Source organism: Arachis ipaensis, chromosome B3 (assembly GCF_059453495.1).
Source record: "Arachis ipaensis isolate K30076 ecotype BB chromosome B3, ASM5945349v1, whole genome shotgun sequence".
NCBI classification, from domain to species: Eukaryota; Viridiplantae; Streptophyta; class Magnoliopsida; order Fabales; family Fabaceae; genus Arachis; species Arachis ipaensis.
The window spans coordinates 58,711,719-58,783,807 of record NC_142438.1 but is presented as its reverse complement, the minus strand read 5'-3'; the positions used below and the strand labels follow the sequence as shown (position 1 = coordinate 58,783,807).

At 38.7% G+C, this 72,089-nt stretch overlaps 3 non-coding genes across 3 annotated transcripts; all 3 read left to right on the top strand.

Annotated features, from left to right (window-relative positions):
* Positions 1-32,747: 32,747 nt before the first annotated feature.
* Positions 32,748-32,851, top strand: LOC148570773 (small nucleolar RNA R71). Its single transcript, XR_015908789.1, has one exon. It is a non-coding gene; the product is annotated as a small nucleolar RNA R71 (small nucleolar RNA).
* A 6,137-nt stretch (positions 32,852-38,988) lies between these two features.
* On the top strand, positions 38,989-39,092 carry LOC148570772 (small nucleolar RNA R71). Its single transcript, XR_015909027.1, has one exon. It is a non-coding gene; the product is annotated as a small nucleolar RNA R71 (small nucleolar RNA).
* Positions 39,093-45,031: 5,939 nt separating this feature from the next.
* LOC148570771 (small nucleolar RNA R71) lies at positions 45,032-45,139 on the top strand. Its single transcript, XR_015908433.1, has one exon. It is a non-coding gene; the product is annotated as a small nucleolar RNA R71 (small nucleolar RNA).
* The last annotated feature ends 26,950 nt before the right edge of the window (positions 45,140-72,089 follow it).

The following is a 72,089-nucleotide window of genomic DNA, read 5'->3' as shown; positions in this document are numbered from 1 at the left end:
TTCTCCATTGTTGCAAATTTTCGCACCACTGGCATGCCATGTGCTTCTATTGTCTTCTCACTTGCATGTTGTAGCTACCATGTAATTGAGACCCTCATTATTTGGCATCAACCAACCCATGTTTTATTTATTTTCCTATCTTTATTTCTGGGTTACTCTTCTTCCCTTTTTCTTTCAGGATGGCCACTCGGAAGGGAACCGGAAGACGTTTACATGGGGAAACAAACAAGTCCATCAACAAAATCCTTGGAGAAAAGCATCCGTTGGAGAAGACCCGTCCACCTGCACATCTCAGCATGCACCGAGGACGGTGCAATCTTTAAGTGTGGGGAGGTCGATACCGATCTCCGTGGGTTAGTACCTTCCTATCTCAACACCAATATTTTATTTTCTTTGTTTATTCATTGTTTGCATGTTTGATTGCATATTTGTTTGATTTTTTGCATACTTTACCACTTGGTTGAAGTAATATTTTCTTTTTCAAGAAACCTTTTAAGAGTATTTCACTAATTTGAATAAAATTTAATGTTACACTTGTTTGAAGAGATATTATACTGGAACATGGTTTAGAGCTCGAACACACAAAACCTGTGAGATTTTGAGCCTATTTGAATTGGTTGCATTTTCCAATCAATATTTTATTTTTGATGTGTGTTTTTCTCTCTAAAATTGTGATCTTTGTCTTGCTTAATTCTATATTTCCATAATTTGATGTATGCATACACTTACATGATTGAGGCCTTTGTTTCACTAAGCTTACATACGCATATGGCCTTACCTTTCATTATCCCTTGCAAACCAATTTTGAGCCTATTTTACCCCTTTGTTCTTTACTTTAGCTCATCATTAACTCTAAGCGAAAAATAATATTGTCCTTAATTTGAATCCTTGGTTAGCTTAGACTAGTGAAAGTGCTTATGATTTAAGTATGGGAAATTGGGTTTGGAAACATTTGGTTTGAGAATTGAGTATGTTAGAATTTTTTTGAAAATGTGAAAGAAATATTTAGGGCATGTTCATGCATTCAATAAATTAATCATATGCATTGAGAAAAACAAAAGAAAAAAAAAATATATATATATATATATATATATATATAAAGAAAAAAAAGAGAGAAAAAGAAAAGAAAAAGTGCAAATAAGAGAAAGGGGACAAAATGCCCCAAAGTAAATGTTGAAAGCAATGCATATGTACTGTACTTAAAATTAGAATGCATGAATATGTGGAAAACATGGTTAATGGATAGTTAGATTTTGTATTATAATTACATGGATTGTTTAAGTTAGGTGAAAAAAGTTTAAGTTAATTAAGGATTCAGATTTTAGTCCACTTGGCCAAATACAATCCTACCTTGACCCTAACCCCATTACAACCCTTAAAAGACCTCTTGATTTGTGTATTTGTGCATTAAATTTTTGTTGATTGTTAGATGAAGAGAAAGCCTTAGAAAGCAAGGTTAGTACAAGAATTGAGAGAATCGAACCTTAAACACCTGAGTGATTAGAGTGTATACACTACCAGTGAGGGTTCGATGCTCAATTCCTTGTTCCCTGCTTTCATGAGTTATTTTCTTCTTACAAGTCTATTTGTACTTCATTTTTATGATTTGAATTAGTGAAATCCAGTTCATATTTGTTCTTGAAAGATTTGTTTATTTTTAACCAAGTAAGTAGAAACATCTTAGCATGTAGTTACATTCATAGGTTGCATTTCATACTCTCTATCATTCCTCTTCATCTTTATAGTTTCTCTTGAGCTTAGCATGAGGACATGCTATTGTTTAAGTGTGGGGAAGTTCATAAACCACTATTTTATGGTTTATCTTGTACTCAATTGAGTGGTTTTTATCTACTCTTTACCCACTTATTCATACTATTTGCATGGTTTTACATTTGCCTTCCTAATTATGTGCTTTGATTGAAAACATGCTTCTTTGATCTTATATTTGCTTATTATTAATCCTCTCTTATTACCATTAGATGCCTTGATATGTGTGTTAAGTTTTTTCAGAGATTACAGGACAGGAATAGTTTGGAGGATGGAAAGGAAGCATGCAAAAGTGGAAGGAATACAAGAAGTTGGAGAAATTGCTAAGCTGTGCAGCCTGACCTCTTTGCACTCAAACGGCTATAACTTGAGCTACAGAGGTCCAAACGACGCGGTTCCAGTTGCGTTGGAAAGCTAATGTCCGGGGCTTCGATTTGATATATAATATGCTATAATTCCTCTGACACTAGGCAACGCGACCGCGTGATTCATGCGGCCGCGTCGCAGTGACGGAAATCCAGCGTGGCAAAATTCGAAACCAGCGAATTCTGGACTGTTTTTGACCCAGTTTGCGGCCCAGAAAATACAGATTAGAGGCTATAAAGTGGGGGATTGCATACATTTAGGAGAGGCTCTCATTTTTACAATTTTAGGAGTAGATGTAGTTCTCTCCTCTCTCTTAGGATTAGGATTTAGGATTTCTCTTAGTTTTAGGAGTGACTCTCAATCCCAGGTTCTTTATTTTTATTTATTTTTCTAATTTAATTTATGAACTCTTCCATGTTACATTTGATATCTTTATTAGTGCTAATTTGAGGTATTTCAATTCATGATTGCTTTCTTTTATTTACATGATTACTGCTTCCCATCTGAAGACATTTTTAATTCAGTAAATTTACTCTTTTCTTTTTGGCTTTCGTTAAGTAATTGGTAACGCTTGAGCTGTCAAATAAAGGAGTGGTTGAAATTAGGAGTTGCTCCAATAACTCTAGTCTTTCAATCGGAATTGACTAGGACCTGAGGGTTAAGCTAATTAATTCACTTGATCTACCTTCATAGTTAGAGGTTAACAAAGTCAGATTAAAATTCAAATTTCATCACAATTGATAAGGATAGGACCTCCAGTTCTTGTACCTTGCCAAGAGATTTTATTGTTATTATTTTATTTTACTTGTCATTCAATATATTCCCTCCTTACCTCCTAATAAACCCCAATTTACAACTCATAATCAATAATAAGAACATACGTCCCTGCAATTCCTTGAGAAGACGACCCGAGGTTTAAATACTCGGTTATCAATTTTAAAAGGGGTTTGTTACTTGTGACAACCAAAACGTTTGTATGAAAGGACTTTTGAAGGTTTAGAAACTATACTTGCAACGAGGATTTATCCGCAAATTTCTAGACCACGCAAAAGTTCTCTCATCAAAATGGCGCCGTTGTTTAGAATTAATATCTAAACATGAATTAGTATTTAAGTGTGGGGAGGTTGATAAACCACTATTTTATGGTTTATCTTGTACTCAATTGAGTAGTTTTTATTAACTCTTTACCCACTTATTCATACTATTTGCATGGTTTTATATTTCCTTCCTAATTATGTGTTTTGATTGAAAACATGCTTCTTTGATCTTATATTTGCTTATTATTAATCCTCTCTTATTACCATTAGATGCCTTGATATGTGTGTTAAGTGTTTTCAGAGATTACAGGACAGGAATGGTTTGGAGGATGGAAAGGAAGCATGCAAAAGTGGAAAGAATACAAGAAGTTGGAGAAATTGCTAAGCTGTCCAGCCTGACCTCTTCGCACTCAAACGGCTATAACTTTAGCTACAGAGGTCCAAACGACGCGGTTTTAGTTGCGTTAGAAAGCTAACGTCCGGGGCTTCGATTTGATATATAATATGATATCGTTCCTCTGACGCTAGGTGACGCGACCGCGTGATCCATGCGGCCGCATCGCAGTGACGGAAATCAGCGTGTTTGAATTCTTTTCCAGCGATTTCCGGGCTGTTTTCGACCAAGTTCGCGGCCCAGAAAACACAGATTAGAGGCTATAAAGTGGAGAAATGCATCCATTCAAGGGAGGCTCTCATAATTCACTTTTCATGTTTTATATGTAGAGTTAGAGAGAGAGGCTCTCTCTCTCTCTTAGGATTAGGATTTAGGATTTCTCTTAGTTTTTAAGAGTGACTCTTGATCCAGGTTCAATATTCCTTTTTCTTCATATTTCTCTTTTACTTTCAGATACTCTAATGCTTTTATTTGCATTTGACTTATGTTGCCCAATTGGCTTATGAACTTTTTCATGTTAGATTTTACTACTTTGAATGTATTTTATCTGAGGTATTCCAGATATTTGTGATTTTAATTTAGCTTTCTACATTCTTGGCTTTGGTTAAGAAATTAGTAACTCAGGATAACTAAGTCCGGACTTTCAATTTCTAATACCTTGCCAAGAGTTTATTTTTATTGTTATTATTTTATTTCCTCTGCCATTTACTATTGTTGCTTCTTGTCTTATACATTAATAAAACCCCAAAACATACTTTTTTTCCATAACCAATAATAAGAACATACCTCCCTGCAATTCCTTGAGAAGACGACCCGAGGTTTAAATACTCGGTTATCAATTTTAAAGGGGTTTGTTACTTGTGACAACCAAAACGTTTGTACGAAGGGATTTTTGTCGGTTCAGAGACTATATCTACAACGCGACTGTTTTTATGAAATTCTTTACTGGCGAAAATCCCGACGTCAAAATGGCGCCGTTGCCGGGAAATTGCAAACGTGTGCCTTATTATTGGTTATTGTAAATATTTTTTTTTATTTTTGCTTGTTTATTTGTTTTTATTTTTGTTTTTATTTTTGCTTTTCCATAAATTAAGAAGTTATTTGTTTTTATTTAGTTATTAAAAAAAATTTTTTTTCAAAAATTTGTTCTTAGTGTTGATCTTGATCTTCAAGTTGTTCTTCACGTTCATCTTGACCTTCAAGCTGTTCTTAGTTGTTTTCTTCATTTTTGATCTAAAAATTTGAAATTTGGTGTCATTTTATTGTTTTTCTCTTTCCTCATTAAATTCAAAAATATTTTTAATTAATTTTTTTCGAAAAAAAATTTAGATTTTTATTTTAAAAATTTTTATCTTATCTTATCTTATTTCAAAAATCAAATTTCAAATTTCAAATTCCAAAATTTAAAATTCAAATTTCAAAATTTAAAATTCAAATTTCAAAATTTAATTTTCAATTTCAAAATTTAAATAACCTTTTAATTTAAATTTATTTTTATTTTTGTTTTTAATTTTTTATTAGCTACTATGAATTCTCACTCCTCTCGCTTCAAGTTTGATTCCAATGTTGTTGTTAGGAATGGAAACTATAATGAGAACAGGCATCAAGGTTGGAAGAATCAAAGATGGGAGGAGCCACAAGGATTTAATCAACCCTCATGGCAACAACCACCTCTAATGGACTATCAACAACCACCACCATATGCCTATGAATCCTTTTCTCAACATAACTTTGGACCACCACACTCACAAGCCCCTTTCCGCCATTCACCTCCATATGACCCTAACCCTCATCGACCATACCAACCACCTTATGAACCAAATGAACCCTCCTATCTACCCCAAACCTCCATGGAGAAAGCACTTGCCGATCTAAACTCTACTATACAAGCTCTCTTCACCCAAATCAGACCACCAAATACCTTCAACAATCAACCCTCAAGCTCTAGTGCACTTCCTTGTTAACCACAGAATAATCTCTCCATCCCATCACCACCATCCATGGAAGAGCACCCACATCCATCAATCCAAGAGCAAGATGATCCCAATTATGCTATTGATATGGAACAGGAAAGAAGGAATCATCTTCGCGAATCCATACTTCATAAAGAACTAGAGGAGGCCCTACGGGTAAGGGTAGGAGAGACCCTTGAAGATGAAGGAATAGCTGAAAGGAGTTGTCATAGAAAGAAAAACATCGAGGATGAGTACGATTTTATACTTAAACAACTGGACAAAGCAGCAATTATTAAAAAGGAAGAAGTGGTTGGGGACTTAAGAGATGTTGTACCTCCATTGGAAAGTCCAGTCACAGAGCCTCCTTCCCCGGTATTTGATGTTGATGTTGAGAAGAGCGTACAACCTCCAAGGTAAATCATGGTTGAAGATTTTGTAGAGGTTGATCAAGAGGTAAAAGATGTCAAAGAAGAGCACAAGGGAGTGGAGCTTGAAATTACCTTGCCAAAGTTGTTGGAAACCCCTCCCCCTAAGTTGCCATCATCCTTCACAACATTCAAGTGGGTAAAATTCATATCCCATAGCTTTCTAATCCCACTCGAATATGGGCTACTGGAGACAGATGGCCAACTTAGAGCTCTTTGTGGCATTAAGAGTAAGAGGAAGATGGCCAGTGGTAAGAATTGTCAAGCAAGGTTCAACATGGTTGTGTGCTCAAAGTTTAAATGCAAAGGTTGGTGTAAAGCTCAACTGAATGGGTCTAGGAAGTTGTTTGGCCACTTACATGAGAATTCAGACTGCTTGCCACCCGGAGGGAACAATATTGCTCAACCAAAAGACGGGTGCAAAGGCAAGCTCTGGGACCCCGGAATTCATCCCAGAAATCAACACTCTTGGGGCCTTGTCACTTGCTTTAACTTGCTTGAAGGCTTTCTGCGCCTAGTTTGGGAACCCGGAGGACATTGGAATCACAAACATTGGTGGAGATTCCTGGATGAGTTCAAGCATAAGCCACCATAACAGGGAGCTCACCAAATGTCCAACTTAAGGACTCTAACTAAAAGTGCTAGGTGGGAGACAACCCACCAAGGTATGATCGTTCCTTTTTCATTTTTTATTTAGTTTTGTTTGTTTTCAAGTTTTATTTTATTGAACCTAGAGTTTTGCATCACATTCATATTAACACTGCATTCTGCATTTTCTTTTCAGATTAAAAAAAAAAAAGCGAGCACGCGACACAATCGCATCAGCGACGCGTTCGCTTCGCAAGGAGATGGGAGACAATATTAATATGAACAGAGAGTTTCGCAGGAGCAGCGCTGGAGGCGTGCCAATGGCACAAATCACCCCACGCGACCGCGTCGCTGACGCGACCGCGTCATATAGGAATAATGGCCTCCCACGCGATCGCGTACCCCACGCGGCCGCGTGACCTGAAAATCGACGTAAAAAGGGTGCATGGTCGAAAGTTGTGCTGGAGTTGGGCTGGACTCGTGCTGGAAGCCCAAGCCCTCCCACGCGAACGCGTGCCTCACGCGTCTGCGTCATATTGGAAATAAGACCACCCGCGTGATCGCGTCGACCACGCGACCGCGTCACCCTAGATTTTGGCAATACCAAGTTTCGAAGAGAGAGTTGTGCGACCGCGAGGCTGCACTCGCGCCACTAGTACAAATCGAGTCACGCGATCGTGTGCCCCACGCGTCCGCGTCGCCCAACCTTATCGCGCACCACGCGACCGCGTCACCCACGCGACCACGTCGCCAGCATCGCACAACCTATCTAGATTAGTGCCAATTTTCTTATCTTTTCTTCTCCGAATCCTTATTCTCTTATCTTTTCTTATTTCTTTCTTCTTCCTTTCTTATTTTCTCTCACTCCCATTCTAGTTTATTTAATTTATTTGTATACTTTCATTCATTTCATATTTTTATTTTTCTAAAATTATTATTGGTGTTCAAATATTCTTATTCAACTGTTACATCTTTTCTGGTATTTTCTTGATGCTTAGTGACTTGTTTAATTCTGATTGAGTAATATTATTTAAATCAATGCCAATATTTTATATTTGTATTACTTTTGCATTGACATGAATTTATATTATCTCTCCTCCCCCACTTTTTTCCCCATTGTTGCAAATTTTGCACCATTGGTATGCCATGGCTTCTATTGTTTTCTCACTTACATGTTGAAGCTTCCATGTAAATGAGACCCTTATCATTTGGCATTAACCCACCCATACTTCTTTTATTTTCTTATCTCTATTTCTGGGTTACTCTTCTTCCCTTTTTCTTTCAGGATGGCCACCCAGAAGGGAATCGGAAGACGTTTACATGGGGAGACAAACAAGTCCATCTGCACAATCCTTAGAGAAAAGCAACAGTTGAAACAACCCATCCACCTGCAAATCTCAGTATGCACCGAGGACGGTGCAATCTTTAAGTGTGGGGAGGTCGATACCGATCTCCATGGGTTAGTACTTTCCTGTCTCAAACACCAATATTTTATTTTCTTTGTTAATTGTTACATTTGCATATTTAATTGCATGTTTATTTGATTTTATGCATTTAGTTACTACTTGGTTGAAGTAATATTTTCTTTTTCAAGAAATTTTTATAATATTTCACTAATTTAAATTGAAAAATTTTTTTGTGTTAAACTTGTTTGGAAGTTGTATTTGGAACATGTTTTTTTGAGCTAAAGAACACACAACCTGTGAGATTTGAGCTTATTTATATGGTTACATTATTTAACTATAAATATTTTATTCCTGTGTGTTCCCTTCTCTATGATTGTAATCTTTACTTTGTTCCATTCTATATGTCCAATATTTAGTGTATTTACATGCTTGCATATGATTGAGGCCATTGTTTGATTTTAGCTCACTTATCCCAAAATTAGCCTACCTTTTACATCACCCTTATTAGCCCCCTTGAGCTTTTAAATCCCTTCTGTTTTATAACCACATTACTATCCTTAAGCAGAAAAACAAAATAAGAATCCCAAGTTGAATTCTTGGTTAGCTTAAGATAGATATTGTGTAAAATTTAAGTGTGGGAAATTTTATGGGAACATGGGATGATATGAAAAAGTAGGGAAATAAATTGAATAAGTTATTTGAAAATTTGGGAAGTATGCTCATGTGAATTCAAAATAATTAAATTACCATGTGCATTGAAGAAAAATATATTAAGTAATTAAATAAGGGGATACAAAAAAAAAAGAAGAAAAGAAAAATGAAAAAAAAATACCACAAATGCAAAATAAAAAAAAATCAATGCACATGGGACAAAATTCAAAAATAAGTTTGATACATGAGCATGTAATACAAAAGTGGGAAAATTTTGGGTAGCTAGGTAAAGTATTTTTAAATTATATAAAGTATGTATATGTTAGGTGAGATCTTAGACTAATCAAGGATTCACTTTGTTAGCTCACTTAGCCTTATATATATATACCCTCACCCTTACCTTAGCCCCATTACAACCTTGAAAAGACCTCATGATATTTGTATTGGTACATTAAATTTTTTTTGATTGGTTAGATGAAGAACAAGGTTTAGAAAACATGACTAGAGAAGAGTAGAGTGAATAACCCTATACACTTGAGAGATTAGAGTGATATACACTTCCAGTGAGGGTTCAATGCTTGATTCTATGTTCCCTGCTTTCATGAGCTATCTTCTTACAAGTTTACTTGTCTTTTATTGTATAATTTGAATTAGTGGAATTTGATTTATGTTTGTCTTGGAGAACTTATTTATTTTTAACCAAGTAGGTAGAAACATTTTGTATGTAGTTGCATTCATATAAATAGGTTGCATTTCATACATTCTACCATTCCTCTTCATCTTTTTAGCTTCTCTTGAGCTTAGCATGAGGACATGCTAGTGTTTAAGTGTGGGGAGGTTGATAAACCACTATTTTATGGTTTATCTTGTACTCAATTGAGTGGTTTTTATTAACTCTTTACCCACTTATTCATACTATTTGCATGGTTTTATATTTCCTTCCTAATTATGTGTTTTCATTGAAAACATGCTTCTTTGATCTTATATTTGCTTATTATTAATCCTCTCTTATTACCATTAGTTACCTTGATATGTGTGTTAAGTGTTTTCAGAGATTACAAGGCAGGAATGGTTTGGAGGATGGAGAGGAAGCATGCAAAATTGGAAGGAATACAAGAAGTTGGAGAAATTGCTAAGCTGTCCAGCCTGACCTCTTCGCACTCAAACGGCTATAACTTTAGCTACAGAGGTCCAAATGACACGGTTCCAGTTGCGTTCGAAAGCTAACGTCTGGGGCATCGATTTGATATATAATATGCTATAGTTCCACTGACACTAGGTGATGCGACGGCATGATCCATGCGGCCGCATCGCAGTGACGGAAATCAGCGTGTTTGAATTCTTCTCCAGCGATTTCCGGGCTGTTTTCGACCCAGTTCGCGGCCCAGAAAATACAGATTAGAGGCTATAAAGTGGGGGAATGCATCCATTCAAGGGAGGCTCTCATAATCCACTTTTCATGTTTTAGATGTAGAGTTAGAGAGAGAGGCTCTCTCTCTCTTAGGATTAGGATTTAGGATTTCTCTTAGTTTTTAAGAGTGACTCTCGATCCAGGTTCAATATTCCTTTTTCTTCATATTTCTCTTTTACATTTTGAGATACTCTAATGCTTTTATTTGCATTTGACTTATGTTGCCCAATTGGCTTATGAACTTTTCCATGTTAGATTTTACTACTTTGAATGTATTTTATCTGAGGTATTCCAGATATTTGTGATTTTAATTTAGCTTTTTACATTCTTGGCTTTGTTTAAGAAATTAGTAACTCAGGATAACTAAGTCCGGACTTCCAATTTCTAATACCTTACCAAGAGTTTATTTTTATTGTTATTATTTTATTTCCTCTGCCATTTACTATTGTTGCTTCTTATCTTATACATTAATAAAACCCCAAAACATACTTTTTTTCCATAACCAATAATAAGAACATACCTCCCTGCAATTTCTTGAGAAGACGACCCGAGGTTTAAATACTCGGTTATCAATTTTAAAGGGGTTTGTTACTTGTGACAATCAAAACGTTTGTACGAAGGGATTTCTGTCGGTTCAGAGACTATATCTACAACGCGACTGTTTTTATGAAATTCTTTACTGGCAGAATTCTAAACCGACAAAAATCCCTTCGTACAAACGTTTTGGTTGTCACAAGTAACAAACACCTTTGAAATTGATAACCAAGTATTCAAACCTCGGGTCGTCTTCTCAACGAATTGCAGGGAAGTATGTTCTTCTTATTGGTTATGAAGATTGTAAATTGGGGGTTTTGGAAGTTTGGGCAATGCGCACAGGTATATTTTCGAGCAATAAAAATAAATAAATAACTGTAAAATAAACTCTTGGCAAGGTATGAGAACCGAAAATCATGTCCTTGTTATCCTTATCAGATATGATGAGAATTGGATTTTAATCCCACTTAGTTAAGTCAAGTGGACTAATTAGCTTGATCCTCAAGTCCTAGTCAACTCCTGTGGAAATGCTAGTGTTAGAGCAATCCTAGCTAAAGCAAAATATGCCAATTTCAATCACTTGCTGAGTTTGATAACTCAAGTACTACCAATCACTTAACCAAGGCCAAAAGGGAGAAAAATATCTAAATTAAATTAAAAGCATCAATATAAGCAAAGCAATCTTAAATCTGAAAATATCTCGAATTTCATTAACAAAAGAAATTAAATCTGGCATAGATGTTCATAAATTAAATTGAGAAAATAAATAAAAATAAAGAACCTGGGATTGAGAGTCACTCCTAAAATTAAGAGAAATCCTAAATCCTAATCCTAAGAGAGAGGAGAGAACCTCTCTCTCTAAAAACTACATCTACTCTTAAAATTGTAAATATGAGAGCCTCCTTTTGAATGGATGCATTCCCCCACTTTATAGCCTCTAATCTGTGTTTTCTGGGCCGAGAACTGGGTCGAAAACAGCCCAGAAATCGCTGGAGAAAAATTCAAACACGCTGATTTCCGTCACTGCGATGCGGCCGCATGGATCACGCGGTCGCGTCGCCTAGCGTCAGAGGAACTATATTATATTATATATCAAATCAAAGCCCCAGACGTTAGCTTTTCAACGCAACTGGAACCACATCGTTTGGACCTCTGTAGCTAAAGTTATAGCCGTTTGAGTGCGAAGAGGTCAGGCTGGACAGCTTAGCAGTTTCTCCAACTTCTTGTATTCCTTCCACTTTTGCATGCTTTCTTTCTATCCTCTAAGCCATTCCTGCCCTGTAATCTCTGAAATCACTTAACACACATGTCAAGGAATCTAATGGTAATAAGAGAGGATTAATAATAAGCAAATATAAGATCAAAGAAGCATGTTTTCAATCATAGCATAAAATCAGGAAGGAAATATAGAACCATGCAAATATTATGAATAAGTGGCTAAAGAGTAGATAAAAACTACTCAATTGAGCACAAGATAAATCATGAAATAGTGGTTTATCAACCTCCCCACACTTAAACATTAGCATGTCCTCATGCTAAGCTCAAGAGAAGCTATAAAGATGAAGAGGAATGATAGAATGTATGAAATGCAACCTATGAATGCAACTACATGCTAAGATGTTTCTACCTACTTGGTTAAAATAAACAAATCTTTCAAGAACAAATATGAACTAGATTTTACTAATTCAAATCATAAAAATGAAGCACAAATAGACTTGCAAGAAGAAAATAGCTTATGAAAGCAGGGAACAAGGAATTGAGCATCGAACCTTTATTGGTAGTGTATACACTCTAATCACTCAGGTGTTTAAGGTTCGATCTCTCAATTCTCTACTAACCTTGCTTTCTAAGGCTTGCTCTTCATCTAACAATCAACATAAATTTAATGCACAGATACACATATCAAGAGGTCTTTTAAGGGTTGTAATGGGGTTAGGTCAAGGTAGGATTGTATTTGGCCAAGTGGACTAAAATCTGAATCCTTAATTAACTTAAACTTTCCACCTGACTTAAACAATCCATGTAATCATAATACAACATCCAACTATCCATCAACCATGTTTTTCACATATTCATGCATTCTAATTTCAAGTACAACTCATATGCATTGCTTTCACCACATATTTTGGGGCATTTTTGTCCCCTTTTACTTATTTGCTCTTTTTCTTTTCTTTTTCTCTCTTTATATATATATATATATATATATATATATATATATATATTTTTTTTTTCTCAATGCATACGATTAATTTATTGAATGCATGAATCATGTTCTAAACATTTATTTCCAAAAGATATATAATACCCAATTCTTAAACCAATTGTTTCCAAACCCACTTTTCCCCACACTTAATTCATGAGTACTCTCACTAGTCTAAGCTAACCAAGGATTCAAATTAAGGACATTATTGTTTTCCGCTTAGAGTTAATGATGTGCTAAAGTAAAGAACAAAGGGGTATAATAGGCTCAAATTGGTTTGCAAGGGATAATGAAGGGTAAAGGCCATATGGGTATGTAAGCTCAGTGAAACAATTGCCTCAATCATATAAGTGCATGCATACATCAAACCATGGAAATATAGAATTAAGCAAGACAAAGATCATAATTTTAGAGAGAAAAACACACACCAAAAATAAAATATTGGTTGATAAAATGCAACCAATTAAATAGGCTCAAAAATCTCGCTGGTTTTGTGTGTTCGAGCTCTAAACCATGTTCCAGTATAATATTTCTTCAAACAAGTGTAACAAAAAATTTTATTCAAATTAGTGAAATAATATAAAAAGTTTCTTGAAAAAGAAAATATTACTTTAACCAAGTGGTAAAATATGCAGAAATCAAACAAATATGCAATCAATCATGCAAATGTAACAATGAACAAACAAAGAAAATAAAACAATGGTGTTGAGAAGAAGGTAACTAACCCATGAAGATCGGTATCGACCTCCCCACACTTAAAGATTGCACCGTCCTCGGTGCATGCTAAGATGTGTAAGTGGAATGGGGTTGTGGTTTCTCAGCTGGGCTCTTTTTGTTCCTTTCCTTGCTGTTGATTTGGGAGTAGCTTCCAGGCAAGAATTCTAAACACTTTTTTACATGGATTAATATCTAAATTCTTCGCGTGGGTGCACTTCTAGGTAAGGGGGCGCGATCGCGTCGGTCACGCGGTCGCGTGACCCATGTTACGCTGCTAGCGCGAGTGCAGCCTCGCTCCAGCACAACTCTCTGTTCAATTTATTTTAATTGCCAAAATTGGGTGACGCGATCGCGTGAGTGTGCGTTATAAATGGGTGACGCGGCCGCGTCAGCGACGTGGTCGCGTGACAAGGATTGTGCTTCCAGCACCAATCCAGCATCACTCTTGCACAGAATGTTACTGTGCACCCTTTTACGTCGAAAACTCAGGGCACGCGGCCGCGTGGGGCACGCGGTCACGTGGGAGGCCATGATTCCCATGCGACGCGAACGCGTCAGGGACGCGGTCGCGTGGGTCGATTTGTGCCATTGGCACGCCTCCAGCCACGCTCCAGCGTAACTCTCTGTTCATTTATTTTTTTCCTCCACCGCCCGTGCGACGCGGACGCGTTGCTGATGCGATCGCGTCGCGTGGCGAAAAACCCTTTTTTTTTTGGAAATATAAAGACATGTAAATGAAAGAGAACGAAAGCACTAATAAAGAGAAGAGCTATTAAAGAAGAAAAACTAAAAGTGAAGAAAAGAACGATCATACCACGGTGGGTTGTCTCCCCCAAGCACTTTGCTTTAACGTCCGTAAGTTGGACGCTCCACTAGCTCAATCTGCTGCGATGTGGGGATCTTCCAAGCGGAAGATCTCAAGCTCCTTATTTTTATGCACCTTCTCACCATGGTATAGCTTCAGGCGTTGTCCATTAACCTTAATAAGTTCAGAGCTTGAAGGATGGCTTAGGTGATAAACTCCGTACGGTTTAGCCTTCTCTACTCTGTATGGACCTTCCCATTTTGATCTCAACTTACCGGGCATGAGCCTTAGTCGAGATTTGTAAAGGAAGACAAAATCTCCAGGTTGGAACTCTTTCTTCTTGATGTTTTGATCATGCACAGCTTTCATCTTTTCCTTGTAAATTCTGGAATTCTCATAAGCTTGTAGGCGAAGGTTCTCCAGTTCCTGCAGTTGCAACTTTCTTTCAACTCCAGCATTCTCAATTCCCATGTTGCACTCCTTAACTGCCCAGAAGGCTCTGTGTTCTATTTCAACTGGGAGATGACAAGCTTTTCCGTAAACTAAGCGGAAGGGGCTCATCCCAATGGGTGTCTTGTATGCTGTTCTGTATGCCCACAGTGCATCTTGTTGCCTGGTGCTCCAGTCTTTTCTATGAGGCTTGACGTATCTTTTGCAAGATGCGCTTAATTTCTCTGTTTGACACCTCGGCTTGCCCGTTAGTTTGGGGATGGTAAGCTATTGCAACTTTATGGATTATCCCATGCTTCTTCATCAATCCTATTAGTTTCCTGTTACAAAAATTGGTGCCTTGATCGCTCACGATAGCTCGTGGTGATCCAAAGCGACATATAATATGGTTTCTCACAAAGGAAACAACAGTGTTAGCATCATCAGTACGGGTAGGATTTGCTTCCACCCATTTGGAAACATAATCCATAGCTAAGAATATATAAAAATATCCATTAGAATTTGGAAATGGACCCATGAAGTCAATGCCCCAAACATAAAAAATTTCACAGAAGAGCATATATTGTTGAGGCATCTCATCCCTCCTGGATATATTACCAAATTTCTGGCATGGGGGGCAAGATTTACAAAACTCAGCAGCGTCTCTAAAAAGAGTAGGCCACCAGAATCCGCAGTCTAAGATCTTTCTAGCTGTTCTTTGAAAGCCAAAATGTCCTCCACTCTTAGATGAGTGATAGGCCTCTAAAATGGACTGGAATTCTGATTGAGACACACAACGTCTAATTATCTGGTCAGCGCCACATCTCCATAAATATGGGTCATGCCATATATAATATTTAGACTCGCTTTTCATCTTGTCTCTTTGATGTTTAGAAAAATGTGGAGGAAATGTGCGGCTAACTAAATAATTAGCGACAGGTGCATACCAAGGGACTACCTCGGATACTGCTTGCAGGTTGTCAAAAGGAAAATTATCATCTATAGGAGTAGAATCATCCTTAATATGTTCAGAGCGACTCAAGTGGTCTGCTACTAAATTCTAATTACCACCCCTATCCTTTATTTCTAAATCAAATTCTTGTAACAACAGTATCCAACGTATAAGTCTTGGTTTGGATTCCTTTTTAGCTAATAGATACTTTAGAGCTGCATGGTCCGAATACACTACTACTCTAGCACCAAGTAAATAAGCTCGGAATTTATCCAAAGCAAAAACAATAGCAAGAAGCTCTTTCTCAGTAGTAGTATAATTGGACTGGGTAGTGGCTAAAGTCTTAGACGCATAGGCAATAACAAAAGGATCCTTACCTTCATGTTGAGCTAGCGCTGCTCCTACTGCATGGTTGGAAGCATCGCACATGATTTCAAACGGCTGGCTCCAGTCTGGTCATCTCACAATTGAGGATTGAGTTAGAGCAGTCTTCAGCTTATCAAATGCTTGTTTGCAATCCTCACTGAACTCAAACTCAATATCCTTTTGTAGTAATCTGGATAAGGGAAGTGCCACCTTACTAAAGTCCTTAATAAATCTCCTGTAGAAACCTGCATGGCCAAGGAACGAACGGACTTCCCTCACAGAAGAGGGGTAAGGTAAACTAGAAATAACATTCACCTTTGCTGGGTCTATAGAAATGCCATTATTAGATACCACATGTCCTAATACAATCCCTTATTTTACCATAAAGTGGCATTTTTTGAAATTCAATACAAGATTTGTATTAACACATCTATCTAATACTCTAGATAATCCCTCTAAGCAAAGGTTAAAAGAATCACCATAAATGCTAAAATCATCCATAAAAACTTCCATACAGTCCTCAATAAGATCAGAGAAAAGACTCATCATGCACCTTTGGAAGGTAGCTGGTGCATTGCACAAGCCAAAGGGCATTCTCTTATAAGCATAAGTCCCAAAAGGACATGTTAAAGTAGTCTTTTCCTGATCCTCAGGAGCTATATGAATATGGAAATAACCTGTGTAACCATTTAAAAAGCAATAATGTGATTTACCTAACAGGCAATCCAGCATTTGATCAATGATTGGAAGTGGGTAGTGATCCTTACGGGTAGCTTGGTTGAGACGCCTGTAATCAATGCAGACTCTCCAAGCATTCTGAACTCTAGTTGCTATTAGCTCTCCATGCTCACTCTTCACTGTAGTGACTCTAGATTTCTTGGGCACCACTTGTACTGGGCTTACCCATTCACTGTCTGAAATGGGATATATGATACCTGCTTCCAATAGTCTGGTCACTTCCTTTTTGACAACTTCCAAGATGGTGGGATTCAATCTTCTTTGTGGTTGACGGACAGGTCTTGCTCCCTCTTCTAAAAATATTCTGTGCTCGCATACTTGAGGGTTGATTCCCACTATGTCTGCCAAACTCCACCCAATTGCCTTCTTATGCTTCCTCAGTACATCAAGTAACTACTCTTCTTGTTGACAAGTCAGTTCCCTTGCAATAATAACCGGAAGCTTTTGCTCATCCTCAAGATAAGCATATTTGAGAAGTGGAGGGAAAGGTTTCAATTCTAACTTTTGATCATGGGCGGGCTCTGGATTATCTGGGGCTTGTGAAAATGGCGAAGTGCCCCCATTGTCAGTTAAGAGGGTCCCCACACTTGGACCTTGTCCAGTATGCCTCTCTTCAAACTCTTCCTTTTGAACTTCAGCCACACTTTCGTCTATGACATCACACTGGAAGATAGAACGATCTTCTGGGGGGTTGTCAATGACTCCATTCAGATTGAAGATTACTATACGGCCATCTATTTCAAAGGAGTATGTTCCTGAAAAAGCGTCCAATTTGAATTTTGATGTCTTCAGGAATGGTCTTCCAAGTAGGATTGATGATGGCTTATCTGAATCATTGTGGGGCATCTCCAAGATATAAAAATCAGTGGGAAATGTGAGCCCTTTAATGTTCACCAAAACATCTTTAGCAACTCCAGCCACTGTAATAATGCTTTTATCTGCTAACACAAAACGAGCTGCCGACCTTTTTAAGGGAGGGAGCCTCAAAACATCATATATAGACAAAGGCATTATACTGACACATGCTCCTAAATCACACATGCAATCATAAATTACTACACCACCAATAGTACAACTAACTATGCAAGGACCTGGATCACTACATTTTTCAGGTAATCCTCCCATTAAAGCAGATATAGAACTACCTAAAGGAATAGTTTCTAATTCATTAATTTTGTCTTTATGGATACATAAGTCTTTTAGAAACTTTGCATATTTAGGTACCTGCTGAATAACATCAAAAGGGAAACAGTTACCTCAACCTTTTTGAATATCTCTACCATTTTAGGATCGGGTTCCAGCTGCTTCCTAGACTTTCTTGCAAGTTGTGGAAATGGAATAGGAGTAGTGTTTTCTGTGGTGCCTGCGCCTTTTGGTGCTTCCTCCTGTGGTTGAGTTGTTTCTTCTTCAGCTGTGTTCCGTATATCCTCTTCCTCTTCAACATCTTCGATTTCTACCACCTCTTCAGCTGAGGCGTATTCTGGTGAGCTTGGTTCCTCCAGATTCCTCTCCTGCAGTGTGGTTCTGGACCTCAGGGTGATGGCATTAATGCCTCCCTTTGGATTGGGTAATGGTTGAGAGGGGATTCCAGTGGTGCTTGAAGGTTGGTTACTGGAATTTTGTGCTGATTCAAACTGTGTCATAAAAGCTTGCAGAGTAGAGGTGAGACCATTCAGACTGGCATTAATACTATTCATGATGTTGTTTTCCATGGTCTGTTGTCTTTTCTCAAAAGATTGTAGTAGATCTTCATTAGAAGATAACGAAGAATGAGTAAATTGAGAGGTCTGCTGCTGATTGTTCTGTGGTCCTTGGTTCTGCCTCAGGTGAGGTGCTCTGTAAGGTTGATTTTGCTGCCTGTTGTTGCTATTGTTTCACTTCTGATTTCCCTGATTATCTCTGCCTCCTCTGTTATTGTTGTCCCTCCAATTCTGGTTTGAATTGTCCTGCCATCCATGGTTATTATTTCCACTTTGATTGTACCCTTGGTTGGGGCGGTCATAGAAGTTGTGAGTGGATGCCACCATGTTGTCTTCTTGTTGGAGCTGCGGGCATTCATCAGTGTAATGGTGATGCGCATAAACTAGTTATGCTACGATTTAGGAAATTGCACGATCGGCAAAATTCCTTCCGGCAAGTGCACCGGTTATCGTCAAGTAAAAACTCACAATAGAGTGAGGTCGAATCCCACAAGGATTGGTTGAGTGAGCAATTCGGATTAGAAGTGTGTTCTAGTTGAGCGGAATCAAGATTGAGATGAGAATTGCGGAATGTAAAATTGGCGGGAAAAGTAAATGACAAGAAATTGAAATGGCGGAATCTTAAATTGCATGAATTAAAGAGCAGAAACTAAATTGCTGAAATTAAAAGGGAATGGGGGTGATTGCATGAATTGAGTTGCAGAATGTAAAGAGAAGATGGAAATCAGAATTGGGGGATTCATTGGGTTATAGGAGATATTGAGATCTCCGAATCAAAACATGTTTATCTCTTCCTCAAGCAATGCGTTCATTGAATTTTGCTTGGAAATCTTATATGATTGGATCCCAATCCCTTGGCTCACCAATTCTCTCTAAAAATGAACAAATTCCCAATCCCTTGGTTTAAATGTTCATAAGAAGAGATGATGCTCGATCACTGATTATACCACACAGTTTCATGAACCACAATTTGGTAGGATTACATGTCACAATATCCATCCAAACCCCAATCCAATTCACTGTGAGAAAGCTTCTCTAGCATGAATCCTCCATTCCTTTCCCAAGGTTCCGAAGGATTCCAATTATGGGTAGCTTCTTTCCCAAGACAACTACCCAATGGAATTAGATTGAGAAGCTTTCTAACAAAATTCAAGAGAAAAGATTGAAGAAGAAGATAAACTATTATTGATTCATTGAATTACAATAGAGCTCCCTAACCCAATGAAAGGGGGTTTAGTGAGTCATAGCTCTGAATTCAATTACAAAGATATGAAAACTAGCTAAAAGTGAAGGTTCCAGCTCTTCCTAACTTAAATTCTATCCTATTTATACACTTTCTATATTGAGCTTCTGTTGTGTTTCTTGGGCTTTGAGGCCTCTCCCTGCTTTCCTTTTGCCTTGGGTTTATGATCCATAATCTTGATGAGGCTGTTGATCCAAATTCTGTAACATTCATTGAGCCAACTTAGTGATAATCAAATAATGACACATGACTCAATAAATTGAGATTTCAAACTCATCAATCCTTCAGGCCCAATCCCATAAACCATGATATTCAATTGGGTTTCATACCAGAGTAAGTTTAAGTTAATGTTTGTGCTCAAAGACTAACTTAAACCGCACTATTTTTGGCCTAGAAACCTTTTCCAAGAGTGGCGTTTAAGTTGCAGTTCAAGCTTAAACTGCAGCTTAAACGCCAGACACTTCCAGTGAGGCCTTTTGTAGAAGCACGTTTAAGCTTCAGTTTAAGGTTAAACTGAAGCTTAAACGTGGAAATGGAAGAAGGCAGCCCTGGAGAGTCATGTAGTCGAACACGTTTAAGCTTCAGTTTAAGGTTAAACTGAAGCTTAAACGTGGATATAGGAAGGGCAGCCCTGGAGGTCGAACACGTTTAACCTCCAGTTTAAGGTTAAACTGGAGGTTAAACGTGGAAATGGAAGGAGGCATCCTGGAGGTCGAACACGTTTAACCTCCAGTTTAAGGTTAAACTGGAGGTTAAACGTGGAAGCTTAGAAGGGTAGCCCTGGAGGTGTCGAACACGTTTAAGCTCCAGTTTGAGGTCAAACTGGAGCTTAAACGTGGAAATGGAGAGAGCAACCCTGGAGGAGAAAACTTGGTCGAACACGTTTAAGCTCCAGTTTGAGGTCAAACTGGAGCTTAAACGTGGAAATGGCTCCCTGGTGCTTTTCCCATTCTGGCGTTTAACCTCCAGTTTAAGGTTAAACTGGAGGTTAAACGTGGAACTCCTTCCTGAGTGGCATTATCATTCTGGCGTTTAACCTCCAGTTTAAGGTTAAACTGGAGGTTAAACTTCAATTCCAGCATTTCTTAGCCTTCCTGATTCTGGCGTTTAAGCTCCAGTTTAGGCTTAAACTGGAACTTAAACTCCACATGTGATATTCAAGCTTCCTTTATTGATTTTGTTGCTTCCTTGCTTAGCCTCTTCTTCCCTGAAATCATCCAAACAATTGCATCAAAGTCTTGCAAAATTTCATGAGAAATCTTCCATTCATAGCATTCAAGTAATATAACTAAAACTCATGGAATTTGCATTAAAATCATACTGTTTGGATGGTTCATTGCTTTGTTCTTCATTTAACCATTTTTGGTTACTTTAAGCTCAAGAAAATGCATAAAACAACTAAAACTAACAGAAAAATGCTGGTGAAACTAGCCTAAGATGCCTCGGCATCACAACACCAAACTTAATACTTGCTTGTCCCTAAGCAAGTCCTGAGTTATTTGAGAAGAAAGTATGAAACAGAAAGCAATTACATTGGCTATATTAGCAAGCATTTGAAGTTCATCAGAAGGGTTTTATGCAGAAAGTTGCAGCATCACTTTTTCATACTTATCAGGTAAGATTATCACTTTTTCATTGCATCCATCAAACACTGCTATGGCCTCTTGTTATTCTTATGTCTTTGGCACTTTTCTCTTCTTTGTTTTTCTTTTCTTTTTCTTAGAGCTACTTTGCTCCTTGTTTGCTTAGTGTCATGTGTTGCACAAGCCTTTGGCATTTTCTTTTTCTTATCAGTGCACTACACATATCCACTTTAGGCATTTTAGTTCACATTTCTTCTTGAGACATTGGTGCCCAGCACCTCTTTGTGTGACTAAATGTTTTGTATTTAGGTTGCTCTTGATAATGGACTTTTGGTTGATAATCCCGGGTTAGTTAACCCAAGTTACCAAGTGTTGAAACACTCCTCAGAACCTATTCATCCAAGCATATCCTTAATACATAAACACCACAGGCATTTGTCTCAGAAGTTCAAACCATTGGTACCTAGCTTATTTTCTCAATATTTTTTGCTTTTTGGTTGCCCTTTTTCAGTGGCTTTTTCTTCTTCTTTTTCTTTCTTTTTCATGGCCAAAGACATTTATTCATCAAGATCCATAGACAGTTTTCAATTTCTACACAAAGAATGATAATTCTACACTCTAATTCCAGTGATCTGACTAAACAATCAAGCATGCATACCACCACTTAATTCTACTTGATTTGTCACTAATTTAGCCAAGTTACTTTTGTTCAAACTTTTCTTTTATTTTTGGAAACAGAACAAGCATGGCAAGCACTCGTTTAAGAAGGTGAAGTTATATCCAAACATCTAGGCATTCACTTTATTCAAAGCAATAAACAGACACTCATACTAAAAAAAAAACTCCACATAACACTTAAATGACTTATGATGAAAGAAAGCTCATAAAGACAATCCACCAATGATCATTTGATTATTAAGGAACGAGACCACCTCTTATTTATTGCTTGGTTCTTCTTAATTCTTGGGATCCTGCTTCTTCTTGCTTCCTGCCTCTTTTTGACCACTTGTGCTTCCTTTGTCTTTTCTTATGAGCTTTTTCCAGAATCCAGCCTTTTTCATCGTTTCTTCCACTCCTTTTTCAAGGATCATTGCCTTGTTTATTTCTCCTTCTTTCCTCCCTTTAAAATACTCATCAAAAGCTGGGAATGCTGGGTCCATCTTGTGTAGATGTTCCCCTATGTAGTTAAGCTTGATTTGCGAACTGATGTTGTAATCAGCTTGGACTGAGTATCTTGCATTCTGTAAAGTGGTGGCTTCCTTGATTGCCAAGACATTAGCATCTTGGTGTTGGCATATGTGGCTGAAGGATTCCTGTAAGTGTAAATTCTGTTCCCTTTGCAGATCGAAGAATCTTGATTCAAAGTTCCTTTGCATATCCATCATTTTTAGGTGAAAGTCCTCTTGTCTCTCCTGAGACCTCATGTATTGTTGAGACATTCCTTCCATGATTTCCTGCATTCTGCTCATATCCATGGGGTCTCTGGGAATTCGTTGTCTTCTTTCTGGAATTGCTTGCTCTTCTTGCTCTTCTTCTCTGTCTTCTCCTTCCTGTCTTTCTTGTTCTGCTTCTTGCTCGGCTTCCACTTGTTGCCCTTCTTCATTTCTTCTTCTTGTATGTCTTGGAGGAGTTGGGCCAAGAGTCATTCTGTACGCAGTTATGGCCAATCCAGGATATAGCCAATTAGGTCTTTCATCCTCAAGTGGTACTTGGGCATCGATGCATAGTCTAATGATAGTGCTAGGGAAGTGGAGCCAGGATTCAGGGTCACTTTTCTCACTAAACTCTTGTATCTGTTCAGCAATGAGTTTATGAACTTTGATCTCCCCTCCCACCATAATGCAATGTAGCAAGATGGCTCTTTTAGGGACTATTTCTGAAGAGTTTGCAGTGGGTAGGATGGATCTCCTAACTATTGCATACCACCCTTTAGCTTCAGGTGTTAGGTCTCCCCTTCTCAAGACTCTTGGAGCCCCTCTTGTTTTTCTCACCCATTCAGCTCTGATGGCACAAAGGTCTTCAGCAATAGTTGCATAGTCAGGTTCTCCTATCATCCTTTCTTCATAACTTGCTTGGCTGAAATGTATGTTTTTCAGGCCAAGGGTTTTCATGATTGCTTTGGGACTGAAGTCAACTTCCACCCCTCTCACATAGCTTTTGTATGTGGGTTTCTTGGTTGGATCCTCCCTTACTGCATTTGCATAAAACTCTTTCACCAAGTTGATGTTGATTTTAGTGATTGGCTTAGTCAGGAGCTCCCACTTCCTCTTTTTGATCTTTTCCCAAACACCTGGGAACTCATCCTTTTCAAGGTCAAAGGGAACCTCTGCTAGTACCGTTTTAGGTCTCATCCATTCGGCTTGAATCTCATGGAAAACTGATCTGTATCTCCATGCATCGAATTCCCTGTTTTCCTCCATTGGCTGCTTGTCTTTTCTCCTTTTGTGGCTAGATGAAGCTGCCATTGGTTCTTTAGTTTTGGTAAGTGATAAGCTAAAGTTGACAAGGTGAAGCAAGAAGTGTTGTTGGAAGTGTGGGGAGGTTGTTTTCGGCAAGAGATAGTTTATGCTATGATGAAGGAAATGTGCATGAAGGAGATTTGGTGGTGTTGAACTTGTTCCCCAAGTGGTTCTTTATAGTGCCCGTAAGTGCAAAATGGACAGCTAGGGTGATTTGTGAAGGGTGGCTTGATGGTAAATATATGAATTAGGGAGAAGGACTGATGCGCATAAACTAGTTATGCTACGATTTAGGAAATTGCACGATCGGCAAAATTCCTTCCGGCAAGTGCACCGGTTATCGTCAAGTAAAAACTCACAATAGAGTGAGGTCGAATCCCACAAGGATTGGTTGAGTGAGCAATTCGGATTAGAAGTGTGTTCTAGTTGAGCGGAATCAAGATTGAGATGAGAATTGCGGAATGTAAAATTGGCGGGAAAAGTAAATGACAAGAAATTGAAATGGCGGAATCTTAAATTGCATGAATTAAAGAGCAGAAACTAAATTGCTGAAATTAAAAGGGAATGGGGGTGATTGCATGAATTGAGTTGCAGAATGTAAAGAGAAAATGTAATCAGAATTGGGGGATTCATTGGGTTATAGGAGATATTGAGATCTCCGAATCAAAACATGTTTATCTCTTCCTCAAGCAATGCGTTCATTGAATTTTGCTTGGCAATCTTATATGATTGGATCCCAATCCCTTGGCTCACCAATTCTCTCTAAAAATGAACAAATTCCCAATCCCTTGGTTTAAATGTTCATAAGAAGAGATGATGCTCGATCACTGATTATACCACACAGTTTCATGAACCACAATTTGGTAGGATTACATGTCACAATATCCATCCAAACCCCAATCCAATTCACTGTGAGAAAGCTTCTCTAGCATGAATCCTCCATTCCTTTCCCAAGGTTCCGAAGGATTCCAATTATGGGTAGTTTCTTTCCCAAGACAACTACCCAATGGAATTAGAACGAGAAGCTTTCTAACAAAATTCAAGAGAAAAGATTGAAGAAGAAGATAAACTATTATTGATTCATTGAATTACAATAGAGCTCCCTAACCCAATGAAAGGGGGTTTAGTGAGTCATAGCTCTGAATTCAATTACAAAGATATGAAAACTAGCTAAAAGTGAAGGTAAAAGTCCTTTTCTAACTTAAATTCTATCCTATTTATACACTTTCTATATTGAGCTTCTGTTGTGTTTCTTGGGCTTTGAGGCCTCTCCATGCTTTCCTTTTGCCTTGGGTTTATGATCCGTAATCTTGATGAGGCTGTTGATCCAAATTCTGTAACATTCATTGAGCCAACTTAGTGATAATCAAATAATGACACATGACTCAATAAATTGAGATTTCAAACTCATCAATCCTTCAGGCCCAATCCCATAACCCATGATATTCAATTGGGTTTCATACCATAATAAGTTTAAGTTAATGTTTGTGCTCAAATACTAACTTAAACCACAATATTTTTGGTCCAGAAACCTTTTCCAAGAGTGGCGTTTAAGTTGCAGTTTAAGCTTAAACTGCAGCTTAAACGCCAGACACTTCCAGTGAGGCCTTTTGTAGAAGCACGTTTAAGCTTCAGTTTAAGGTTAAACTGAAGCTTAAACGTGGAAATGGAAGAAAGCAGCCCTGGAGAGTCATGTAGTCGAACACGTTTAAGCTTCAGTTTAAGGTTAAACTGAAGCTTAAACGTGGATATAGGAAGGGCAGCTCTGGAGGTCGAACACGTTTAACCTCCAGTTTAAGGTTAAACTGGAGGTTAAACGTGGAAATGGAAGGAGGCATCCTGGAGGTCGAACACGTTTAACCTCCAGTTTAAGGTTAAACTGGAGGTTAAACGTGGAAGCTTAGAAGGGTAGCCCTGGAGGTGTCGAACACGTTTAAGCTCCAGTTTGAGGTCAAACTGGAGCTTAAACGTGGAAATGGAGAGAGCAACCCTGGAGGAGAAAACTTGGTCGAACACGTTTAAGCTCCAGTTTGAGGTCAAACTGGAGCTTAAACGTGGAAATGGCTCCCTGGTGCTTTTCCCATTCTGGCGTTTAACCTCCAGTTTAAGGTTAAACTGGAGGTTAAACGTGGAACTCCTTCCTGAGTGGCATTATCATTCTGGCGTTTAACCTCCAGTTTGAGGTCATACTGGAGGTTAAACGTGGAATGCTTCTTTGGTGAGACTTTTCATTCTGGCGTTTAACCTCCAGTTTAAGGTTAAACTGGAGGTTAAACTTCAATTCCAGCATTTCTTAGTCTTCATGATTCTGGCGTTTAAGCTCCAGTTTAGGCTTAAACTGGAACTTAAACTCCACATGTGATATTCAAGCTTCCTTTATTGATTTTGTTGCTTCCTTGCTTAGCCTCTTCTTCCCTGAAATCATCCAAACAAATGCATCAAAGTCTTGCAAAATTTCATGAGAAATCTTCCATTCATAGCATTCAAGTAATATAACTAAAACTCATGGAATTTGCATCAAAATCATATTGTTTGGATGGTTCATTGCTTTGTTATTCTTTTAACCATTCTCGGTTACTTTAAGCTCAAGAAAATGCATAAAACCACTAAAACTAACAGAAAAATACTAGTGAAACTAGCCTAAGATGCCTTGGCATCACAACACCAAACTTAATACTTGCTTGTCCCTAAGCAAGTCCTGAGTTATTTGAGAAGAAAGTATGAAACAGAAAGCAATTACATTGGCTATATTAGCAAGCATTTGAAGTTCATCAGAAGGGTTTTATGCAGAAAGTTGCAGCATCACTTTTTCATACTTATCAGGTAAGATTATCACTTTTTCATTGCATCCATCAAACACTGCTATGGCTTCTTGTTATTCTTATGTCTTTGGCACTTTTCTCTTCTTTGTTTTTCTTTTCTTTTTCTTAGAGCTACTTTGCTCCTTATTTGCTTAGTGTCATGTGTTGCACAAGCCTTTGGCATTTTCTTTTTCTTATCAGTGCACTACACATATCCACTTTAGGCATTTTAGTTCACATTTCTTCTTGAGACATTGGTGCCCAGCACCTCTTTGTGTGACTAAATGTTTTGTATTTAGGTTGCTCTTGATAATGGACTTTTGGTTGATAATCCCGGGTTAGTTAACCCAAGTTACCAAGTGTTGAAACACTCCTCAGAACCTATTCATCCAAGCATATCCTTAATACATAAACACCACAGGCATTTGTCTCAGAAGTTCAAACCATTGGTACCTAGCTTATTTTCTCAATTTTTTTTTTCTTTTTGGTTGCCCTTTTTCAGTGGCTTTTTCTTCTTCTTTTTCTTTCTTTTTTTCATGGCCAAAGACATTTATTCATCAAGATCCATAGACAGTTTTCAATTTCTACACAAAGAATGATAATTCTACACTCTAATTCCAGTGATCTGACTAAACAATCAAGCATGCATACCACCACTTAATTCTACTTGATTTGTCACTAATTTAGCCAAGTTACTTTTGTTCAAACTTTTCTTTTATTTTCGGAGACAGAACAAGCATGGCAAGCATTTGTTTAAGAAGGTGGAGTTATATCCAAACATCTAGGCATTCACTTTATTCAAAGCAATAAACAGACAAATATACTAAAAACTTCACATTCCAGAAAGATTCAACATTTACAGTTTAAACCAGAACAAGCATGCTTTTGTTTGCCCTTTTTAAAGAATTATCAAGGAACAATACCACCTTGTGAAATTCCTTGTTTTCTCTTTGTTGCCAGGAAACAATTTGATTTCCCTTCTTCTCCTAAATGTTGCTTCATGCTTTAAAATCCTTGTTTCCTTTCCTGCAAAGAGTGATGAAGTTGCTTGCTTCTCAAGCACTTGAGTGGTTAGCTCAACTATGTGTGGGTAAGTATCTGAGTCTTAAGTTGGTGTGTGAACACCAAACTTAGTCTCCCACTTACTTCTCTGTGCTTTGAATCCTTGAGTTCTCTTTGGAATGAAGTTGCTGCTAAGGGTTTTAAGCATTTCTGTGACTGCTTAGAATGGTTGTTCCTCTCATATAATTCAAAGGTTGTTGTGTTCAGTTGATCTTTATGGTGGAACACCAAACTTAGAGTCACACATTCCCCTTTGAATTATTGATCCACGAATTCATTGTTTGGTGTGAAACACCAAACTTAATTCTTTGCAATGCACAGAAATTACTTCACCCTTTTTATTGAAACAAATAAAAGAAACAGCAAAAGGGTATTACCTCAGGTTGGGTTGCCTCCCAACAAGCGCTTCTTTAACGTCATTAGCTTGACGGTCAGCTTCCTCAGTTGAGGTGATATTTAACTTTGTCCTTCTCATCCACATCTCCCAAGTAATGTTTTGAGTCTTTGACCGTTCACAATGAAGGTTCGTTGTGACTTTTCTTCCATGATTTCTACTTGTCCATATTTGGAGACCTTGGTGACAAGGAATGGTCCTGACCACCTTGATTTTAGCTTCCCTGGAAATAGCTTCAGCCTAGAATTGTAGAGCAATACTTTTTGTCCTTCTTCAAATTTCCTTGGGGCTATGTTGCTGTCATTCTTCTTCTTTGCTCTTTCTTTGTAAATTTTGGCATTCTCATAAGCTTCCGCTCTGAATTCTTCCAACTCTTGAATTTGCAACATCCTTCTTTCTCCAGCAGCTTTGTTGTCCAAGTTCAAAAGTTTCAAGGCCCAGTATGCCTTGTGCTCCAACTCCAGTGGCAAATGGCAAGCTTTTCCATATACTAGTTGGTAAGGAGACATTCCAATTGGTGTTTTGAAAGCTGTCCTATATGCCCAAAGAGCATCATCTAGCTTAATCGACCAGTCCTTCCTTGAAGTTCCCACAGTCTTTTCCAGGATCCTTTTGAGTTCTCTGTTAGATATTTCGGCTTGCCCACTTGTCTGTGGATGGTATGGTGTGGCTACCTTGTGTTTGACTCCATATTTTAGAAGCAATGCCTCTAATGGTTTGTTGCAGAAGTGGCTTCCTCCATCACTGATGATTGCTCTTGGAACCCCAAAACGGCAAAAAATGTGTTTTCTGAGGAAGTTCATGACTACCTTATTATCATTGGTTGGAGTTGCTATTGCTTCAACCCATTTGGAGACATAGTCTACTGCCACAAGAATGTAATTATTTGAGTATGAGGAGGGAAAGGGTCCCATGAAATCTATCCCCCATACATCAAACAATTCAAGTTCCAGAATGAATTGTTGTGGCATTTCATTTCTTCTTGGCAGGTTCCCCGCTTTCTGGCATTCATGGCAGTGCTTCACTAATTCTTTTGCATCTTTGAAGATAGTGGGCCAATAAAAACCACACTGCAACACCTTAGCTGCTGTTCTTTCTCCTGCAAAATGTCCTCCATAAGTGGAGCCATGGCAGTCCCATAAGACTTCCCTTCCTTCTTCCTCGGATATGCATCTTCTGAGTATGCCATCGGAACATTTTTTGAACAAGTATGGTTCGTCCCAGATGAAGTATTTGGCATCATTTACCATTTTCTTCCTTTGATGTTTGTTAAATTCCAACGGTAAACTCCCAGTGGCCTTGAAGTTTGCTATGTCTGCAAACCAGGGTGCTTTGTGAATTACCATGAGTTGTTCATCAGGAAAGCACTCATTTATATGTGTGCTTTGTGCACTTCCTTCTTCACATGGTATTCTTGATAAATGGTCTGCCACCTTGTTCTCTACACCCTTCTTGTCTTTGATTTCAATGTCAAATTCCTGCTACAAAAGAACCCATCTAATAAGTCTTGGTTTGGATTCTTGTTTAGCAAGTAAGTATTTTAAAGCTGAATGATCAGTGAAGACAATGACTTTAGATCCAATGAGATAGGATCTAAATTTGTCAAATGCAAAGACTATTGCCAAGAGTTCTTTTTCAGTGGTTGTGTAATTCTTTTGGTTATCATTCAAGACTTTACTGGCATAATAAATCACATGTACCAAATTGTCTTTCCTTTGTCCTAACACTGCCCCAATAGCAAGGTCTGATGCATCACACATCAGTTCAAAAGGCAAGTTCCAATCAGGTGGGGCAATGATAGGTGCAGAGGAAAGTTTTTGCTTCAAAAGTTCATAGGCTAGCATGCAATTTTTATCAAATACAAAGGGTGTATCAGAGACAAGCAAGTTACTCAAAGGTTTGGCTATTTTAGAAAAGTCTCTAATAAACCTTCTGTAAAAACCAGCGTGTCCCAAAAAACTCCTAACTGCCCTTACATTACTTGGTGGAGGTAATTTTTCAATGAGTTCCACCTTAGCTCTGTCCACCTCAATGCCTCTATTAGAGATTTTGTGGCCAAGGACTATTCCTTCTGTGACCATGAAATGACACTTTTCCCAGTTTAATACTAGGTTAGTCTCTTGGCATCTCTTAAGCACCAAGGCAAGGTGGTGTAGGCAGCTAGGAAAAGAATCTCCAAACACAGAAAAATCGTCCATGAAGACCTCAATAAATTTTTCAATCATGTCCGAAAAGATGGACAGCATGCATCTTTGGAAAGTGGCAGGTGCATTGCACAATCCAAAGGGCATGCGTCTATAAGCAAAAACTCCATATGGACAAACAAATGATATTTTCTCTTGATCTTTAGGATCAACTACTATTTGGTTGTAGCCTGAATATCCATCTAAAAAATAATAGTAAGCATGTCCGGCAAGCCTTTCAAGCATCTGATCCATGAATGGGAGTGGGAAATGATCCTTTCTGGTGGCTTCATTGAGCTTCCTGTAGTCTATGCACATCCTCCACCCAGTGACGGTTCTTGTGGGTATGAGTTCGTTCTTCTCATTTGGCACCACAGTTATGCCACCTTTCTTGGGAACTACATGGATGGGACTAACCCATGGGCTATCAGAAATGGGGTAGATTACCCCTGCCTGCCATAACTTCATAACTTCCTTTTGTACCACTTCTTTCATGACGGGATTCAATCTTCTCTGAGCTTGAATGGAGGGTCTAGCATCCTCTTCTAACAAGATTTTATGCATGCATATGGATGAGCTTATTCCCTTCAAATCGGCTAGGGTCCATCCAATGGCATCTTGATGAGTTTGTAGCACCTTGATCAATTCTTCTTCCTGTTCTTGGCTCAGGGCAGAGCTAATGATAACAGGGTGACTCTCATCACTACCCAAGTATGCATACTTGAGATTAGGGGGCAATGCTTTGAGCTCAGGTTTTGGTGCTTCCTTCTCTTCTTTCACTCTCTCTGGCATGCTTGGCATGGTTGTTTCAGCAGCCTTGATGTCACTAACTTCAATATCCTTGGTGAACTCCTCCTCTGCCACTTCCTTTATTGTTTCCTCAAAAGTTTCTTGTACTGCAATGTCCACTACATCAATCCTCATGCATTCCCTTAGTGATTCTGATGGATAGCTCATTGCCTTGAATACGTTAAACACCAATTTCTCATCATGTAGTCTAAGAGTGAGTTCACCCTTTTGTACATCTATGATGGCTCCAGCAGTAGCCAGGAAGGGTCTTCCCAGAATTATTGAAGCTTTGGCTTCTTCCTCCATATCTAACACCACAAAATCAGCAGGAAATATAAAATCTCCCACTTTCACCAACAAATCCTCAACTATCCCATGAGGGAATTTAAAAGTTCGATCTGCCAATTGGAGGGCCATTCTTGTTGGTTTGGCTTCCTCAATCTTCATTCTTCTCATCATTGTTAGAGACATCAAATTGATACTGGCCCCTAAGTCACACAAGGCCTTCTCCACCATGACTTCTCCTATGATGCAGGGGATTTGGAAACTGCCTGGATCCTTCAATTTTTGAGGTAATTTGTGCTGAATGATGGCACTGCATTCTTCAGTTAACAACACAGTTTCCTCATTTCTCCAGCTTCTCTTCTTGGTCATCAATTCCTTTAAGAATTTTGCATATAGTGGCATTTGCTCTATTGCCTCAGCAAAGGGAATGTTAATTTGAAGCTTCTTGAAAATCTCCAAGAACCTGGAGAATTGGCCATCCTTTTCACTTTTCATCAAACGTTGAGGATAAGGTGCTTTAGGTGTATAAGGCTTCAGGACCTCTTTTTCTTTTTCTTTTGTTGCAGACGGTGTAAAAGATTGTCCTTGTTCTTTGTCTTTCACATTTTCCTTTGCTTCATCCTCTGTGGTTTCCTTTGAGATCTCCTTCAGATTCTTTCCACTTCTGAGGGTTATGGCTTTACACTCTTCCCTTGCAATAGCCTTGGCAGCATGAGAAGCGCTTGTCCCAGGGGTTTGCTTAGACAAATACACAATTTGATTTTCTAGCTTCTGGATGGCAGCTCCTTGGTTTTGCAGGTTAGAGTTTACTTCTTCCTTAAAAGCTTTCAATTCGGTTATGTCTTGACTCATGGTTGCAAGCATTCCTTCTATCCGGTTTAATTGATCTTGAAATTGTTGGTTCGGATTAAGTTGGGTAGGTTGATTATTTTGGCCATGATATGATGGTTGGGGGTAAGTGTTTTGTGTGGCTTGGTATGATCTTTGGTTGGAGTTTTGGTATGTGGAATTGTTATGTTGGTTGTGGTTGTAAGGTTTGTGGTTTTGTGGTTGGGTTTGTTGGTTCCCCCACCCAAAGTTTGGGTGATTTTTCCATCCTGGGTTGTAAGTGTTGGAATGTGGATCATATGATTGCCTTTGTTGGTTTCCCACATAGTTGGCCTCTTCCCAATCACCTCCTTCAATGCTTACTTCCTCTTGATCTTGTGTGTGTATTGCAGCCACTTGCTTTGTTTCTAATTGCCTGGTAAGCTCTGCTAGTTGCTTGGCAAACACCTTGTTTTGGGCTAGAATTGTATCAACATGGTTCAGCTCCATGACTCCCTTAGTGTTGTGCCTTTCTGATGCATAGTAGTACTCATTCTCAGCCACTGTCTCAATCACCTCAATGGCCTCTTCCACAGTCTTTTTCCTGTTCAATGAACCTCCTGATGAATGGTCTACAGCCTTCCTCGATTCATAAGAAAGTCCATCATAGAAAATATGCAATTGCACCCAATCATGGAACATGTCTGGTGGGCATTTCCTTGTCAAATCCTTGAATCTCTCCCATGCCTCGTAGAGAGTTTCACCATCTTGTTGTCTAAAAGTTTGAACCTCGGATCGAAGCCTATTGACCTTTTGTGGGGGGTAGAAACGTGCCAGAAACTTGCTTTCCACCTCATCCCATGTTGTTAGACTCCCCCTTGGGAATGATTCCAGCCACTTAGCTGCTTTGTCCCTAAGTGAAAATGGGAACAAAAGCAGTTTATAGGCATCTTCTTGGACTCCATTGGACTTCACAGTGTCATAAATTCTCAGGAATTTTGTGAGATGTTGGTTGGGATCTTCATTAGCACTCCCACCAAATGAACAATGATTCTCCACAAGTGATATTAGCTGTGGTTTGAGTTCAAAATTGTTGGCCTGAATGGGTGGTTTCTGAATGCTGCTACCACAATTCCCAGAGGTTGGGTTTATGTATGAACTAAGAACCCTCCTCTCAGGAATGGCATTGTTTCCATCAGCTCTCTCATGGTTGTGAACTTCTCTATCCATGTTGAGATCTAAAGCTTCCTCAAAATTGTCCTCAGATTCTCCTTCAGATTCCTCTTCTCCCACTACTCTCTTCCCTCTTGCTTCCCTTCTCAGTCTATGAAGGGTCCTCTCTGGTTCGGTATATGGAGGAGTTGATGTCTCTCCTCTCCTACCTGTCATACAAGAACACAGCACAGGCACAAACAAGTGAAATACTCTTGGTTAATGGAAGAGTATGGTTAGAGCAATTGAGGAATTAATTCAAACAGTTAGTGAGTCAGTGAGTTAGTTGCTTGAATTTAAAGGCATAAAGAAAGAAAGCATGTAACCGAGTGCAGAAATTAAAATTCAACAAGTAACTTGAACAGAATTAACAAAGCAAGAGAAATTGCTCAATCTAGTTAGCTTCCAATTGGAGAATTGTCAATCGAAAACCAATCCCCGGCAACGGCGCCATAAACTTGATGCGCATAAACTAGTTATGCTACGATTTAGGAAATTGCACGATCGGCAAAATTCCTTCCGGCAAGTGCACCGGTTATCGTCAAGTAAAAACTCACAATAGAGTGAGGTCGAATCCCACAAGGATTGGTTGAGTGAGCAATTCGGATTAGAAGTGTGTTCTAGTTGAGCGGAATCAAGATTAAGATGAGAATTGCGAAATGTAAAATTGGCGGGAAAAGTAAATGACAAGAAATTGAAATGGCGGAATCTTAAATTGCATGAATTAAAGAGCAGAAACTAAATTGCTGAAATTAAAAGGGAATGGGGGTGATTGCATGAATTGAGTTGCAGAATGTAAAGAGAAGATGTAATCAGAATTGGGGGATTCATTGGGTTATAGGAGATATTGAGATCTCCGAATCAAAACATGTTTATCTCTTCCTCAAGCAATGCGTTCATTGAATTTTGCTTGGCAATCTTATATGATTGGATCCCAATCCCTTGGCTCACCAATTCTCTCTAAAAATGAACAAATTCCCAATCCCTTGGTTTAAATGTTCATAAGAAGAGATGATGCTCGATCACTGATTATACCACACAGTTTCATGAACCACAATTTGGTAGGATTACATGTCACAATATCCATCCAAACCCCAATCCAATTCACTGTGAGAAAGCTTCTCTAGCATGAATCCTCCATTCCTTTCCCAAGGTTCCGAAGGATTCCAATTATGGGTAGTTTCTTTCCCAAGACAACTACCCAATGGAATTAGAACGAGAAGCTTTCTAACAAAATTCAAGAGAAAAGATTGAAGAAGAAGATAAACTATTATTGATTCATTGAATTACAATAGAGCTCCCTAACCCAATGAAAGGGGGTTTAGTGAGTCATAGCTCTGAATTCAATTACAAAGATATGAAAACTAGCTAAAAGTGAAGGTAAAAGTCCTTTTCTAACTTAAATTCTATCCTATTTATACACTTTTTATATTGAGCTTCTGTTGTGTTTCTTGGGCTTTGAGGCCTCTCCATGCTTTCCTTTTGCCTTGGGTTTATGATCCGTAATCTTGATGAGGCTGTTGATCCAAATTCTGTAACATTCATTGAGCCAACTTAGTGATAATCAAATAATGACACATGACTCAATAAATTGAGATTTCAAACTCATCAATCCTTCAGGCCCAATCCCATAACCCATGATATTCAATTGGGTTTTATACCAGAATAAGTTTAAGTTAATGTTTGTGCTCAAATACTAACTTAAACCACATATTTTTGGTCCAAAAACCTTTTCCAAGAGTGGCGTTTAAGTTGCAGTTTAAGCTTAAACTGCAGCTTAAACGCCAGACACTTCCAGTGAGGCCTTTTGTAGAAGCACGTTTAAGCTTCAGTTTAAGGTTAAACTGAAGCTTAAACGTGGAAATGGAAGAAAGCAGCCCTGGAGAGTCATGTAGTCGAACACGTTTAAGCTTCAGTTTAAGGTTAAACTGAAGCTTAAACGTGGATATAGGAAGGGCAGCTCTGGAGGTCGAACACGTTTAACCTCCAGTTTAAGGTTAAACTGGAGGTTAAACGTGGAAATGGAAGGAGGCATCCTGGAGGTCGAACACGTTTAACCTCCAGTTTAAGGTTAAACTGGAGGTTAAACGTGGAAGCTTAGAAGGGTAGCCCTGGAGGTGTCGAACACGTTTAAGCTCCAGTTTGAGGTCAAACTGGAGCTTAAACGTGGAAATGGAGAGAGCAACCCTGGAGGAGAAAACTTGGTCGAACACGTTTAAGCTCCAGTTTGAGGTCAAACTGGAGCTTAAACGTGGAAATGGCTCCCTGGTGCTTTTCCCATTCTGGCGTTTAACCTCCAGTTTGAGGTCAAACTGGAGGTTAAACGTGGAATGCTTCTTTGGTGAGACTTTTCATTCTGGCGTTTAACCTCCAGTTTAAGGTTAAACTGGAGGTTAAACTTCAATTCCAGCATTTCTTAGTCTTCATGATTCTGGCGTTTAAGCTCCAGTTTAGGCTTAAACTGGAACTTAAACTCCACATGTGATATTCAAGCTTCCTTTATTGATTTTGTTGCTTCCTTGCTTAGCCTCTTCTTCCCTGAAATCATCCAAACAAATGCATCAAAGTCTTGCAAAATTTCATGAGAAATCTTCCATTCATAGCATTCAAGTAATATAACTAAAACTCATGGAATTTGCATCAAAATCATATTGTTTGGATGGTTCATTGCTTTGTTATTCTTTTAACCATTCTCGGTTACTTTAAGCTCAAGAAAATGCATAAAACCACTAAAACTAACAGAAAAATACTAGTGAAACTAGCCTAAGATGCCTTGGCATCAAGGACGAATTGCTTTTCATTTTCTTGGAAGTATTCTGGGTGCATTAGGTTGTACATGTAGCTATCTTTTCTTGCAGAACTTCCTTTTCCCATGTGTTAGTTTCAAAGACTTGTGAATTTTCTTTTTGACCAAGCATCGTACCTCCCTTTGTCTTTTTCCTCCATTTTTGTCTTTTCTTTTGTACCTGCACAAACAAACAAGTTTGCTATCATTTTTCGGTCCATGTGAATTATGAATAGTACTTGCACATGTAAATCAATTATTGTCTTTATGAGCTTATAGCCGTGACTTCTACATGTATGCACACTTATTATTTGGACACCAAACTTAGTGTTTGGTCAAGTCTCCTAATGACATGAAATCCATATTGGTTGTCCTTAATGAATGTGCTTAATTCTAATAAATCATAGTCACCTTGGCTCTTTGATTCTAAACAAATTTACTACCCTAAGTAATTGAAACCAAAGCATTAAAACATGCCAATGGTATACTTGTCATGAATTTCGAAATCCAGAGGAACTTCGTGCTTTTCATGAACCGTGTTCAAAGAGGAACACCAAACTTAATCTTTGGTTGTGCACTAAAAATTGAATGCATTTTGAATAAAATTTGGGGTGCCTTCAGGCACACCAAACTTAGAGGCAAATTGCATTTTACATGCAATGTTTAGTGCACTCTTTCAGCAGTTGTCCTGAGGATTCAAGTTCATGCATAAGAAACCATGCTTTATTAGATGCACAACAAAACAAAAAAAGTATGGGTATTAAAACATGGGTTGCCTCCCATGAAGCGCTTCTTTCACGTCACTAGCTTGACGGTTGTCCCTTGTTAGGGTGGATTGTAGTGCTTGACGTCTTCTCCTCTCACTATGAAAACGTCCCCACTTGATTCATTCATGACCTCTAAATGTTCCATAGAAAGAACTTTCCTGATTGTGAACACTTGAGGGAGCTAGGAAGGAATGGTTTTGAGGCCAGGTGGGATTGGCAGATAATGACTTGATATCACGTTATCTCCCGGAGAAAAACCTTCAGTGGGAATTTTCTTGTTTCTCCACCCTCTTGGCAATCTCCCTATCACTCTTCCCTTTCTCTTGAGGATTTCTTCATTGACCCTTATGTCAGGAGGATCCTTCTGATCTGTTTCCACTGATTCTTGTGGCTTTAACTCTTGCAACTCTTGTTTGCCTTCCAAGGACTGTTTTAGAGTTTCAGCTGCTGGATTACTTTCCTCCAAACACAGATGGCTACTATCATCCTTAGGCTTTTCAGGTTCTGGTTCAGGCTTAGATGCATGTTTGAAAACTTTGAAAATGAGCTGTTCATCATGTATTCTCAGAATTAGCTCTCCTTGTTCTACATCTATGAGCGCTCTAGTAGTGGCTAGAAATGGTCTGCCCAGAATGATAGGGTGTAAGTAGCTTTCCTCCATGTCCACAATGACAAAGTCTGTGGGGAAGTAATAATCCCCCACTTTCACCAGCACATTTTCAACTACCCCTTCAGCTTGCTTCTGAGTTTTGTCAGCCAGTTGTATGATTACATCAGTGGATCTCACCTCATTCAGTTGTAGCCTCTTCATAAGAGTTAGAGGCATCACATTTATGCTAGCTCCTAGATCACAGAATCCTCTGTCAATTTTTGTTTCCCCTATGATGCAAGGGATATGAAAACTTCCTGGGTCCGTTTTCTTAGAGAGTGTGTCCTTCTTGATGAGAGCACTGCATTCTTTGTTCATTGTTACCGTTTGTCCTCCCTTCAAAACTCTTTTCTTGCTTAACAATTCCTTTAAATACTTGATGTGTGTAGGCATTTGATGGAGAATCTCAAGAAAGGGAATATTGACATGGAGAGAGTTAAATGTCTCTAAAAACCTTGAATAGGTTTTCCCTTTTTCACCTCCTCCTAACCTCTGAGGAAATGGTGCTTTTGGTTGGTATATTTCCAGCATGCCTTTTTGCAGTTCCTTGGCTTGCTCAGTTCCACTTTCCTGCTTAACTTCTTCCACACCTTCCTTCAAAATTTCTGGCTCCTGCTCTGAGGGCCTGATTCCTTCTTCTTCTGAAACTTCCTTCAATATGGTGATGGCCTTGCATTCTTCCCATCTCACTCTCTTTTGTTCCCCTTTAGGATTCTTTTCTGTGTCACTAGGGAACACTGCAGTTGATTTGACGGCCTGTTGAGATAGCTCTCCTACTTGAGACTCCATCCTCTTGAGTTTTTCACCATGGTTTCTTAAGGTAGCTCTCACATCATCCCTGAAGCTTTTCAATTCGGTTATGTCTTGACTCATGGTTGCCATCATTCCTTCTATCCGGTTTAATTGATCTTGAAATTATTGGTTCGGATTAAGTTGGGTAGGTTGATTATTTTGGCCATGATATGATGGTTGGGGGTAAGTGTTTTGTGTGGCTTGGTATGATCTTTGGTTGGAGTTTTGGTATGTGGAATTGTTATGTTGGTTGTGGTTGTAAGGTTTGTGGTTTTGTGGTTGGGTTTGTTGGTTCCCCCACCCAAAGTTTGGGTGATTTTTCCATCCTGGGTTGTAAGTGTTGGAGTGTGGATCATATGATTGCCTTTGTTGGTTTCCCACATAGTTGGCCTCTTCCCAATCACCTCCTTCAATGCTTACTTCCTCTTGATCTTGTGTGTGTATTGCAGCCACTTGCTTTGTTTCTAATTGCCTGGTAAGCTCTGCTAGTTGCTTGGCAAACACCTTGTTTTGGGCTAGAATTGTATCAACATGGTTCAGCTCCATGACTCCCTTAGTGTTGTGCCTTTCTGATGCATAGTAGTACTCATTCTCAGCCACTGTCTCAATCACCTCAATGGCCTCTTCCACAGTCTTTTTCCTGTTCAATGAACCTCCTGATGAATGGTCTACAGCCTTCCTTGATTCATAAGAGAGTCCATCATAGAAAATATGCAATTGCACCCAATCATGGAACATGTCTGGTGGGCATTTCCTTGTCAAGTCCTTGAATCTCTCCCATGCCTCGTAGAGAGTTTCACCATCTTGTTGTCTAAAAGTCTGAACCTCAGATCGAAGCCTATTGACCTTTTGTGGGGGGTAGAAACGTGCCAGAAACTTGCTTTCCACCTCATCCCATGTTGTTAGACTCCCCCTTGGGAATGATTCCAGCCACTTAGCTGCTTTGTCCCTAAGTGAAAATGGGAACAAAAGCAGTTTATATGCATCTTCCTGGACTCCATTGGACTTCACAGTGTCACAAATTCTCAGGAATTTTGTGAGATGTTGGTTTGGGTCTTCATTAGCACTTCCACCAAATGAACAATGATTCTCCACAAGTGATATTAGCTGTGGTTTGAGTTCAAAATTGTTAGCCTGAATGGGTGGTTTCTGGATGCTGCTACCACAATTCCCAGAGGTTGGGTTTATGTATGAACTAAGAACCCTCCTCTCAGGAATGGCATTGTTTCCATCAGCTCTCTCATGGTTGTGAACTTCTCTATCCATGTTGAGATCTAAAGCTTCCTCAAAATTGTCCTCAGATTCTCCTTCAGATTCCTCTTCTCCCACTACTCTCTTCCCTCTTGCTTCCCTTCTCAGTCTATGAAGGGTCCTCTCTGGTTCGGTATATGGAGGAGTTGATGTCTCTCCTCTCCTACCTGTCATACAAGAACACAGCACAGGCACAAACAAGTGAAATACTCTTGGTTAATGGAAGAGTATGGTTAGAGCAATTGAGGAATTAATTCAAACAGTTAGTGAGTCAGTGAGTTAGTTGCTTGAATTTAAAGGCATAAAGAAAGAAAGCATGTAACCGAGTGCAGAAATTAAAATTCAACAAGTAACTTGAACAGAATTAACAAAGCAAGAGAAATTGCTCAATCTAGTTAGCTTCCAATTGGAGAATTGTCAATCGAAAACCAATCCCCGGCAACGGCGCCATAAACTTGATGCGCATAAACTAGTTATGCTACGATTTAGGAAATTGCACGATCGGCAAAATTCCTTCCGGCAAGTGCACCGGTTATCGTCAAGTAAAAACTCACAATAGAGTGAGGTCGAATCCCACAAGGATTGGTTGAGTGAGCAATTCGGATTAGAAGTGTGTTCTACTTGAGCGGAATCAAGATTGAGATGAGAATTGCGGAATATAAAATTGGCGGGAAAAGTAAATGACAAGAAATTGAAATGGCGGAATCTTAAATTGCATGAATTAAAGAGCAGAAACTAAATTGCTGAAATTAAAAGGGAATGGAGGTGATTGCATGAATTGAGTTGCAGAATGTAAAGAGAAGATGGAAATCAGAATTGGGGGATTCATTGGGTTATAGGAGATATTGAGATCTCCGAATCAAAACATGTTTATCTCTTCCTCAAGCAATGCGTTCATTGAATTTTGCTTGGAAATCTTATATGATTGGATCCCAATCCCTTGGCTCACCAATTCTCTCTAAAAATGAACAAATTCCCAATCCCTTGGTTTAAATGTTCATAAGAAGAGATGATGCTCGATCACTGATTATACCACACAGTTTCATGAACCACAATTTGGTAGGATTACATGTCACAATATCCATCCAAACCCCAATCCAATTCACTGTGAGAAAGCTTCTCTAGCATGAATCCTCCATTCCTTTCCCAAGGTTCCGAAGGATTCCAATTATGGGTAGCTTCTTTCCCAAGACAACTACCCAATGGAATTAGATCGAGAAGCTTTCTAACAAAATTCAAGAGAAAAGATTGAAGAAGAAGATAAACTATTATTGATTCATTGAATTACAATAGAGCTCCCTAACCCAATGAAAGGGGGTTTAGTGAGTCATAGCTCTGAATTCAATTACAAAGATATGAAAACTAGCTAAAAGTGAAGGTTCCAGCTCTTCCTAACTTAAATTCTATCCTATTTATACACTTTCTATATTGAGCTTCTGTTGTGTTTCTTGGGCTTTGAGGCCTCTCCCTGCTTTCCTTTTGCCTTGGGTTTATGATCCATAATCTTGATGAGGCTGTTGATCCAAATTCTGTAACATTCATTGAGCCAACTTAGTGATAATCAAATAATGACACATGACTCAATAAATTGAGATTTCAAACTCATCAATCCTTCAGGCCCAATCCCATAAACCATGATATTCAATTGGGTTTCATACCAGAGTAAGTTTAAGTTAATGTTTGTGCTCAAAGACTAACTTAAACCGCACTATTTTTGGCCCAGAAACCTTTTCCAAGAGTGGCGTTTAAGTTGCAGTTCAAGCTTAAACTGCAGCTTAAACGCCAGACACTTCCAGTGAGGCCTTTTGTAGAAGCACGTTTAAGCTTCAGTTTAAGGTTAAACTGAAGCTTAAACGTGGAAATGGAAGAAGGCAGCCCTGGAGAGTCATGTAGTCGAACACGTTTAAGCTTCAGTTTAAGGTTAAACTGAAGCTTAAACGTGGATATAGGAAGGGCAGCCCTGGAGGTCGAACACGTTTAACCTCCAGTTTAAGGTTAAACTGGAGGTTAAACGTGGAAATGGAAGGAGGCATCCTGGAGGTCGAACACGTTTAACCTCCAGTTTAAGGTTAAACTGGAGGTTAAACGTGGAAGCTTAGAAGGGTAGCCCTGGAGGTGTCGAACACGTTTAAGCTCCAGTTTGAGGTCAAACTGGAGCTTAAACGTGGAAATGGAGAGAGCAACCCTGGAGGAGAAAACTTGGTCGAACACGTTTAAGCTCCAGTTTGAGGTCAAACTGGAGCTTAAACGTGGAAATGGCTCCCTGGTGCTTTTCCCATTCTGGCGTTTAACCTCCAGTTTAAGGTTAAACTGGAGGTTAAACGTGGAACTCCTTCCTGAGTGGCATTATCATTCTGGCGTTTAACCTCCAGTTTAAGGTTAAACTGGAGGTTAAACTTCAATTCCAGCATTTCTTAGCCTTCCTGATTCTGGCGTTTAAGCTCCAGTTTAGGCTCAAACTGGAACTTAAACTCCACATGTGATATTCAAGCTTCCTTTATTGATTTTGTTGCTTCCTTGCTTAGCCTCTTCTTCCCTGAAATCATCCAAACAATTGCATCAAAGTCTTGCAAAATTTCATGAGAAATCTTCCATTCATAGCATTCAAGTAATATAACTAAAACTCATGGAATTTGCATTAAAATCATACTGTTTGGATGGTTCATTGCTTTGTTCTTCATTTAACCATTTTTGGTTACTTTAAGCTCAAGAAAATGCATAAAACAACTAAAACTAACAGAAAAATGCTAGTGAAACTAGCCTAAGATGCCTCGGCATCAAATGGCTATAATCAACACAGATTCCGCAAATTTTTTGTGGGACTAGTTGTTGGTTTTGCTGTGGTGGAGGAGGTTGAGCTTGTTGAGCTTGTTGATTCAACTGCATTTGCTTCAGCAAGTTCGTCATTTCACAGATGCTTTGAGTCAGAGCAGCAGTCTCTCTACTAGAAGATACTTCTGCAACAGCTTTTGAACGGCCTTGCTTCTGTTTGTGGTTCCTAGTGGATTCAGCTAAATCACTGATTAATTGCCAAGCTTCATGAGTGGTCTTGTACTTCTTCATAGACCCATTGCTGGCACTTTCCAGTGTGGTCTTATCTTGGGGCCTCATACCCTGTGTAATATAGCTGAGTAGCACGATCTTGTCAATCATGTGATGGGGGAATGCTTCCAGAAGATTACTGAAGCGCTCCCAGTATTCAAAGAGAGTCTCATTGTCATCCTGAACAATTGTGGAGATATCCTTCCTCAGTTCATCAGTAACTTCAGATGGAAAGAATTTCTCCAGAACTCCTTTCTGAGTGTATTCTAGTTGGATACATTCGCTAGAGGTTGAGTGTAGTACCACTCTCTTGCTTTTCCCTCAAGAGAAAATGGAAAAGCTTTCAGCAGAATTGAAGTTTCATCAGTGCCATCACGCCTGACAGTAGAACAGGCTGCCTGGAAATCTCTCAAGTGCTTGATAGGCTCTTGAGCAGGTAGGCCATGAAACTTGGGCATCAAATTTAGCAGTGCGGTCTTTATTTCAAAATCTGTAGCTACCGCTGGATGATGCGCTTGAAACGGTTGCATTGTAAAATCAGGGGCTCCTTCCTCATGGATGGTAACTCTCCTAGCTGCCATGTTTTCTGCACGTAAAACAACTGAATCAGTAGAACGGGGGCTGGTTTCTTCCTCATATTCACTTTCAGATCCGCCCTTAGAGCGGGCTAATTGACGATGTTCTTGCCTTATTCGTGAAATTGTCCTTTCAATTTCAGGATCGAATATTAGCAAGCGTGGATCAAGAAGTGAACGCGTCATTTGACGGAAGAAACATGCAGCTCATAGTAGCAAAATAAAATAAAATGCAAATAAATAAATTCTAATCAATAAAATTAGCACTCTATTGCAACTCCCCGGCAACGGCGCCAAAAATTGATGAGACGCAGAAGCTGGTGAATTAAAAATTATTAAAATGGTTACATTGCAAGTATAGTTCTTAACTCACCGAAAACTGTGCCTCTTTTCCATGTTTACAGAAGGATGTCCTTGAGTTTTAAACTCAAGGGAGTCCTCATTCAATTGAAGGACTAGTTCACCTCTGTTAACATCAATCACAGCTCTTGCTGTGGCTAGGAAGGGTCTTTCAAGAATGATGGATTCATCCTCATCCTTCCCAGTATCCAGGATTATGAAATCAGCAGCGATGTAAAGGCCTGCAACCTTTACTATCACGTCCTCTACTTGTCCAGAAGCCTGTTTTCTTGAATTGTCTGCCATCTCTAATGAAATTTCAGCAGCTTGTACCTCAAAGATTCTCAGTTTCTCCATTACAGAGAGTGGCATGAGGTTTATTCCTAACCCCAGGTCACATAGAGCCTTCTCAAAGGTCATGGTGCCTATGGTACAAGGTATTAGGAATTTTTCAGGATCCTGTTTCTTCTGAGGCAATCTCAGTTGATCCAATGCATTTAATTCATTGGTAAACAGGGGAGGTTCATCTCCCCAAGTCTCATTACCAAATAAATTGGCATTCAGCTTCATGATTGTACCAAGGAACTTGGCAACTTGCTCTTCAGTAACATCCTCATTCTCTTCAGAAGAAGAATACTCATCAGAGCTCATGAAGGGCATAAGGAGGTTCAATGGAATCTCTATGGTCTCTAGATGAGCCTCAGAGTCCTTTGGTTCCTCAGAGGGAAACTCCTTATTGATCACTGGACGTTCCAAGAGGTCTTCCTCCTTGGGATTCACGTCTTTCTCCTCTCTTGTGGGTTCGGCCATGATGGTCAATTCAATGGCCTTGCACTCTCCTTTTGGATTTTCTTCTGTATTGCTTGGGAGAGTACTAGGAGGGTTTTTAGTGATCCTTTTACTTAGCTGGCCCACTTGTGCTTCCAAATTTCTAATGGAGGACCTTGTTTCATTCATGAAACTCACAGTGGCCTTAGATAGATCAGAGACTAATTTTGCTAAATTAGAGGTATTTTGTTCGGAGTTCTCTGTCTGTTGCTGAGTGGATGATGGAAAAGGTTTACTATTGTTGAACCTATTTCTTCCACCATTATTAAAGCCTTGTTGAGGCTTTTGATGATCCTTCCATGAGGGATTTGGGTGATTTCTCCATGAGGGATTATAGGTGTTTCCATATGGTTCACCCATGTAATTCACCTCTGCTATTGCAGGGTTTTCAGGATCATAAGCTTCTTCTTTAGCAGATGCCTCTTGAGTACTGTTGGATGTAGCTTGCATTCCATTCAGACTCTGAGAAATCATATTGACTTGCTGAGTCAATATTTTATTCTGAGCCAATATGGCATTCAGAGTATCAATTTCAAGAACTCCCTTCTTCTGAGGCGTCCCATTACTCACAGGATTCCTCTCAGAAGTGTACATGAACTGGTTATTAGCAACCATGTCAATGAGTTCTTGAGCTTCTGCAGGCATTTTCTTTAGGTGAATGGATCCACCTGCAGAAGTATCCAATGACATCTTAGCTAATTCAGACAGACCATCATAGAATATATCCAGGATGGTGCATTCTGAAAGCATGTCAGAAGGACACTTTTTGGTCAGTTGCTTGTATCTCTCCCAAGCTTCCTAGAGGGATTCACCTTCCTTCTGTCTGAAAGTTTGAACATCCACTCTAAGCTTACTCAGCTTTTGGGGAGGAGAAAACTTGGCTAAGAAAGCCTTGACCAGCTTATCCCAAGAGTTCAGGCTATCCTTAGGTTGAGAGTCCAACCATATTCTAGCTCTGTCTCTTACAGCAAAAGGGAAAAGCATGAGCCTGTAGACTTCTGGATCTACTCTATTAGTCTTAACAGTATCACATATCTGCAAGAATTCAGTTAAGAACTGAAAAGGATCTTCAGATAGAAGTCCATGGAACTTGCAGTTCTGTTGCATCAGAGAAACTAATTGAGGTTTCAGCTCAAAATTGTTTGCTCCAATGGTAGGGATGGAGATGCTTCTTCCATGTAAATTGGAATTAGGTGCAGTAAAGTCACCAAGCATTCTCCTTGTATTATTATTATTTTCGGCTGCCATCTCCTCTTCTTGTTCGAAAATTTCTGAAAGGTGCTTGCTGGATTGTTGTAATTTAGCTTCTTTTAGTTTCCTCTTCAGAGTCCTTTCAGGTTCTGGATCTGCTTCAACAAGAATGTTCTTGTCCTTGCTCCTGCTTATATGAAAAAGAAGGGAATAGAAAAATAATAATAATAGGGATCTTTTTTGCCCAGGTATAGAGGTTCCCCTGTGTGAGTAGAAGAAGAAAAGAATATAACGTAAAGAAGAGAAGAGAAAAAAACTCGAACACAGAGAGGGAGGTAGTGTTCGAATTTTTGGATGGGAGAGAAGTGTTAGTAGATGAATAAATAAATAGAAGGAGATGAGAGACAAGGATTTTCGAAAATTAGGAATGAAATCAAGTTAAAATTAAAAATTGAAACAATTAGTTAATTAAAAAGAATTTTTGAAAAAAAGGGAGATATTTTCGAAAATTATAGAGAGAGAGTTAGTTAGGTAGTTTTGAAAAAGATAAGAAACAAACAAAAAGTTAGTTAGTTAGTTGAAACAAATTTTGAAAATCAATTTTGAAAAGATAAGAAGATAAGAAGTTAGAAGGGATATCTTAAAATCAAATTTTTGAAAAAGATAAGATTTTTAAAAATATATGATGGAAAAGATATGATTTTGAAAAAGATAAGATAGAAAGATATTTTTGAAAAGATATGATTGAAATTAGTTTCGAAAAAGATTTGATTTTTAAAATCACAATTAATGACTTGATTCACAAGAAATCACAAAATATGATTCTAGAACTTAAAGTTTGAATCTTTCTTAACAAGTAAGTAACAAACTTGAAATTTTTGAATCAAAACATTAATTGTTGATGATATTTTCGAAAATTATGAGATAAAATTAAGAAAAATATTTTTGAAAAAGATTTTTAAAATTTTCGAAAATAAATAAGAAAAATGAAAAAGATTTGATTTTTGAAAAAGATTTTGAAAAAGATAAGATTTTTAAATTGAAAATTTGATTTGACTCACAAGAAACAATTGAATTTTTAAAAATTTTTGAAAAAGTCAATCCAAATTTTCGAAATTTATGAGAGAAAAAAGGAAAAATATTTTTTTTGATTTTTGAATTTTTAATGATGAAAGAGAAAAACATGAAAATGATGCAATGCATGAGAATTTTGGATCAAAACATGTGATGCATGCAAGAACACTATGAATGTCAAGATGAACACCAAGAACACTTTGAATGTCAAGATGAACACCAAGAACTTATTTTTGAAAAATTTTCAAGAAAAGAAAACATGCAAGACACCAAACTTAGAAATTTTTCATGTATAGACACTATGAATGCAATAATGCATATGAAAAACAAGAAAAGACATAAAACAAGAAAATATGAAGATCAAACAAGAAGACTGGCCAAGAACAACTTGAAGATCATGAAGAACACTATGAATGCATGAATTTTCGAAAAATGCAAAGAATTTTTTAGAAAAAATGCAATTGACACCAAACTTGAAATTGACTCAAGACTCAAACAAGAAACACAAAATATTTTTTTGATTTTTTTGATTTTATGATTTTTTTTGGATTTTTCGAAAATTATTTGAAAAAGAAAAATAAGAATTCCAAAATCTTTGAGAAGAATTCCAGGAATCTTTCAATATTAGCCCAAAACTCCAATCAAAGGGTTGGACATGGCTTAATAGCCAGCCAAGCTTCAGCAGTACAAGCAATTCCCTAACATGTGGAGGCCTCAGTCCAAAAGAATTTAGACATGGCTCTACAGCCAGTCAGGCTTCAACATGCTTCATGAAACTCTAGAATTCATTCTTAAAAATTCTGAAGAACAATATATTTTTGAAAAGATTTATAATTTTTTTCGAAAATAAAGGAAAAATTTTTGAAAGATTTTTGAAAATTTTTTTTGAAAAATTTTTTTTTGAAAACAAAATAAGAAGAAAATTACCTAATCTGAGCAACATGATGAACCGTCAGTTGTCCAAACTCGAACAATCTCCGGCAACGGCGCCAAAAACTTGGTGCACGAAATTGTGATCTCAGGCAACGGCGCCAAGAACTCTGTACGCACGTATTAATAAATCGTTTTTCATTCACAACTTCGATGCAACTAACCAGCAAGTGCACCGGGTCGTCCAAGTAATAAAACCTTACGTGAGTATGGGTCGATCCCACGGAGATTGTTGGTATGAAGCAAGCTATGGTCACCTTGTAATTCTCAGTCAGGCGGATATCAAATGGTTATAGAGTTTTCGAATAATAATAAATAAATAGAAAATAAAGGATAGAAATACTTATGTAAATCATTGGTGAGAATTTCAGATAAGCGTATAGAGATGCTTTCGTTCCTCTGAATCTCTGCTTTCCTGCTGTCTTCATCCAACCAATCCTACTCCTTTCTATGGCTGGCTTTATGTAAGGACATTACCATTGTCAATGGCTACTTTTCATCCTCTCTGTGAAAATGGTCCGATGCGCTGTCACTGCATGGCTAATCATCTGGAGGCATCACCGTGGTCAATGGCTGCATCTTATCCTCTTGTGAAAATGGTCCAAATGCTCTGTCACAGCACGGCTAATCATCTGAGGTTCTCGATCATACTGGAATAGGATTCACCCTCCTTTTGCGTCTGTCACTACGCCCAGCACTCGCGAGTTTGAAGTTCGTTACAGTCATTCAATCCCAGAATCCTACTCGGAATACCACAGACAAGGTTTAGACTTTCCGGATTCTCATGAATGCCGCCATCAATCTAGCTTATACCATGAAGATTCTGATTAAGAGATCCAAGAGATAATCATCCAATCTAAGGTGGAACGGAAGTGGTTGTCAGGCACGTGTTCGTGGGGGAATGATGATGATTGTCACGTTCATCACATTCATGTTGAAGTGCGAATGGATATCTTAGAAGCGGAATAAATTGAATTTAATAGAAAAACAGTAGTACTTTGCATTAATTCATGAGGAATAGTAGAGCTCCACACCTTAATCTATGGAGTGTAGAAACTCTACCGTTAAAAATACATAAGTAAAAGGTTCAGGCATGGCCGAATGGCCAGCCCCCATGATCTAAGAACCAGACGTCCCAAGATGTCTAATACAATAGTAAAAAGTCCTCTTTATATTAAACTAGTTACTAGGGTTTACAGAAGTAAGTAATTGATGCATAAATCTACTTCCGGGGCCCACTTGGTGTGTTCTTGGGCTGAGCTTTAGCTTTCTACGTGCTGAGGCTTCTTTTGGAGTTGAACGCCAGTTTGTAACGTATTTCTGGCGTTCAACTCTGGCTTGTGACGTGTTTCTAGCATTTAACTCCAGACTGCAGCATAGAACTAGCGTTCAACGCCCATTTACAGTGTCTAAACTCGGCCAAAGTATGGACTATTATATGTTTCTGGAAAGCCCTGGATGTTTACGTTCCAACGCAATTGGAAGCGCGCCATTTTGAGTTCTGTAGCTTCAGAAAATCCACTTTGAGTGAAGGGAGGTCAGAATCCAACAGCATCAGCAGTCCTTCTTCAACCTCTGAATCTGATTTTTGCTTAAGTCCCTCAATTTTAGACAGAAAATACCTGAAATCACAGAAAAACACACAAACTCATAGTAAAGTCCAGAAATGTGAATTTAACATAAAAACTAATAAAAATATCCCTAAGAGTAAATAGATCCTACTAAAAATATACTAAAAACAATTCCAAAAAGCGTATAAATTATCCGCTCATCACAACAACAAACTTAAATTGTTGCTTGTCCCCAAGCAACTGAAAATCAAATAGGATAAAAAGAAGAGAATATACTATAAATTCCGAACTATCAATGAAACATAGCTCCAATCAGATGAGCGGGACTTGTAGCTTTTTGCCTCTTGAATAGTTTTGGCATCTGATAAACCACTATTTTATAGTTTATATTGTGTTTAATTGTTTGGTTTTGTCATGATCCTTACCCACTTATTCATCAATTTAGCATGCATTTAGATTTTCTTCCTAAATTCAGTACATGTTTGAAAATTGCTTCCTAGAGACTTTAATTATTTAATTTTAATTCTCCTCTATTCCATTCGATGCCGTGATCTGTGTGTCAAGTGTTTCAGGCTTTATAGGGCATGAATGAGATGGAGATTGGAGAAGAAGTTAACAAAAATGGAAGGAACACAAGAATTTGAGGAGATAACCAGCGAGAAGTGACGCGGTCGCATGGCTCACGCGACCACGCGAAGGAGCGCAAATCGCAGTGACGCGGCCGCATGGCTTGCGCGGCCGCGCGGATTGGAAAGCGCAAGTGACGCGGTAGCGTGGATGACGCGAACGCGTGGAGAGGAAAAAGCGCAAGCGACGTGTCTGCATGGATGACGCGATCGCGTGACATGTGCGATCTGCATAATCTGCAGGATTCGCTGGGGGTGATTTTGGACCTTATTTCGGCCCAGTTCTCGGCCCGGAACAGCAGACTAGAGTCAGAGAATATGCAGAAACAACACACATTCATTCAGTAGTTTAGATCTAGTTTTTCACTCTCTTAGGTTTTTCTCTCTAGTTTTTAGAATTTGGATTTTCAATTGGTCTGAGCATTGGAACATTGGGAGGAGTTATTTCGTCATCAAGACTTCATCATTCTAGTTTGTTTTCTTAACTTGGATTCATTCTTCCATGTCCTTTGCTTTGCTCAATTTTGTCATTTAGATACTTTTATGATTATTTAATGCAAGGATTATTTCTTTTTAATTCAATTTCAATTCCAATAATCATGTCTTCTTTTAATTCACTTACATGTGCTATGGATTCTTTATTTACAATGCGTGAGTAGTTTCCTTACTTGATGGGGAGTTGATTAAAGGGAACTCTTGAGTTGGAAGGATTGAAAGAAAAATTTGTAATTGGGTTAAATGTTGGACTGCTATCCTGTCACTAACGCCAATCCCTTTGAACTAAGTGGGTTGCAACTTGTGAACAGATCTGGCATTCCAGCTTGTTTGACTTTCCATTACTTAGTAAAGGATAACCAAACAGAACAACCATTAATTATAAATTAATCTTACAATCACTCCACTAATGATAGAAATTCCAACCAATCAACTCCCAGTCAAGGCTTTTATTCATATTATTTAAATTTCCTCAATTTACATCCCAATTTACTTAGCTCAACTTCTTGGAACATCTGATTAATAAGATAGCACACTTTTCTGCAACTCGTTGGGAGACGACCTGGGACTTAAAACTCCCAGTAATTTTAATTTAAACTCTCTGTGACATATTTTTAAATTGATAGGCAGATTTTCAGTGAGTTAAGAACTATACTTGCAACGTAACCATTTTAATAAATTTTTAATTCACCAGCTTCTGCTTCCCATCAATTTTTGACGCCGTTGCCGGGGAGTTGCAATAGAGTACTAATTTTATTAATTAGAATTTATTTATTTGCATTTTATTTAATTTTGCTACTATGAGCTGCATGTTTCTTCCGTCAAATGACACGTTCACTTCCTGATCCGCGCTTGCTAATATTCGATCCTGAAATTGAAAGAACAATTTCACGAATAAGGCGAGAACAGCGTAGGTTAGCCCGCTTTGAGGGCGGATCTGAAAGTGAATTTGAGGAAGAAACCAGCCCCCGTTCTACTGATTCGGTTGTTTTACGTGCAGAAAACATGGCAGCTAGAAGAGTTACCATTCAGGAGGAAGGAGCTCCTGATTTTACAATGCAACCGTTTCAAGCGCATCATTCAGCGGTAGCTACAGATTTTGAAATAAAGACCGCACTGTTAAATTTGATGCCCAAGTTTCATGGCCTACCTGCTCAAGAGCCTATCAAGCACTTGAGAGATTTCCAGGCAGCCTGTTCTACTGTCAGGCGTGATGGCACTGATGAAACTTCAATTCTGCTGAAAGCTTTTCCATTCTCTCTTGATGGTTACATAGGTTATTTCCAGAATCATATAGCTCCTGAGGATCAGGAAAAGACTACTTTTACATGTCCTTTTGGGACTTATGCTTATAAGAGAATGCCCTTTGGCTTGTGCAATGCACCAGCCACCTTCCAAAGGTGCATGATGAGTCTTTTCTCTGATCTTTATTGAGGACTGTATGGAAGTTTTTATGGACGATTTTAGCGTTTATGGTGATTCTTTTAACCTTTGCTTAGATGGATTATCTAGAGTATTAGATAGATGTGTTAATACAAACCTTGTATTGAATTTTGAAAAATGCCACTTTATGGTAAAGCAAGGGATTGTATTAGGACATGTGGTATCTAATAATGGCATTTCTGTAGACCCAGCAAAGGTGAATATTATTTCTAGTTTACCTTACCCCTCTTCTGTGAGGGAAGTCTGTTCGTTCCTTGGCCATGCAGGTTTCTACAGGAGATTTATTAAGGACTTTAGTAAGGTGGCACTTCCCTTATCCAGATTACTGCAGAAGGATATTGAGTTTGAGTTCAGTGAGGATTGCAAACAAGCATTTGATAAGCTGAAGACTGCTCTAACTCAATCCCCAATTGTGAGATGACCAGACTGGAGCCAGCTGTTTGAAATCATGTGCGATGCTTCCAACCATGCAGTAGGAGCAGCACTGGCTCAGCGTAAAGGTAAGGATCCTTTTGTTATTGCCTATGCGTCTAAGACTTTAGACACTGCCCAGTCCAATTATACTACTACTGAGAAAGAGCTACTTGCTATTGTTTTTGCTCTGGATAAATTCTGGGCTTATTTACTTGGTACTAGAGTAGTAGTGTATTCGGACCATGCAGCTCTAAAGTATCTATTAGCTAAAAAGGAGTCCAAACCAAGACTTATACGTTGGATACTGTTGTTACAAGAATTTGATTTAGAAATAAAGGATAGGAGTGGTAATCAAAATTTAGTAGCAGACCACTTGAGTCGCCTTGAACATATTAAGGATGATTCTACTCCTATAGATGATAATTTTCCTTTTGACAACCTGCAAGCAGTATCTGAGGTAGCCCCTTGGTATGCACCTGTTGCTAATTACTTAGTTAGCCACACATTTCCTCCACATTTTTCTAAACATCAAAGAGACAAGCTGAAAAGCGAGTCTAAATATTATATATGGGATGACCCATATTTATGGAGATGTGGCACTGACTAGATAATTAGATGTTGTGTACCTCAATCAGAATTCCAGTCCATTTTAGAGGCCTGTCACTCATCTGAGAGTGGAGGACACTTTGGCCCTCAAAGAACAGCTAGAAAGATCTTAGACTGCAGATTCTGCTGGCCTACTCTTTTTAGAGATGCTGCTGAGTTTTGTAAATCTTGTCACCCATGCCAGAAATTTGGTAACATATCCAAGAGGGATGAGATGCCTTAACAATATATGCTTTTCTGTGAAATTTTTGATGTTTGGGGCATTGACTTCATGGGTCCATTTCCAAATTCTAGCGGATATTTTTATATATTGTTAGCTGTGGATTATGTTTCCAAATGGGTGGAAGCAATTTCTACCCGCACTGATGATGCTAACACTGTTGTTTCCTTTGTGAGAAACCATATTATATGCCGCTTTGGATCACCACGAGCGATCGTGAGCGATCAAGGCACCCATTTTTGTAACAGGAGACTAACAGGATTGATGAAGAAGCATGGGATAATCCATAAAGTTGCAACAGCTTACCATCCCCAAACTAATGGGCAAGCCGAGGTGTCAAACAGAGAAATTAAGCGTATCTTGCAGAAGATAGTAAAGCCTCATAGAAAAGACTGGAGCACCAGACTACAAGATGCACTGTGGGCATATAAAATAGCATACAAGACACCCATTGGGATGAGTCCCTTTCGCTTAGTTTATGGAAAAGCTTGCCATCTTCCAGTTGAAATCGAACACAAAGCCTTCTGGGCAGTTAAAGAGTGCAACATGGAAATTGAGAAGGCCAGAGCTGAAAGAAAGTTGCAACTGCAGGAATTGGAGAACCTTCGCCTAGAAGCTTATGAGAATTCCAGAATTTGTAAGAAAGGATGAAAGCTGTGCATGATCAAAACATCAAGAAGAAAGAATTTCAACCTGGAGATTTCGTCCTCCTTTACAAATCTCGACTAAGGCTAATGGCCGGTAAGTTAAGATCAAAATGGGAAGGTCCATACAGAGTAGAGAAGGCTGAACCGTACGGAGTTTATCACCTAAGCCATCCTTCAAGCTCTGAACTTATTAAGGTTAATGGACACCGCCTGAAGCTGTACCATGGTGAGAAGGTGAGAAAAGCAAGGAGCTTGAGATCCTCCACTTGGAAGATCCCCACATAGCAACAAATTGAGCTAGTGGAGCGTCCAACTTACGGACGTTAAAGCAAAATGCTTGGTGGGAGACAACCCACCGCGGTATGATCGTTCTTTTCTTCACTTTTAGTTTTTCTTCTTTAATAACTCTTCTCTTTATTAGTGCTTTCGTGCTCTTTCATTTGCATGTCTTTATCTTTCCTTAAAAAAAAAAATACTCGCCGCGCGACGCGATCGCACCAGCGACGCGTCCGCGTGGTAGGGGGAGGAAAGAAAAATAAAAATGAACAGAAAGTTACGCAGGAGCAGCGCTGGAGGCGTGCCAATGGCACAAATCAACCCACGCGACCGCGTCCCTGACGCGTTCGCATCGCATGGGAATCATGGCCTCCCACGCGACCGCGTGCCCCACGCGGCCGCATGCCTTGCATTTTCGACGTAAAAGGGTGCACAATGCTATATTGTGCGAGAGTGGTGCTGGATTGGTGCTGGAAGCACAATCCTTGTCACGCGACCGCGTCGCCGACGCGGCCGCGTCAATTATTTTCTAACGCACACTCACGCGATCGCGTCACCCAATTTTGGCTATTAAAATAAATTGAATAGAGAGTTGTGCTGGAGCGAGGCTACACTCGCGCCAGCAGCGCAACACGGGTCACGCGACCACGTGACTGACGTGATCACGTCTTCTTACCTGATGCGCACCCACGCGAACGCGTGCCCCACGCGGCCGCGTCGCATGCGCCGCACAGCTCAACCTAAATTGCCAAATTATCTTATCTTTCTTTCCTCCAAATCCTAATTTTTCTTTTCCCTCATTCTTTCTTCCTTCTCCCTTCCGCTTTCTATCTCACTCTCTCTCTCTCTCTCCTCCATTAACAAGGTTTTACCTTCTTCTTCCTTCTTTCTTTTTTCTATCATTTTTTTTTATTGTTCTATATGTATTTTCTTTTTCTTTTCTTCTTCTTTTAATTATTCCTATTTTCTTTATTCTTCTTTTCCCTTTTTACATGGTGTTAGAAATTTTTTTTTGAGTTATTATCCCTCATTATATGCTAGTGACTTGTTACAATTTATTTGAAAATTATTATTATTTTTAAGGGATTGCTTGCATGTTCAATTTCATACTTTTTATATCTTGTTTAACATGCATGCCATGTGTTTGTGAAAAAGCCTATATAGCACTATGCACTTTTCTACATTACTTTACTCTACTATTCAATGCTTGCTTTTCACAAATTCTCCTTCTTATTTTATTAATTGAATTTAATTGTCAATACAAATGTGATAGTTTGTTACAAAGTATTGCTTGGTCTATGTTACTCATGCCCTTTGCCAGCATGCCAATAAACACCTTGCATTCATTTGTCTTTATATGTACTAGCTATTTTCCATCGTTGGCTTTTCACACGTACTTGCGAGCATGTGTTAATGTCAGCTTATCTTAATGTGCATCCATCACCCTCTTTTCCATTTCCTTCCTTGCTGTATATCTCTTTAAATTTAATTTACTTTCTCTTCCCTTCTTTCAGGATGGCCACCAAGAAAGGAAAAGAGAAAGCTACTTCCAAACCACCAGCAAGAAGAGGAATTAAACGAACATTAGTGGCAGAGCCTTCTTCAACCACAGTCAAGCCCTCAACAAAAAGAGTTAAGAGGATAATAAAGGTTGACGACAAGGAGAAAGCCTTTCCAGCAAAGGACACTGCGCGATTTCCCAATCGCTACTGTGAGCAGATGTTCCCTATCCTAGCAGAAAGGAACTATAACAATGAATACCTTCTTATCCTCTCATCCAATATTGCCTCCTTTGTTGAGCCGCAAATTGAACGAAGACAATGGGGTTTCTTACGGAGACAGCCGAGGCAGGTCAATCTCTCTTGGGTAGTTGAGTTCTACTCCAACTTCTACATACCGACCCTGCAGTCTGTTTATGTCCGGCAGAAGCAAGTGCCCATTACAGAAGAGGCCATCCAGCAAGCTCTGAGTCTTCCCCCTTTTCCAGCAGGAATGGACGCTTTTCAAGAAGCCACCCTTCAGCGCCAGAGATACCAATTTGACTAGGACTCCGTTCTCGGAGTCATCGCATTACCTGGCAGCCGTTGGATCTATGGATACCACCATACCCGCCCTAAGGGAATCTTGGCTTCAGCACTTACCTTGGAGGATCGCGTATGGGCACAGATCATGTCCCATTACGTCTTTCCAAGCACTCATGAGTCCTCCTTCGCTACAGACATGGCTGTTCTACTATGGTGCATCCTTACAGACCAACCTCTTAATCTCTCAAGACACATCCGGAATGCTATGGAGCATGTACAAATCGCGGGCAACCTACCTTTTCCCGCCCTGGTCTCAGATCTTGTCTCAGCAGCCGGAGTCTCCTACAGAGCTGGGGACACCAAAGCCATGCTTCCACGGGATGATCAATATGTCCCTAACGGGAAATACCTCAGACTTTCAGCAGCCACTACAAGCCAGCCTACTGAGCCAGTTGAAGATAATCCTTCTTCAACACCACAAGCATCTACCACTGAGAAATTGCTCCAGCAGTTACTTGAAAAGTTGGATCGGCATGAATAGAAAGCTAAGATGAGAGAGCGCCGTAACAAGCGCCGATTCACATACCTCAAGGAGCTGATCATGGGCAAATTCAAGGACTCAGACACTCCGGACTCCACTTTTTTTACCAGCACCGGGAGCCATGATGGTCCCGACTGTGGAGATACTGCCACCAGCCCACCCCTGTTCCTGACAGATGGCACCGAGGACGGTGCAAAGCCTTAAGTGTAGGGAGGTCGGTCAGTACCTGACTTCCGGAGGTAAATTCTCTTCTCTGGCACCAATAATTAGGATATTTTAGTTAGATTTTCTTTCTTTTACAGAATAGAATAAATTGCATAGGTTAGAATAGTTGCATGCATGTTCTACTTGATTGAAAAGACAATAAGTTTCTTTTAAAAATCTATCTTTGGAATAAAATTTCACTAATTTTTCAAAATTTTTATGATAAATCTGCTTGAGTTGTATTTGGAACATGATGTTTGAGCTAAAGAACACACAACCTGTGAAAGATTTGAGCCTTTATGTATGGTTATATTATTTAACCATAATTATTTTATTCTTGTGTGTTTACTTCTCTATGATTGTAATCTATATTTTGTTTTATCTTATATGTCCAATATTTATTATATTTACATGCTTGCACATGATTGAGGCCATTATTTGTTTAAACTCACTTATCCAAATCAAGCCTACCCTTTTCAATTACCCTTGTTAACCACTTTGAGCCTTTAAAACCCCATTTGTTCTATATTTTACCACATTACTAACCTTAAGCTGAAAAACAATTGCATATCCCAAATTGAATCTTTGGTTAGCTTAAGATAGAATTGTGTGTGCTAGTTAAGTATGGGAAATTGTGGGAACAAAAGTTGTTAAGGGGATGTGTCATGAAAATTTAAAGGGAATTTGGATACCTATTCATGTGAAACTATAAGAATCAAAAAAATCTATGTGCATTGATAAGCTTTATTTATTTTAATTCAAAAAAAAAATAAGGGGACAAAATTACCCCAATGTTAAATTCAGAATTCAAAGATCAATGCACATATGATAGAATTAACATGAGTATGGGTTGAAAAAGGGAATTACGGGTAGCTAGGCATGAATTTAAAAGTATATAGAGTATATGTATATTAGGAGAGAGCTTAGGTTAATTAAAGATTCAATTTATAAAGCTCACTTAGCCATATGTATACCCTTACCTGCACCTTGGCCCCATTACAACCCTGAAAAGACCTCATGATGTTTGCATTGGTATATTAACTGTTGTTGATTGGTTAGGAGAAAAACAAAAGTTAGAAAACATGACTAGAGAAGAATAGAGTGATTACCTTATACACTAGAGATTAGAGCGTACATACATTATCAGTGAGGGTTCAATGCTTGAATTTTCATGTTTCCTGCTTTCATAAGCTATCTTCTTGCACTTTTATCGGTTTTATTGTATAATGATAGAATTAGTGGAATTTGATTTGTAATTGTTTTGAAGGGCTTATTTACTTTTGATCAAGTGGACAATAATTATATAGTTGCATTTATTTATATATGTAGAATTGCATTGCATTTCATGAGTTTCTGCATGTTCATACTTATTTCCTAGTCTCCTTCAATTTAGCATGAGGACATGCTAATGTTTAAGTGTGGGGAGGTTGATAAACCACTATTTTATAGTTTATATTGTGTTTAATTGTGTGGTTTTGTCATGATCCTTACCCACTTATTCATCAATTTAGCATGCATTTAGATTTCCTTCCTAAATTCAGTACATGTTTGAAAATTGCTTCCTAGAGACTTTAATTATTTAATTTTAATTCTCCTCTATTCCATTCGATGCCGTGATTTGTGTGTCAAGTGTTTCAGGCTTTATAGGGCATGAATGAGATGGAGATTGGAGAAAAAGTTAACAAAAATGGAAGGAACACAAGAATTTGAGGAGATAACCAGCGAGAAGTGATGCGGTCGCATGGCTCACGCGACTGCGCGAAGGAGCGCAAATCGCAGTGACGCGGCCGCATGGCTTGCGCGGCCGCACGGATTGGAAAGCGCAAGTGATGCGGTAGCGTGGATGACGCGAACGCGTGGAGAGGAAAAAGCGCAAGCGACGCGTCCGCATGGATGACGCGATCGCGTGACATGTGCGATCTGCATAATCTGCAGGATTCGCTGGGGGCGATTTTGGACCTTATTTCGGCCCAGTTCTCGGCCCGAAACAGCAGACTAGAGTCAGAGAATATGCAGAAACAACACACGTTCATTCAGTAGTTTAGATCTAGTTTTTCACTCTCTTAGGTTTTTCTCTCTAGTTTTTAGAATTTGGGTTTTCAATTGGTCTGAGCATTGGAACATTGGGAAGAGTTATTTCCTCATCGAGACTTCATCATTCTAGTTTGTTTTCTTAACTTGGATTCATTCTTCCATGTCCTTTGCTTTGTTCAATTTTGTCATTTAGATACTTTTATGATTATTTAATGCAAGGATTATTTCTTTTTAATTCAATTTCAATTCCAATAATCATGTCTTCTTTTAATTCCCTTACATGTGCTATGGATTCTTTATTTACAATGCGTGAGTCGTTTCCTTACTTGATGGGGAGTTGATTAAAGGGAACTCTTGAGTTGGAAGGATTGAAAGAAAAATTTGTAATTGGGTTAAATGTTGGACTGCTATCCTGTCACTAACGCCAATCCCTTTGAACTAAGTGGGTTGCAACTTGTGAACAAATCTGGCATTCCAGCTTGTTTGACTTTCCTTTACTTAGTAAAGGATAACCAAACAGAACAACCATTAATTATAAATTAATCTTACAATCACTCCACTAATGATAGAGATTCCAACCAATCAACTCCCAGTCAAGGCTTTTATTCATATTATTTAAATTTCCTCAATTTACATCCCAATTTACTTAGCTCAACTTCTTGGAACATCTGATTAATAAGATAGCACACATTTCTGCAACTCGTTGGGAGACGACCTGGGACTTAAAACTCCCAGTAATTTTAATTTAAACTCTCTGTGACATATTTTTAAATTGATAGGCAGATTTTCGGTGAGTTAAGAACTATACTTGCAACGTAACCATTTTAATAAATTTTTAATTCACCAGCTTCTGCTTCCGATCAGCATCTCACTTTATCCATTGAGGTTCAGAATGATTGGCATCTATAGGAACTCAGAGTTCAGATAGTGTTATTGATTCTCCTAGTTCATTATGTTGATTCTTGAACACAGCTACTTTATGAGTCTTGGCCGTGGCCCTAAGCACTTTGTTTTCCAGTATTACCACCGGATACATAAATGCCACAAACACATAATTGGGTGAACCTTTTCAGATTGTGACTCAGCTTTGCTAAAGTCCCCAATTAGAGGTGTCCAGGGTTCTTAAGCACACTCTTTTTTTTTGCTTTGGACCTTGACTTTAACCGCTCAGTCTCAAGTTTTCACTTGACACCTTCACGCCACAAGCACATGGTTAGGGATAGCTTGGTTTAGCCGCTTAGGCCAGTATTTTATTCCTTTAGGCCCTCCTATCCACTGATGATCAAAGCCTTGGGATCCTTTTTATTTACCCTTGCCACTTGGTTTTAGGGGTTATTGGCTTTTTGCTCTTGCCTTTTAGTTTTAAAGTTATCTATTTTTCCGGATTTACTTTTCTTACTAACTATTTTAATTATGTAGGATTTAATTTATGGAAAACTATATGTGACTAGAACCTAATTCCTTAGACCTTTCTAGTCTCCTCTAAAATTCATTAACTGCCAATTCCTTGGTCAATTAATTCCAATTAGAAGTTACATGATCAAATTCCAGTTTATATGCCACAAAAACTCTAATTACCCAAAAATAAAAGGATTATATGTCACGTATCCCGTTAAATCCAGATAATTAAAATTTAGGAGAATATGTTTTCAAGCTGTTGTTCAAGTAAAGAGCTTTTCCAAGTTATACAAGAACTCAAATAGAAAGAGGGTCATACTTCCGTTCCACCCAAATTCATAAGATAAAGAGCAAAAATAATTCTTAAATTATAAATCCATACAAGAATTAAAATAGATAAAGCAATAAAATCAATCCATACAAATAGACAGAGCTCCTAAACTTAACAATGGAGGTTTAGTTGCTCATGGTTCAGAGAAAATAAGGATTCAGGTAAAATGTACTGAGTTCCAATCTAATGGATTTGAATCCCCTTTTATAACTAATCCTAATAATTTTAAAAATAAAATTTCTAAAATTAAAATTGAAATAATATCTTTTCCTATTTAAAAATCAAATTTGAATTTAAATTCGAATTAATTAACAAGTCTTCAGCTGATGGGTGGCGACCACTTGACTTGTCCATTCTGCAGCGTCTAATCTGTGTTTTCTGGGCTGGAAACTGGGTCAAAACAGCCTAGAAATTGCTCCCAGTGTTTTTCTGCGTTTTCTGCACGTGACGCTTGTCACGCGTACGCGTCAGTCACGCGTACGCGTCGATGGTCATTTTTCGCGAGTCACGCGGACGCGTCAGTCATGCGTATGCGTCGCTGATCAATTCTTCAAATCACGCGTACGTGTTAGTCATGCGCACGCGTCGCCATGGATACTTCCAAATCACGCGCACGCGTGCGCGTCGCTCCTCGCTGCCATCTCCTTTGATTCTTGTGCTGCAGAAACTCCATCAAATCCAGCCGAATGCTACCTAAAATAAACAGTATACACAAAACTCAAAATAGCATCCATAGTGGCTAAAATATAATTAATTCTTTATTAAATTCAACAATTTAGATGCAAATTCACTAGGAAAAGATAGGAAAGATGCTCACGTATCACAACACCAAACTTAAACTGTTGCTTGTCCTCAAGCAACCAAAACTAATATAAGCTTAGGATGTGAATTTGCATGAGAACGAGAGTTCGATTAAGCTCATGTCTCTTCTTATAGTGGGGTTTACGACTGCAATCCTGAACAGTTTTGGCATCTCACTTTATCCTTTGAAGTTCAGAATGATTGGCATCCATAGGAACTCAGAATTCAGATAGTGTTATTGATTCTCCTAGTTCAGTATGTTGATTCTTGAACAGAGTTACTTTATGAGTCTTGGCTGTGACCCTAAGCATTTTGTTTTCCAGTATTGCCACCGGATACATAAATGCCACAGACACATAACTGGGTAAACCTTTTCAGATTGTGTCTCAGCTTTGCTAGAGTCCCCAGTTAGAGGTTCCCCGAGTTCTTAAGCACACTCTTTTTTCTTTGGATCACGACTTTAACCGCTCAGTCTCAAGCTTTTCACTTGACACCTTCACGCCACAAGCACATGGTTAGGGACAGCTTGATTTAGCCGCTTAGGCCAGGATTTTATTCCTTTGGGCCCTCCTATCCATTAATGCTCAAAGTCTTGGATCCTTTTTACCCTTTGCCTTTTAGTTTAAAGGGTTATTGGCTTTTTCTGCTTGCTTTTTTTTTCTTTATTTAATTTAATTTTTTCCTTTTTTTTTCTCACAAGCTTTGTGTTTTTCACTGCTTTCTCTTGCTTCAAGAATCAATTTTATGATTTTTCAGATTATCAATAACATTTCTCTTTTTCATCATTTTTTGAGAGCCAACAATTTTAACATTCATAAACTTCACTATAAAAAATATGCACTGTTCATGTCATGCATTCAGAATCACAGAAAATACCACCACGTTTAAGTAAATAAGACTATTCTTCAATATAGACCCACTTTCTCATGCAATATATCACTCTTGTATTTTTTTATTTGAATTCAAGCTCAGTGAGTAATACATGAGACATCTTTTCGGAATTAAAGTAATTAAGAGAAAACTAAACTAGACCTAGGATTCTAACTAATAAAGGATCATGCAACAAACAAAGCAAAATAGTAGGAAACCGGAACATAACATAGACAAAGAGGGAGAAATAAAAAATGAAAGGAACTCAACCACCTTAGTTATCTTAGCGGTCGTTTATTCTTCAGGTTGTGCTCCTTAGTGAAGATGATTCGCCTCCCTTTTGGTGCCATAGGAATAAACAGAAAACCCTTAAGCGAAGCGTCAACACCAAACTTAAAGGTTTGCTTGTCCTCAAGCAAAGAAGAACTTGTACGCCGATTTGCGATGTCACGCGTACGCGTCAATAACGCGGATGCGTGGAGTGCCAAAATCATGAATGACGCGCACGCGTGGGGTACGCGTCCACATGGGCTTGTTTGTGTGAAAGGCTTCATTCTGGCACCACTCCCGCGCAACTCACTGTAACTTTTTATTTTTCTTGCACCCCTAGATGACGTATACGCGTCGGGTGCTTTTTTTTTTTTAGGTGTTCGGTTCCTGTTATAAAATAGCTGCATGATCAGAAAATTAGTAAGAACTTAATAAAAATCAAATAAGTAAGAAAACTACTACTACAAAAAATAACTAAGGATACGAAATTATCGGGTTGCCTCCCGACAAGCGCTTCTTTAACGTCACTAGCTTGACGGTCAGCTCCTCTAAGGAGGGGATCATAGGGGCTCAGCTCTTCACCCCTTACTTTGAACTTCTTTCGTGTGTCTTTATAAATTAGCTCAATATGCTCCAGAGAGAGGATTCTGTTTACTGTATAAATCCATGCTGGAGTTTTAGTCAACACCACCTTCATTCCTGGGGAGAAACCTTCAGTGGGGATCTTTTTGTTTCTCCATCCCCTGGGTATTTTCTTCTTTTCGGGAACCTCCTCCTTGGTGGATGATGCATTTCTAACACCAAACTTAGGTTTGATGTCAGGAGGAATTTTATTGATTGTCACCAAAGGAGGTTTGAGTTGCAGACTCTGCTGTGCATCATCAGGTGGTTCTTGAAGGTTTGGATCAATAAGCTCAGCCTGCATGCACCTCTCTCCTTCACCTATTGAATGTATATCTTTGAAGACATGAAAGACCAGTTGCTCATTATGCACTCTAAGCACTAATTCACTACTTATACATCAATCAGAGCTCTTCCAGTGGCTAGGAATGGTCTTCCTAGAATTATAGAGGCATTCTCATCCTCCCCTGTATCAAGAATTACAAAATCTGCTGGGAGGAAGAACTTACCCACTTTAACCAAGATATTTTCCACTAATCTGTATGTAGGCTTCATAGATTTGTCTGCCATCTGTAATGCTATCTTTGTGGGTTGTGCCTCTTGGATCTGCATCTTCTTCATCACAAACAAGGGCATTAGATTAATGCTTGCTCCCAGATCACATAACGCTTTCTCAAAGGTTGTTCTCCCAATGGTGCATGGAATTTGAAAGCTCCCTGGATCTGGCATCTTCTTTGGTAAGTTATTCTGAATGATGGCACTGCATTCTTTAGTCAGGACCACTGTCTCATCTCCCTTTAAAGGCTTCTTCTTTGACAACAGCTCCTTCATGAACTTGGCAAAGAGAGGCATTTGTTCCAAAACCTCAGCAAAAGGAATATTGATTTGCAACTTTCTAAAGACTTTCAAGAACTTTGAAAATTGTTTATCCTTGGTCTCCTTTTGAAGTCTCTGAGGATATGGCATTTTAGGCTTATACTCAGGAGCCTTTGGCAAAGTAGGATAAGTGTCAAGAGAGTCTGGGAATGGGTTATCCGCACGCTTTGGAGGGGCGTGTTCTACTTCTTCCTTTTTCTCCTCTGGAGCTTCTTTTTCTATTAACTCTTCATTGGCCTTGATCTCAGAGCCAGCTACTTTACCACTTCTCAATTGAATAACCTTGCAATCTTCTCCTGGATTCACCACTGTGTCACCTTGAAATGTACTTGCAGATCTCTCAAGTATTTGCTTGCTCAGTTGGCCTACTAACACTTCTAAGTTTCTAATGGAGGCTCTAGTTTCCTGCATAACTTATGCTTCTGTACTTGCCACTTGTTCACTTATTACGGTGATAGCCTTGCATTCCTCTCTTGGATTTGGAATTGTGTTACCAAGAAGGCTATTAGTGGTCCTCTGATCAATTTTATTAACTTTTGTGGCTAATTGACCCATTTGAATCTCCAGGTTCTTGATGCATGCTCTAGTTTCCTATCTAAAACCTGCCAATATTGCTTCCAAATCATTGCTCTGCTGGAATCCGCCCTGAGAACTATTGTTAAAGTTCTGAGGTCTCTGAGGTTGGTCCCTCCATCCAAAATTTGGGTGATTTCTCCATCCCTGGTTGTATGTCTTAGAATATGGATCATTGTTGGGATTCCTAGGACCACTCCCCATGTAATTCACCTGTTCAGCAGAAGGTTGAGCATAATCATAATTATCATTTTGCATAAAGTTACCTGCCATGTCATAAGAGACTTCATGTGGTGGATTTTAGGTGTTGATAGTTGAGACTTGCATGCCACCCATCTGTTGAGTAAGTAGATTTATTTGTTGAGACATAAGCTTGTTCTGAGTAAGAAGAGCATTCATAGCTTCTACCTCCAACACGCCTCTCTTCTGAGGGGTCTCAGAGTTCACAGGATTCCTGTTAGATGAGTATAAATATTGGTTGCTTGCAACCAATTCAATAAGCTCAATAGCCTCATCTGGTGTCTTCTTCTTGTGTAGTGAACTGCCTGCAGAAGTGTCTAGGCTCATCTTGGACATCTCACCCAAGCCTTCATAAAAAATATCTAGTTGGGTCCACTTGGAGAACATGTCCGGAGGGCATTGCCTAGTCAGCAGCTTGTATCTCTCCCAAGCTTCATAAAGAGTTTCACCCTCCTTCTGCCTGAAGGTCTGAACCTCCAACCTAAGCTTAGTCAGCTTCTTTGGTGGGAAAAATTTAGTGAGAAACTCTGTAACAATCTTTTCCTAAGTATTCAAACTCTCCTTTGGTTGGGAATCTAGCCATAGCTTTGCTTTATCCCTCAGAGCAAACGGGAAGAGCATCAGTTTGTACACCTCTGGGTTCACTCCATTTGTCTTCACAGTATCGCAAATCTGCAGAAAATCAGATATAAATTGATTTGGGTCTTCGTGGGAAAGACCATGATACTGGCAGTTTTGTTGCACCATGGTGACCAGTTGTGGCTTCAACTCAAAGTTGTTTGCAGCTATAGGAGGCACCACAATGCTCTTTCTATAGAGATCCGTAGTAGGGGCAGAATAAGAGCCAAGCACTCTCCTCTATTGATCATCCCTGTTCGGATTTGCCACATTGGCATTAGCATTATTATTAGGATCCATAGTGAATTTTGTAGCCTTGTAAAGTCTTACTTTTTGCAAACGCCGCCTGAAGGTTCTTTCAGGTTTAGGATCAAAGTCTAAGAGATGTTCTTTGTCTCTATTCCTGTGCATAAACAAACAGAAGACAAGAAAAGATGGGACTCTCTTCGTCAGAGTGCAGAGAAGTCCCTGTGAGGTAACCTGTGTAAAATAATAAAATAAAAATACTAAATAAATAAAAAAATTTTGAAATTTTAAAAAGGAAAAATAAACAGAAAAATTAAAATAAAAATCAACTGGGAAACACCAAACTTAATTTCAGAAATTAAGGAAAAATATTAGTACTATTTATTTATTTATTTAATTTTTTTTATTTTTTTGTTTTTTTTAAATAATAAAAGTAAAATAAAAAAAAGGATACAGTATAAAGGGAAAGGGGGAAAGTAAACGAAAAGGAAAAAGAAAAAATAACGTAAAGGAAAAAAAAGAAAAAATTAACGTAAAGGAAAAAAAGAAAAAAATAACGTAAAAAAAAAGAAATTCATATATATATATATATATATATATATATAATCTAAGCAATCAAACAACGAATAATTGTTAATCACTATCAATCCCCAGCAACGGCGCCGGGTGCGGTATTTGTAACCCACTAACTTACCGGCAAGTGCACCGGGTCGTACCAAGTAATACCTTACGTGAGTAAGGGTCGATCCCACGAGGATTGATGGATCAAGCAACAATAATTGAGTAATAGGCTTAGTCAGGCAAACAGAAAAGAATAATTGAGAGTTCAAAAGCATTAAACAATAAATAAGAGTTTGAAGACAGACAGGTAAATAAATTGGGAATAAAATATGGAGAAAAATAGTTAAGGTTTCAGAGTTATCTATTTTTCCAGATTTACTTTTCTTACTAACTATTTTAATTATGTAGGATTTAATTTATGGCAAACTATATGTGACTAGACCCTAATTCCTTAGACCTTTCTAGTCTCCTCTAAAATTCATTAACTGCCAATTCCTTGGTCAATTAATTCCAATTAGAAGCTACATGATCAAATTCCAGTTTATATGCCACAAAACTCTAATTACCCAAAAATAAAAGGATTATATGTCACGTATCCCGTTAAATCCAGATAATTAAAATTTAGGAGAATATGTTTTCAAGCTGTTGTTCAAGTAAAGAGCTTTTCCAAGTTATACAAGAACTCAAATAGAAAGAGGGTCATACTTCCGTTCCACCCAAATTCATAAGATAAAGAGCGAAAATAATTCTTAAATTATAAATCCATACAAGAATTAAAATAGATAAAGTAATAAAATCAATCCATACAAATAGACAGAGTTCCTAACCTTAACAATGGAGGTTTAGTTGCTCATGGTTCAGAGAAAATAAGGATTCAGGTAAAATGTACTGAGTTCCAATCTGATGGATCTGAATCCCCTTTTATAACTAATCCTAATAATTTAAAAAATCAAATTTCTAAAATTAAAATTGAAATAATATCTTTTCCTATTTAAAAATCAAATTTGAATTTAAATTCGAATTAATTAACAAGTCTTCAGCTGATGGGTGGGGACCACTTGATTTGTCCATTCTGCAGCGTCTAATCTGTGTTTTCTGGGCTGGAAACTGGGTCAAAACAGCCCAGAAATCGCTCCCAGCATTTTTCTGCGTTTTCTGCACGTGGCGCATGTCACGCGTACGCGTCAATGGTCTTTTTTCGTGAGTCACGCGGACGCGTCGGTCATGCGTACGCGTCGCTGATCAATTCTTCTAATCATGCGTACGCGTCAGTCACGCGCACACGTCGCCATGGATACTTCCAAATCACACGCACGCGTCAGGCACGTGTGCGCGTCGCTCCTTGCTGCCATCTCCTTTGATTCTTGTGCTACAGAAACTCCATCAAATCCAGCCGAATGATACCTAAAATAAACAGTATTGCACAAAACTCAAAATAGCATCCATAGTGGCTAAAATATAATTAATTCTTTATTAAATTTAACAATTTAGATGCAAATTCAATAGGAAAAGATAGGAAAGATGCTCACGCATCACGTCATCCGGAGTTGAATGCTAATTTTGAGCTCCAAACCGCCTTGATTAATCTTCTACCCAAGTTTCATGGATTCTCCGCTCAAGATCCTGTTAGACACCTTAGAGACTTTGAGGGTGTATGTTTAACAACTAAGTGGGAGGGTTCCGATGAGGTTGCTATTTGGTTGTTTGCTTTTCCATTCTCACTTGAAGGAAGAGCCAAAGAGTGGTTCTACACTTTGCCCGATGAGATTATTAGTGATTGGAATTTTCTTCGAAAGGAGTTCTTAGATAAATTCTTTCCTCTGGAAGTGACGGATAGATTGAGGAAAGAGATTTCATGTGTTGTCTAAGGTGAAATGGAAACTCTATACGAGTATTGGGAACAGTTTCGGAGGCTTCTTGACTCATGCCCTCACCATATGATTGACACTCTAGTGTTGATTAGCTACTTTTGCCAAGGAATGAAACCACAAGATAAGATCCTTTTGGATGCCTCAAGCAATGGTTCCTTGACAAAGTATAGAACGGCAGAGGAAGCATGGCAACTAATCACCGATTTGGCCGAGTCCACCCAACATGCTTGACGTGGCAGAAATTGGCGAGTTAAGAAATTATTATAAGAGATACGTTGCAAGTACAGTTCTTAACCAACCGAAAATACGCTTATCAATTTAGAAGGGGTTGTCACAAAAATTAGAATTAAAATATTGGGAGTATGAATCCCAGGTCGTCGCCCAACAAGTTGCAGAAAGGTGTGCTATTTTATTAATCAGATGTTTTCTAAAATGGTTTGAGTTGGTAAACAGGAAATTAAATCAGAGAACTTATGCAATTTAAATAAAAACCTTGACTGGGAGTAGATTAGTTGGAAGCCCTATCCTTGATGGAGTTCTCCCAAGATCAAAATGATAATTGAAGGTTGTTCTGCTTAGTTATCCTTTACTAGGTAGAAGAAAGTCAAGCAAGTTTGAAGGCAATTTCTATTCACAAGTCCTAATCCTCTCCCTTGGGAAGGACTAGTGTCAGTTACTAGAGGGCGATCCAACAATAAACCCAATTATAATTTTTCTCTTGAGTATTTCAACTCAAGGTTCTCCTTTCAATCATCTCCCAATCAAGTTATGGAACTACTCACTCATTATGAATGTAAATTTCACAAAATAAGGAAGAGAAATAAAGAGAGACATGATGAATAATAATAATCAAAGAAACCAATTAAAAATAAAAATAATTCTTGTATTAATAAATTCTAAAAATAATCTAATAGTAACTCTAAATAAATTAAGGACATGGAAGAGTAAGTGACAGGTAAGGAAACAAACTAGAATGACGAAGTCTTGACAGAGGTAATAACTCTTCTCAATATCCCAATCCAAAAAGTAATAAAATCAAAATCCTAAGAACTATGAATGTGTAGAGAGAAAACCTAGAGGAGGAGTAAAATCAGATCTAAAAACTAAAATTATGCAGAATGAATGTTGTTCTTGGTCTCTGCATGTTCCCTGGCTCTAATTTGCTTTTCTGGGCCGAAAACTGGGTCAAAACAGGGCCCAAAATCGCCCCCAGTGAATTCTGCAGATTCTGCAGATCGCGCACGTCACGCGATCGCGTCATCCAGGTGTTCGCGTCATCCAGCGTTTTGCCTTGCCATGCGTGCGCGTCGTCCACGCGTTCGCGTCACTTGTGCAGCTTTCAATTCACGCGTTCGCGTCAGGCACGCGAGCGCGTCACTGCAATTTCCTCTATTTCGCGCGGTCGCGTGAGCCATGCGTCCGCATCACTTCTCGCTGTTCATCTCCTCAATTTCTTGTGTTCCTTCCATTTTTGCAAGCTTCCTTTCCAATCTCCAAGTCATTCATGCCCTATAAAGCCTGAAACACTTAACACACGGGTCATGGTATCGAATGGAATAAAGGAGAATTAAAATACATAATTAAAAGTCTCTAGAAAGCAAGTTTTCAATCATGGAGTAATTTTTGGGAAGGAATTGTAAATACATGCTAATCATATGAATAAGTGGGTAAAGGTTTGATAAATCCACATAATTAAACACAATATAAACCATAAAATAATGGTTTATCAACCTCCCCACACTTAGACATTAGCATGTCCTCATGCTTAGTTGAAGGAGATAAAATAAATGAGTAGGAACATGTAAAACTCATGCAATGCAATGCAACCTATATATGTGAATGCAACTATATGATTCTTGTCCACTTGGTCAAAAGTAAATAAGCTCTTCAAGACAATCACAAATCAAATTCCACTAATTCAATTCTTATACAGTAGCAACAGATAAAAATGCAAGAAGGTAGCTCATGAAAGCAGGGAACATAGAATTTTAAGCATTGAACCCTCACTGATGATGTATGTACACTCTAGTCTCTCTAGTGTATAGGGTAATCACTCTATCCTTCTCTAATCATGCCTTCTAATTTTTGTTCTTCTCCCAACCAATCAACAACATTTAATATACCAATGCAAACATCATGAGGTCTTTTCAAGGTTGTAATGGGGCCAAGGTAAAGGTAAGGGTACATATATGGCTAAGTAAGCTTATAATCGAATCTTTGATTAACCCAAGCTTTCACCTAACACACACACACACACACACACACACACACACACACACACACACACACACACACACACACACACATACACACACACACACACATATATATATATATATAACTTAAATTTCATACCTTAGCTACCCAAAATTTCCCTTTCACATTTCTTACTCGTGTATCAAATTTTATCATATATGCATTGATCCTTGAATTTTAACTTAGCATTGGGGTAATTTTGTCCCCTTATTTATTTATTGAATAAAATTATTATTTTTTTAAATAAAAATAAAAATAAACATAGTTTATCAATGCACATAGATTTTTTTATTTTTTTATTTTTCTTTTACAGTTTCACATGAGTAGGTATCCAAATTCCCATTATATTATCATGACACATTCCCTTATTATCTTTTGTTCCCAAAATCTTCCCATACTCAATTAACACACAATTCTATCTTAAGCTAACCAAAGATTCAATTGGGATATATAATTGTTTTTCCGCTTAAGGCTAGTAATGTGGTAAAATAAAGAACAAATGGGATTTAAAGGCTCAAAGTGGCTAACAAAGGTAACTTAGGGGGTAGGCTTAATTTGGATAAGTGAGTTAAACAAATAATGGCCTCAATCATATGCAAGCATATAAATATATTAAACATTGGACATATAGGATGAAACAAAATATAGATTACAATCATAGAGAAGTAAACACACAAGAATAAAATAACTATGGTTAAATAATGTAACCATGTATTTAGGCTTAAAGTCTCACAGGTTGTGTGTACTTTTAGCTCAAAAATCATGTTCCAAATACAACTTCAAGCAAATTTAACATAAAACTTGTAATTAAAATTAGTGAAATTTTGTTCTAAAAATAGGGTCTTAGAAGAAACTTACTATCTCTTCAATCAAGTAGAACATGCATGCAACTAACCTTTTACTATGTAATTTATCCTATTCTATAAAAGAAAAACTAACTAAATATCCTATTTTATTGGTGTTAAGGAAGAGAAATTACCTCCGAAAGTCAGGTACTGACCGACCTCCCCACACTTAAGGCTTTGCACCGTCCTCGGTGCCATCTGTCAGGAACAAAGGTAGGCTGGTAGTAGTATCTCCACAGTCGGGACCGTCATGGCTCCCTGTGCTGGTAAAGGGAGTGGAGTCCGGGGTGTCTGAGTCTCTGTATTTTCCTTTAAGTAGCTCCTTGAGGTATGTGAATCGGCGCTTGTTACGGCGCTCTCTTAGCTTTGCTTTGTGTTCCTGCCGATCCAACCTTTCAAGTATCTGATGGAGCAGTTGGTTTGTTGTAGGTGCTTATGGTGTTAAAGGAGGAATGTCTTCAGCCGGTTCAGTAGGCTGGCTTGTAGTGGCTGCTGGAAGTCTAATATATTTCCTGTTAGGGACGTACTGATCATCCTGTAGGAGCATGGCTTTGGTGTCTCCTGATCTTTAGGAGACTCCGGCTGCTGAGACGAGATCTAAAACCAAGGCGGGAAAAGGTAAGTTACCCGCAATCTGTACGTGTCCCATTGCATTCCGGATGTGTCTTGGTAGGTTCAGAGGCTGGTCTATAAGGATGCACCATAGTAGAACGGCCATGTCTGCAGTGAAGGAGGACTCGTGGGTGCTCGGAAAGACGTAAGGGGACATAATCTGTGCCCATACGCGAGCCTCCAAGGTAAGTGCGGAAGTCGATATTCCCTTAGGACGAGAACGATGGTATCCGTAGATCCATCTGTTGCCAGGTAGTACGATAACCCTGAGAACAGCGTCCCAGTCAAATTGGTACATCTGGCGCTTGAGTGAGGCTTCTTGAAATGCGTCCAGTCCTTCTGGAGTAGGGGGAAGATCTAAAGCTCGTTGAATGTCCTCTTCTATAATGGGGATTTACTTCTGATGGACATAAACAGACTGCAGGGTCGGCAGGTGGAAGTTAGAGTAGAACTCGACTACCCAGGAAAGATTAACCTGCCGTGGCTGTCTCTGTAGAAAACCCCATTGTCTTCGTGC